The sequence below is a fragment of the Hevea brasiliensis genome, unplaced genomic scaffold, assembly GCF_030052815.1.
Source record: "Hevea brasiliensis isolate MT/VB/25A 57/8 unplaced genomic scaffold, ASM3005281v1 Scaf413, whole genome shotgun sequence".
NCBI classification, from domain to species: Eukaryota; Viridiplantae; Streptophyta; class Magnoliopsida; order Malpighiales; family Euphorbiaceae; genus Hevea; species Hevea brasiliensis.
Window position 1 is genome coordinate 1,749 of NW_026614933.1, and position 72,089 is coordinate 73,837.

Here is a 72,089-nt window from a genome sequence, read left to right on the forward strand (position 1 = left end):
GATCATATTTCAAAGTAAAATAATAATTCAATAACAATAATATTAAATTCTGTCTCTATTAGTATTAGAGTTAAATTTCTAAAATTGACCGTTAAAATTCCAATTCTGGCGTCTTTAAATGCTCAAATATTTACCAAGAAATTGGCCCAGTAAAATCTATTATATGTACAATGGATTCATCATATTCATTGATTCACGATTAGAATGAAATTCGTGAAATGTTATTCGATATTTATCGCTGTAGTAAAATATGCCGACAGGTTAAAATTAAATGCACCTTAAATTTTACGTTACCTTATCGTTTTGATCAATGCATTTTCGCCGTAACAGGGGCTGCTCTATGCGTGATTCCGCTTAGTGGTCATCATTTCGTGAGCAAAGGCGCCTAATACGCCAGTACGGAGCTAAACTGGCCGATGCAAATGTTACATCCACTGGTGTAACAATTAACACATCGAACACTTACGATCACAAAAGTTGGCGTCACGTGATTCTTGGTGTCATCTGCGCAGCGGCGACTATATCACCACCGTTTCAGTTCTAGTCTTCGCTTGTTTGATCTTGCTTTCAACAGCTCTTACTTGAATTTTTGATGGGGCACGGTTCCAGGTCAAATATTTAAAGTGTTATCCCAGAAGGCCCTGGAGGCAGGTTCTTGGATTTCCCTTTCCCCACTTTTTTTCCATTTAGGCACAGAACCAGAGCTAGTAAATAAAGAAAAGAGATTGAGCAAACTTAAGGACACTGTACATGTAATCCATTCCTCTCTGGTGTTTTGAGACATTTCTGCCCTTTGCAGCTGCTCTTTTACAAGATAAATCTTGACATCTTCCACACTCAATAATATCTCATTCCTTCTGTGTGGGCTCTCACACGTGAACCGAATCTAACACGAACGCTTGCAAATCGTTATGCGTAATAATATATATATATATATATATATATATATATATATATATATATATAATGATGTTAAAAAATATTATTAAGAATTTGAATTATATTGTCGTGATAATGGCAAATATGAAAAACAATTAAAATTTACAGAATTTTATTATATTATTATGATAATTTTAATTATTAATTAAAATTTATTTTAAATCTACCATATATTTATGAAATGCTCAAAATTGAAAAATTAAAAATTTAAGTCAATAATATTTAATTTAATAATATTTAAATTATTTTCTAAATTATTCTAATTTTATATTTAATATTAGTAATTAAATTGATACCTTATTACGTCACTTAATCTCAAATTAATAAAAGTGAAGTAAATTTTAATTAAATTCAAAAACTATTTAAAAGTTGAGTGTGACATCTGATAAATTATATACACAGATATATTATCCATTCTATTTTCAAAAATGGATAATTATTAATATGAAAGCTGATGGAAAGCAAATTTCGCTTGATTTTAACTTTGAGTCATTATTCTTTATTTTTATTTTTATTTTTGTGAGTCTGCGATTATAATTTATAAAATAAAATATAACAAAATAAAATTTTTATCTTTTTTTACTACCAACAAAATAACTAAATCATTCACAAATCACATAAAATTCTAATTCATATAAATTAATATATGAATTTTAAAAGTTAAGGCAATAAATACAGATGTACTCCAAATGAGAGATCATTATTAAAACAAAATCGTAGAAAATAAAAAGAAATAAGAAGGGAAAGAAAAGAGAGAGGGTTCACCATTCAAAAAGTAAGAAAATGGCTCCATTGATTACCTAAATGTTAGAAAAAAGAAGAGTGGAGTGAAGAAAAAAATAAGTGGAGGAGAACGAAGATGAAGAAAGGAAAAGATTTTTACCCCAGAAAGAAAGAGAAATCATGAGTCTCTCTAAAAAATCTTAGTCAAATCTTTTTCCTTTTAATTAGATATATGTTATAAAAGTATTTGAGGAAGGAAAATTAATTTTCATTGACAAAAAATACTTTGACTTTAAAAATCTATTGACTTTTATAAAAATATTTTCAAAGTCATATTTATTTGATAATAACAAATGTTTTTCTAGTTATAATATCGTGTGTTATGTAATTAATAATTTATTTTATCATAAATTTGATAAAATATATATTAGATAAAATTAAAAAAAAAAACCTAATCTTGATAACTATATAAATTGTATAAAATTAAAATTAAGTAATTTTATTATAATAAATTTTTTATTAACAAATTAGGAAAAATATGCAACGCTATTTGCTTCTCATAGGATTCTTCTAACCTTAAATAATCCTAAATTTTTAAAATTATTTAAAAAAATATTTTAGATATATTTAATTTTACCATTAAATCTCAATAATTATTATTTTCAATCATTTTTTATGCTATTGTTATGATTTTAAATTATTGATTAAAAAATTATTTTAGATATCATTTTATGACACGTATACTTAACATAAAAAAAATAAAAATTTAACTTAATAAATTTTAATTAAATTTAATTTACTTTATAATTATCACATTTTAAATTCAAATTACAGTTGAATTATTGGATGTCACCTCACAATTAAATGCGTAGATATTTTTATGACGCAAGTACGAAAGATAAGGTTTTTGAGAAGCAACGTGGATCACACATTGGACCAATAGTTATATTTTTTTATTTAAATTATAATAATTTAATTTTAAAGTTATAAAATTAATTATGTGAAATTATATAGATACATAAAATATTTATAATTGATGATAGAGAAAGTTAAACTCTCAAATTTTTGATATTTGTGGTTTAAGAATTGTGAGGATGAGTTGAGTTTTCTATATTATTGATTTTATTTATTTATTAATCTGATAAGTTAATGCTTCTTATTAGATGGTGCAATTTATAGTTGAATTACAATAGTTTATTTTCTTGAAATTATTGGTCTTTATGGTCGAGTCGGAGATAATTATGCTATTCTGGACTTCAAAGAATTTATGCTAACTCAACCCTTAATGTCAATCTGTCCCAGAAATTGAGTCATGACAAATATTGTCTTTTAGAGACAAATATATTGAGATAAATAAGATATATATTAGTAGTAATCATTATTTGAGGTAAAATTTTATTGATCTCTAAATATTATATTATTTATTTCTAATGACTTCTTTTTTTAGATAAAAATTTATTAGTCTCTAAATATTATATTATTTATTTCTAATAATTAATTTTTCAAAGTAAAAACCTATTACTAGTCTCTAAATGCATTATTTTTTCGTTTTTAATAATTAATTTTTTGAGGTAAAATTTATTAATCTCTAAATGTTATATATATATAAGTGATTTTTAAAAAATTAAACGTGTAAATACATACACAATTATATTTATATTGTATTATGTTTGCATATATTAAAATAAAAAATTTTTTTCTTTTAATTTATATAATTAAAGCTTTTAATTAATATATTGTTATTAATCATTGAACTAACAAGTGTTATTAATTTCTTAAAAAAAACTTAAAAAAATGATAAAAACATTTTTTTATTAAACTACAAATATTTTGATGATTTGAATTTATTAATTATATATATATTAATATATTTATTTTTTAATTATTATTTTTAATTAAATTTGTACTTAAAAATATACAAGTAACATAATAAAATAATAAAATTTGATTATATAATATAATATGTTATTAGTTGTTTATTATGGTAAAGTTTTATATGATGAATGGAAAATTTAAATTTTAAATTATAAATTAAGAAAATAATAATTAAAAAAAAAAGGAGAAGAGAAGAAAGCGATATCACGTTATTTTTTCAAAGACTTGAGCAGTGATAGTTTTTTTTTTTATAAAGGTAATCTTTGACATTTTAAGTAAAATGTGAACTCTGTATATATGGGGTTGTTAATTATTATTTATTTTTAAAAATTATATTTATTTATTTTAAATAATATTTATTATTTTTAGTAATTTAAATAAATTTTATTTAAATTATAATAGTAAATAAATATTATATTATTAAAGACAAATAAATTTATTTATATTAATAATTAATAATATAAAGAAATTAATATACAATGAAAAGATAATTTATTTTTAGAAAATATTATTAGAGATAAATTTTTTTGATTCTAAAAGTAACTTAAGAAATTTTTGTATAAATAATTAAGGACAATTTAATTTGTCTTTAAAAATAGATTTAGGAGTAAATAATATAATTTATTAAAATAAAAAATGAGACAATTTTTTCTCTATAAGTTATTAGTATAGACAAATATATTTGTATCTGAAGATTAAATTAATATCAAATATACATTTATCTCTATATTTATCTCTAATTACATTTAAAGACAATAATAAATAAAACAAATAATTATTTATCTTTAAAAATATATAAAAAAATAAATAATTTTTTGAGTCAAAATTTTTAGTCTCAATATAATAATTTGAATGTAATGTCCCATGACATGTTATCACCAATTTATAAATTAATATATAATTAAATTTAACTTGTCATCACTCTAAATTAGTGTCTCAAAGTCATTCCTTAACATCTAAATTTTCTTCACAAAATTTTAAAAAAATGTTATTCATTTTTGGCTATACGATTTAATATATACAATCATCAACTTAAACAATTTTTAATGTCAATTTCTCTATCATCTCCATGGCCAAGGTTTTTTCGTAATTACCAAGCTATAATCATTGAATTGAGTGGATATCTTCTTGGTTTCTTTTTGAATTTTAAAAAGGATAATTCTGTATTTAGAGCTTCCTAATTTCTTTAAATACGATTATTTCCCATTTTTTTTACCTTCTTAATAACAGAGGCGGATTAAATAATAATTTTGTTTTTCTTTTAATTTTTTTAAATAATAATCTTTTATTTTTAAATGAAAATAATTAAAAATTAAATTAATTTATTTAAATTTGCAAATAATTAATTATAATTTAATATATTATAATTTTTTATTTTTAGCTTCTATCATATAGTTGTTCTTTTCACTTAATTTTATTTCAAAAATTCAAGAAAATTTGATTAAAAATTTTAAAGAAGAGACTTTTCATATATATATATATATATATATATATGTGTGTGTGTGTGAAACTAGAATTCCTGACATTTATTCTAACTTTTACAATAAATTTGTGGAAACCAATTTTTTTTTATTAAAGTTATTATTATTATATATTTTTTCTTTCCTTATTTTACTTTTACAGTTTCCTAAAACTGACATATTTTTATTAACTTCATTATTATTATTATTATTAACTTTGGTTTCAAATAAAATTTTTATATTTAATGGGTCTATGAAATTAGTTTAGTTGATTAAATTTTGTTATATTTTGAGTATGTAGGAGATTCAAATATTTATTACATTTGAATTTGTTTCTCTTTTATTGAACCACTATTGTTTTGGAGATTCTAGGAGAGTAGTAATTATAGTACATGTACTGTTTTAGTCCCTTTTAAAATTTCTTAGTATTGAATTTGTTATTAAATTAAATTTTAAATTAATATTTTAATAATTATTTTATATGTGATTTTCTAGAGTTTTATTTTATTATTGAATCTTAATCCAATTTTGATTAAATAATTTATTTTGTCAATTATCTGCATTAAAGCTATTAAGATTTGAGAGCAGGCCCTTTAATGTCTTTTATATTGATTGATATCGACTATAAAATTTCTGAGATGAGTTAAGCTAAATTGATTTGAGATTGATACGATCTTATTGAATCTCTGAAATTATTGAAATAAAGCTTTTTGAAATTACCTTTATCGATTATTATTAGTTATTTGAAATTTTTGTTGATTTTGATTGATTTATGAAAATTAACTTTTGTTTTGAATTGGTACCTATGCCCAGCATTTGTGTCTGCTATTTGTGCCCAGTATCGTTATGGCACTAGACTTTGTGTCCCTAATGTTGATGAGTTGAGAAGAAATTAACAAAATTAACTAAAATTAACAAATTAACTAAAATAAGCATTAAGAGCATAAAATTACTAAACTAAAAAGGGCAAAATGGATACAAAATTACCTAAAATACTTATATAAAATGAGTTTATCAAAGTACACTTGACCATACTTCTTGAATTAAGCTAATGTGGCATTTTTACACATGTGCAATGACTTTACACAAGATCCATTTTAGCCTAATCTAAGGTTTTTATTAGAGGATAGATAAAACATCTTATCTCATTCTTTCCTCAAGATGAAAGAAAGGAAAAACTAAAAAAAAAAAAAAAAACGCAAAGAAGAAAAAGAATCGAAGAAGAAGTTGAGAAAGACGAGTCATCTTCCAGCTTCCTCCATGGTCTAGCTCGAATTTTGGCTCATCTTCACCAAATTTTTCATTGTTACCAATCAAGTTTTTTGGTTCTTAGCTTGTTTTCATGTTTTATTCCTTCTTCTATACCTTGATTTTCTTGTAATTAACATGGATTGTGAGTAGTTTTCTTAGATTGTGTAGTCGGGGAGATTTTGTGGATTGAAACTAGGTTATTCCCAATTGAATGAAACTTATGAGGTTTAATCCATTTCTTAGGTACTTATTGACATGCTTAGTGCAGGGCCTCATTAAGTATTATTCTTAATCTTTGATTGAATAACTAAAAGGAGAAAATCAATGGATAGATAATCAAGAAATTGAACTTAATTAACTTAGATTTAGAAATAGATTAAGGATTAAGAGTGTTTTATAGATTAATTGAAGTTCTTAATGAGTTTTAGTTGATCTAAATACCACAGTAGGATTTAAATCAACTATAATACTATTTATTTAACTAAAAATAGATTTAAAAGGATATAATAATAAGTCTTCTTTAAACCCTTAAATTTCATAAATTAAGCTATTTAGAAAAAATTCCAAATCAACTTGAATAGGAACCCCTAACTCCAAAATAGTCTTTTAATCCATTATGGCTTGAATTCTAATTTTAAATTCTTTAGTTAATCTTGTTTTGCTAGTTATCTTTAACAATACCTTGTTTACTTAATTTTAGTCATTTATTAAATTAGCTAGTTGTTTAAATTGAGTTTTGCATTTTCATACCTTAAACTTCAAATTCCCAAATTTCTTTTATTTGTTTGATTAAATTACAATTTTAACATATATTTTAACTTGTCTTTGGAGTTGACAAGGGTTGGGATGGCTCATGCCCATTATTGATTTGACAAGGGTTAGATCTTGTTATTAGGGAACCAAAGAGTTCTACAATTTGTAGATCTACGATCTTTGGGAAGGGCTAGTCGACCACATATGCGAGATCATTTGAATTTTCAACAAATAGGTGATCGGAAGGCGGTAAGTCGAGCCATAGATCGAATAGCATAGACAAGGCAGTTGCTTTAGAGTACACTTAGCATGATCTTATTTGGGAATCACGTTGATAGTACTATTCCATGAAGTATAGTGCAAATAAGTTCGAAATTGCTATAACACCTACTCAAGTACCTTCTTTTTGAACACACAATTGAAATGTTGTTTGATTAATATCTTGATATTGGGACTAACTTAAGCATCGGAATGGTTGCCAAAAAACTATTGGCCTCACCTTTTCTTGATTTTAGGTTATCCGAATATCCAATATTCATCATTTGGATACCTAGAAATTACGACAATATCGAAATAAAGGATCGACTAGTATAGGATCCACTCTACTAAATAAAATATTCTCAAAGTACCCCATGATATAATGTACAATATTTTTGTCATCTCTTTTATAATTAGTCTTGGTAAAATAAATAATTAATTTAATAAAATTTAAATTAACATTAGTTAAATTAATTATAATAAATAACAAATCAGTAATAAATAGAAAGGAAAGATAAACTAACAAATAATTTTATAAATAAATAAGAAATAAAATTTATTGAAAACAAAAAGATTTTGTTAGTAAATTTAACAAACAAAAATTTTATTAAAATAAAACAATTTTATTAATAAATAATCATGAATTAATTTGACTATCAAGAATGTAAGAAAGGGGAAAAGAGAAGAAAGAGTGGGCCAAAATAATAATTTTTTTTTGACAACTTGGAAGCCTAATATAATAGGTTAAAGGAACTTTTTCTAAAATAAAATTAAAGTTGAATAATTTTATTGAAACAATTTGAAATTATGGACAAAAATGAAACAAACATCAAAGTTAAAATACAATGGGTAAATTCCTTGTATTTTACCTTTATATATGATTTACTTTAAATATATTAGTAAAACAACTTATACAACTTGTATATAGGATTGTGGCTTCAATCTAATTTTTGAAAAAAAAAAGCAATATTTTAAATACAGTTTAAAAGTAATTTAAAAAAATTGTTTGAAATTTTTGTAATTAAAATATGTTAAAATTTAAATTAAAACTAATTTTAAATGATCTCTAACTAACTTATTTAAGGATTTTTCTTGCCTAAACTTGGTCTACCATGAAACTAAGACACAAAATATATTGTGAGACCCACTTATTAAATATATGATCTCACATATTTATGTTTTGAGTTTATAGTGAATCGAGTTTAAACGAGAATTTTCATATATTTAAGGTGCTGCTTTTCACAATAATAGTTGAAATTGCAATACTAGCCTTTATATATAATAAAATGGTGAAAACTAATTCAAAAATTAATTAAAAACTTCAAAAAAATAAATGATTATTTAAGTTCATGATATTTATTCTTGTTCATACAATACATTACACAACAACACAATCTATGTAGAGGATCCTAAATTATTAGGAGATGCTCCTCCTATGTAAACTAAACTTGAAATATATATATATTCTTCAGGTAGTCACTTTCCTTGGACGTCTCTTGGGTATGACATTCAAAGGCACAAGCTTTCTCACTGATATCCCAATCCTTTCTCTCATATCTAAGGTTTCAGGGGTTGAATCCTTCTCAAGTTCCCAGTCAAAACAGTGAATTAAAGATGCCAGACCAAGGAGAACTATTCGTTGAGCCAATAACATACCTACACAAATCCGCCTTCCTGATCCAAATGGAAGTAGCTCAAAATTTTGCCCTTTGTAGTCAATACTTGAACCAAGAAATCTCTCAGGCCTAAAGGACAATGGATCTTCCCAAGAATCTGGATCTCTTCCTATTGCCCATACATTCACAAGAACTTGAGTATCTTTGGGTATGTGGTACCCCATGAAATTTGTATCTTGTATTGTGTTTCTTGGAACGAGTAAAGGAACTGGAGGATGCAACCGAAGTGTTTCCTTCAAAACAGCTTGCAAATATGGCAGCTTCTCTATGTCACTTTCTTCAGCATTTCTATTTACTCCAACAACTTCATTGAGTTCTTCTTTAACCTTTCTCATGGCTTCAGGTTTGCGAAGTAACTCTGCCATGACCCATTCTATTACTGTGCTTGTAGTCTCTGACCCAGCAACAAACATTTCCTTCAAGAGTAAACGCAAACAAAATTAATTAATTTTAATCCAAAATGTAGTTAATTATGATGTTAATGTTCTTACCATTATGATTATGATGATTTTTTCATATGGGATCTTCTCCTGCCAATCTTTTCCGTCGCCTTCAAATTCCAACAATGTGTCTAGAAAGTCCTTAGCCTTCTCCTCATTCCGTTTGTGCTTCTCAATCCTCTCTTTCACAAACCCTTCAATAATCTCAATGCTCGTCCCATGTCTTTCAACATGTTCTTCTTTAGTCCTTGTGGATCTAACCATTTGAAGAATGGAAAAAGTCTGCTACGTTTGGCTTCCCTGCCCACACTAAAATCTTTCCCAGGGTTTGAAAAATTCATACCCTTCTTTACTTTGCAGATCCAGAAGGTCTTGTGACAGCATGAGGTTCCCAACTACGTTAAATGCCATTATGAAGAGATGGCGAGGTAAATTCACTGCGATTGATTCTCCTTGCATTTGCAGCTACTGCATTATCTTCAATACTCTAGCGAACATTCCCATAGGATGAATTATTATATCCACTTTTTCTTTTGCTAAAATAAAAAAAGAATTTGAACTATGTGCATTGAATTGGTTTTCACCATTTTATTATATAAGAGGTATATATTTAAAAGCATATCATATAAGCTAGATAAAATATGAGTGTTTTAAAGAAAGTAATAGCTGCCAATTCTAAAAAATTCAAGACAGATTGTTGCAAAACAGCAACTGTAGCTAAGAATGAGAGATTTGAAGGTGATCAAAAAAAAAAAAAAGCGCAAAATAAGATGATTGACTAATCGATAGCATTAAAGTCCATCTCTAAAAATACTATAATTATATCAAAACCCAGAAAAAAAAAAGGAAAAAAAGAAGCATTAACAGTTAAATTTGTAAATTGACCGTTACGAAGCTAATTCACATAGAAAAAGTGTTATTCAACGCTCAATATTACAAGAAATTATTTAGTAAATTTATTATATGTACAACGAATTCGTCATATTCATTGACTATAACGAAATCAAAATTATGAGAAATTATTTGATAAATCTGTTATATGTATGATAAATATAATAACAATCAATTGTCAAAATTAAATGCCCCTTAAAATTTTCTGTTACCTTATCATTTGATCAATGCACTTTCGCCGCATGGAGGCTGTCTCATTGATTCGCTTAGTGGTCATCATTTCTATCGAGCAAAGACGCCTAAGCATGCGCCAGTATGGGCTAAACTGGCCAACTGCAAGTGACCCATCTCTGAAGTTATGACTCGTTAATACATCAAGACACTTACGATCACAGAAGCTGGCATCGTGATTCTTGAACAGCTCCGCCGCAGCCTTGGCCGACTGTATCACTACCGTTTCCATGGATCCTAGTCTTAACCGGAGCACAGGTCCATACTTCAACTTCAGCTCCTGTAGAGTTTGATGGGGCACGGTTCCAAGATCGAAAATATTGCCCAAGAGGGCCATCCTGGAGGCCCTGGAGGCAGGTTCTTTGTTCCATTTCCCCACTTTTTTCCATTTTGGCATAGAACCAGAAACAGTGATAAGAAAAGAGTTGTGCAGACTAGGAAACCGTAGATGTACTCCATTCCTCTCTAGTGTTTTGAGACAGCTACTGCTAGCAGCTGCTCTTTTATAAGATAAATCTTGAAATCTTCCTCCAATAATATCAATTCTACGTGTGGGCTCTCACATTTGACTACGTGCAATTTGAGCGCTTGCAATAGTTGAATATTAATGCGTATTAGTCAACATGAAAATATTTGAAAAACAAGTTAGATATATTTGATTTAGCAGTTAAATGATAATAATTGTTATTAAAAATAATTAGAAAATTTTCAAATTTTAATATATTATTATAACAATTTTAATTATTAATTAAAAATTATTTTAGATATCATATTTATGAAATGCTCAAAATTAAAAAAATAAAAAATTAAGTCAATAGTATTTAATTTAATAATATTTAAAATTATTCTATTTCAAATTCAAGTTTTAATTAAATTTGTTTTTATTTTGGTGTTATAAGCTTTGTGCTTATAAATCAGTTTGACTGAATATTTTACTATATTATATTAATTTAACTCATTAATATTATTTTTAGTCATTTTAATAATAAATGTGCTTATAAACTATTTTTTAACAAATACATTAATTGCTTATCAGTCTTTTATAAACACTTTAACCGAATGCATAACTACTTAAAATTTTAAATGCTTATTAGCTCAAATTAATTTATAAACACTAGGCATTCATAAATTAATTTTCATAAGTTAAGCTAAACACATTCGTAGTAACGGACAACAAGATAAGAAGAGGAATTAACTTTTAATGGGATGTATATATGTATTGGATTTTAGAAAGAGAAAAAGACATTCATTAAAAGAAAAACAGTACAAAATCTTCTTATAAAATTGAATTTTCTATTAAATAAATTTTAAAAACTAAATATATGAATAATTATTTTATTTTGATGGCATAAATTGAGTTGATAAAGCAATTCAACTGACGAAACGATGGAAAGCTTACTCCGCTTAATTTCAATTTTTAGTCATTATTTGTTTTCATGAGTTTGTTATGATAATTAGCAAAATAAGATATGCTCTTAAAAATAAGATTTTGTCTATTTGTCTACATTATTAATAAAACAACAAATCAACAAACGAAACAAAATTCTAATATATAAATTTTAAAAATTAAGGTAATAAATAAAGATGTATTCCAAATGAGAGATCATTATTAACACAAATCATAGAAAACAAAAGAAATAAGAAGGAGAAAAAAAAAGAGAAGGGGTTACTGTTGAAAGTTAGAAAATCGCTCCAATGACTAGCCAATGGTTAGAAAAAAAGATAGTTGGAGCTAAGAAAAAGAGGTGTAGGAGCTAAGAAAAAGAGGTGGAAAAGTAGAAAGATTATTGGAGAAAGTCACTCCAATGACAATGACCATCTAGAGGCTAGAAAAAAGAAGGCGGCGGTGAAGAAAAAGAGGTATAGGAGGCAAAGTTCAAGAAAAGAAGAAAGATTTTTAGATAGAAGGAGAAATTATGATCTCTCTAAAAACACTAGTCAAATTTTTTTTTTTAATTAGATGTATTTATAAAAATATTTGAGAAAGGGGAATTAATAATTTCATTGGAAAAATATTTTGACTTAATATCTACTAACCTTTATGAAAATATTTCCAAAGCCATATTTATTCTAAAATATCAAATTTTTTTTTATTAGTTATAATCTCATGTGTTATGTATTTAATAACAGTTTATTATAGGCTGAAAAAATATATATTAGATAAAGTTAAAAAAAAATAAATAAATATATTGTTTAAGTCGTAGAATACAAAGTGATGCACCAATCAAAGTTTTCAAACCGGTCGATTCTGAAATCGATAAAGACTGAAGGTTAAAAATTTAAAATTTAATCGAGGTTGAATCAATATACTATTAAATAAATATTAAAAATTAATAATAAAACTTTTATTATAATTAATATTATTATATATTTTTTATGTTAAAATATATTTAGTTAAATTTTAATATGTAAATGCTTTTTAAAAAAAATCAAATCTTTAATTAATCTTAAATGATATTTAGTTATTTATAATAAAGAAATACTCAAAATTAAAATTTTATAATAATAAATTTAGTTATATCAATGAAAAATAAATGCTAATATAATAAATTATATAACACAATAAATAAAAAAATTTATATACGATGATATAAAAAGATAGTGAATAATTCAAGTTAACAATTACCATTAATTATTCAAATTGTAAGTGGGTGAAGAAGAATTTTTAATTGTCTTTGCAATAGTTGAAGGTTAATAATTATTAATTATTTTAAAAATATAATATAATCTAAATTAATAAAAGAAATCATTTTCTATAGTTTTGAAGTGTTATAATTTGTAAAAATATTACACAAAAGATGCGTCGCTTATGTCGTTTGCCAGCAGAAAGAAGGATCTTGGTCACAGGTTTAATTCCCACCAACCACAGCCCACTTCCGGGGATGGTATCCGCACATCATGGGGCATGTCTAAAATTTACAAATGGGACTTTGGAATATGATGATCATGAGTATGGTAAGACGAGGATTTACGGGGCATGCATGACATGCAAATGTAAGGGCTGGACCAACGCAAAGGAATTAGGCCTATTTGGGGTGAAAAAAACTAGGCCCAAATTGAGCAAGCCAATGGGGCATGTGATGGGTTGCGTATGTGGGCCTAGAGTGTCAAAGTCCAAATCCAGGCTGACTAAGGAAGAGCAGGCTGCCAAGAAAGCGAACAAGGTTGAAAAGTCAAATCCAGGAGCCATGAGGAGAATTCCAGTAAGGATTGACTCCTTTGGCATTGGATTAATTCCTTTTGCAGACAATAAATGTCCTTTTTGTGGAATTTTTGGCGAATCCTCCATTAGTCTGTTGATCCATTATAGCTTCTCTTCTAAGGTTTGGAATTTCTTTTTGAGATTGTGAGGCATTTCATTTTGCTTCCCAAAGTGCAAAGTGACTTTTGGATGTGTGCTTTTCTTGAAATTCCACCTCAAAATAATATGAAATGAAAAGGCATTATATAAGTAGTTGAGTTATAATATTAACTTAACTAGTCATTTTGATATGTAAAGTAATATAATCACTTATATAAGACTAAACTAAAATAAATTAAAAACATAATTTGACCAACACTCTTTATAAATTTAACATGATATCAAATTTAAACTGGATTGATTTGATCATCCAAAAATTTATATAATTGAACTCCTATTATTTTTAAGTAACAACTTGAAAGGGAAGTGTTGGAATATCATATCTAAAAGGGCAATATATAAGTAATTGGATTGCAACATTACTTAATTAATCATTATGTAAAGTAATTTAATCACTTATATAACCTAAATTAAAATAAATTAAAAACATAATTTAATCAATATTCTCTTCAAATTCAACAACTTTCTATGTCATTGTATGGTCTATCTGGTTATTGCGTAATGTTGTCATTTTCAATGGCGTACATCGCTGCTTCTTTACTATTTGCAGCATCATTTTTCATTGGATCTCCACTTGGATAAAATGCATAATCGATGACTTTCCTTATTCTGGCTCTCAGCTTATGCACGAGGTTAATAGCATTAAACTTTGGACCAATCCTAAGAAAAATCGTCCAGCTCTCCTTTGGTCCCCTCCACCTTCTTGGTTGAAATGGAACACAGATGGTTCCTCAATTGGGAATCTTAGAATTAGTGGAATTGGTGGTGTACTTGGTGATTAACTGGGGGTCATCAAATGCATTTTCTTTTGTCCTATAGGAGTAACGGATGCCAATCAAGCTAAGATTAGATCAATTCATAAGGGCTTATTAATCACCAAGTAGCTCTTTTCTTCTAATTCCATCCCTCACAATCTTACTTTTGAATCTGATTCTCAGAATGCTCTCTCCTGGATACAAGGTACTTTACCTGAGCCTTGGAGACTTGCAACTACATTAATGAGATTTCCAACAGTTGCTTCTCTGCCTCGAGTCCCCTTCACTCGTACTTTTCGGGAAGCTAATTCTCTAGCTGATCATCTTGCAAAAGCTGGTGTCTATCGCATCGAAGAATTCATTGCTTTCCTCTGATTTTTATCTATAATGCATTTTGTGTTTTTAATTAATTAATTTTAATAAAATATAAATCATAAAGGACATTATGGGCAATACAAATGCCCCCTTTATATATATATATATATATATATATATATATATATATATATAAATGCTCCCTTTATATATATATATATATATATTTTAATTAATTACTTTTTATAAAATTTTATATTTAATTGAAGTTAAGTATAAGTAGAGTAAGAATTTTAAATTTATACAAATATTAAAATTAATTTACATAATTAAAATATAATTATAATTAATTTAAAGAATGAAGGGCATCTTTGGTAAAATTAATGTTTTCCCTTTTTACATTTTTATACAGTATAGGTTATTATTATTATTATTATTATTATTATTATTATTATTATTATTATTATATTAGTAATTTTAATGAATTTTTAACTTTTAAATCAATAATAGAATTAATCCTAATTTGAAAACTTTAAAAGAAATTATAAATAAAAAATATGAACCAATTAAATTGGTCTATAATTAATAAAAAAAATTATAAAAAAATACCAACCAAACGATATTATTTAAAATAAAAATTTATATAACCATTTTATTTAGTCGGTATTTTTAATTATTAAAAGAATAAATTACAAACTAAGTAAATGGTAGTTGATTTTTTTAATTTTCAAATTATATTATTTAACATGAAAAAAATATAAAATAATTACCTAATATCTGTTTAGTCAGTAATTACCGATTAATTAACAATAACCAATGATTACCGACTAAAATAATTAATAAGTAATTACTGACTAAATAATGCTTAATAAATGGCCGCTAATTCCTTTATCCCTACGATCTACCCATGTTAAGACCAACCATATCTCCACCAATTACATACTAAAATTTTTGTCACCTAATTAATGTACTATGTACTTGTAGTTGGTAATTAGATGGTAAGTGGAATTACTAACTAAAATCCTCCTAAAATAGTTAATAATTTTAATAGCTAAAGTTTTAATTTTTTTTTTTTTAGTGTGATTTGAGAATACCCCTAACCTTAAATAATCTTAAATATTAATAAATCGTTCAAAAAGAAAACCAAAAGTTTTAGTAACTATCAGTAAGTGAAAGTTGTCCTAAAAGTATAAAAAAAAAAAAAAAATTGATGTATTTGATTTGGCAGTTAAATTTCAATAATTGTTGTTAAAATGATATACTTAATAATTTTTCAATTTTTATCATTATTGTTATAATTTTAAATTATTGATTAAAAAAATATTTTAGATATCATATTTATGACATACAAAATAAAAAATAAAATTAAAACTAATAAATTTTAAATTACTTTAAAATTATCAGTTTTTAAATTCAAATTTCAATTCAACCCAAAAATTGAAAGGTTGAGTGTGACCCCACAAGCCAGTGGATAGATATTTTTATTGGCATTTCATCATATGAGATAGAAATCAATTGCTTTGGCATAATAATTAATTTGTTTGAATACTTGGCAAAAATAAAAAGTATTCAAACAAATTAATTATTATGCCAAAGCAATTGATGTTTGGTATGATCTCCTGTTGGGGATAATACCATTTCGTGAGAATTGTTTAATTTATATTATTATTTGGAAAAGGACCTTTTAGCAAGTGTTGTGGCCTCAATAGTTACGTGTCTCTTGTCAAATTAAAGAGGTTGGTTAATTCCCTTTTTTTTTTTCAAGACTTCTTTCTGTATAGATGGAGAAGATACTTGCAATATTAATGTTTTATTTTTTTTTTAAATTAAGTCAAATTTCTAATTAGATTAGCATTAAAGACATTAATATTATATAAGAGTATTTATGGAGATATCATTTTATTTTATTCATTAATGAGAGGTTTTACCTATTGTAGTCCTATAAATGGTTTGATATTTTGGCTTAAGATGAAGAAAGAATATAGTCTAAGAAGAGTAAACTATTATCTATTACAATCTCATGAAGTAAGAGAGACTTCGATCTAAAATAAAGAATGGCATAATCCAAAAAAAAAGTACTATAGTTCATTGCAATCCCATGGAAGGAAAAAGATTTTTGCTTAATGTAAATAAAGGATATAGAATTCAAGAGAAAAAAATTCTTATACATTGATAAGTGCAATATTATTCATGCAGTTGAAGAGACACCCGTTATGATATATAAAGTAATTAAAATAATAAATATATTATATTATGTACAAAGGGGAATTAGAGAATTATGCAATTATGAAATAGGATTATGGACAAATAGTTTTGAATTTATAATTTATGATTTTATTAAAACTAATAGAAAAAGGCATAACTAGCGATGTAACATATATTAAAGGGGTAAATTTTATTGTTGTGATATGTTTACTTTATTTTTTTTATAATTTATGCACTTTTGCAATACATAGAAACTATAATTGGACTTATTGCTGCGTTGTAATACTAACTTCAATAATATTTTATTTCTTCAATAATTATTGGACTTATTAATGGTCAATAAAAGAAATAACCAAAAAAATTACATATCATATTAATGAAGAATTTTGAGAACATTTTATTTTATTTTGTATGTAAATTTTTATATTTTATTTTTTTATTTATGATAGACGAAATTTTAAAAAGAAATATGAAGGATCAACTACTATAAGATCAACTGTGTGAAATAAAATATTCTCAAAATTCATGTAATATTCTTTTTCATTACTCTTATAATTTGTCTGGTATAATAAGATAATTAATTTAATAAATTTTAAATTAATAATAATAAATAATAAATCGTAACAAGAAAGAAAAGATGAACTAACAAATAGTTTTATAATTAAATTTTAAGAAATAAGATTTATTAAAAAATAATGTAACAACCCAAAATTTTAATAATAATAAATAAATAAATAAATTAAAAATTAAATTAAACATTTAAAAATTGAAAATTTTTCCAGGGATGAATCTATTCAGGTTCATTCCTAGAATTTCAAAAAAAAAAAACCAAATAGCAAAAAAAAAAACCAAGCAGACCCCACCCCCCCACCCCCTCTCTCCCTCATGCATCTCTCTTTCCCTCATCTCTTCTCTCCCTTTTCTCTACACGATCGACCAAAGCGGCTTGAGGCGGCAGCGTGAGCCACCGATCGGCCGTAGCATGCGGTGGCAAGAGAGAGAAGAGAGAAGCCATGTGATGGGCAATGGCTTCCGTCGCTATTCGGTTTCATCCGGCGTCCAATCGAGGCGATTCGGTGGCGTTGGAAAGCTTGTTCAGAGCTTTCTTTCCTACCAATTTTGCAACAAATAGAGGTCGGATGAGTGAGATATGGAGGAGAGAAATTTGAGTTTTCAAGCTTTTGGTGGATCTAGGACAATCCGAATGTTGAATTGACGATCCAAGACCACCTATGGACTGAGGGAGAGGAGAAGAACATGATAGTTTGATCAGATCCGGCAAATGTCGCCGGCAACCGGCGGCTTGCCATCTTGCTCGGTGGTTCCGACGGTGGCTCCAGTGAGCTTTGGAGATGATTCAACTTCCAGAGGCTTCCTCATAAATTTTTGAGACACAGATAAGCTTCGGGTAATATTATTTTTATTATTTCACTGCCTGTGGAGCATAAATGTAGTGCTTCTTAAGCAGGAAAAATTAGAAAAATTCTAAGAAAAATATATGATAAAAGTAAAATTATTTTGAGACATTCTATGATGTTTGTTGTATTTTTGAGTGATTGTAGAATATTTTTGAAAAAAAATATAGATGGATTTTAGTTAGATTTTTAGCATATGGGTATATAAGATTATTTGAAATTATGATATTTAAATTTTATATAATTGGTTGAAGCTTGAGGATGGAGGTTTAAATATGTGAATATTGAATTGGGTTGAATTAAGAATATGTTAGCTGTTGGAAACTTATGGAATTGAGTAATATTCTTGAATAAAATATTCGTGGATGATCAAAAAATTATAATTCCTTTTGCAATAGCCTCATAATATTATTAAGGACCATGGGGCAAAATTTTAGAATTTTTAGAGCTCATTTGGATAATTTTTGCAAAAGGGCTAGTTATAGGGACTAAATTATAATTTTTTAAATTATGGTTGTTGACTATTTGGGTGGGCCCAGGAGGGGCCTTGTGATGTGAATGAGTTGTGATTGTGTGATTGGCAGATATAGAAGTGTATTTTGAAGCCTTTTGCGAGTTGGGTAAGTCCGGTATAGGAAACTACTGCGATTTGGCATGAATTAAGCTGTCTGTTGCCTCTTTAGAGTTTTATTTTAACTTAGTACTAATAAATTTATAATTTAATTATTAGGTGAGCGATATCATTTATTCTCCTCCATCCAGTGACCACAATAGTCCTCGATTATCATGAGTAAAATTTTAATTTTAATTGTAATTTCGATAATATTATATGTTCAAGCATGTCCATGCATCACTTATATGTATATATCTATGTAGTTAAACTCTAGGCATATTTTATGTTGCATTCACAAATGTTAAAGTGCCATGGATGTTGTTTGTGGTAATTTGGAGCGATTAATCGTGCGTTGGCGTGCGTGTGATATGGTGTTGGATATGGACAGGGAGGATAGACACGACTTGAGATCTTCACTGGGATCTGATCCTTCAGGGTAGACACGGCTTGAGTTCTTCGCTGGGACCCCGTATTTGGTTTATTAAGCGAAAGTTTGACTTGAGATTTTGTTGTGAAGGTTGGATTAAGAGGGCTATATAGGATCGGCTCCCATATATATATTATCGACACTCTCGGGTGTGTGAGTGCACCAAATTGCCTTTTTGATGTGATTTGTATGAAATTTATGACGATGTTGCATTTCACTCCATAGGTTGCATTAGCTTTAGATAGCTATAGAGATTATAGTTAGAATTGATGTTTTACTCTCTGAGTCAAATGCTCACTCCTGTTCACAATATTTTTCAAGGCTACAGGAGAAGACCTTTTTCAGAATAACCTGTTCCTTTCCTCGCAGGTTATGAAAATAAAAATTTCTTAACTGTATTATTATTATTATATAAATTCGTAATTTAGAACTCCGCATGTACTAGTAGTAGCATTAATCCTGTCGGGGACTGTATTAATTTAAGTTTTTGTATTAACAAATGAAAAATTTTTATAAGTTTTAAATAGTTTGTAAATGGTATAACAGGGTTGAGCTAGGCTCCCCTAATTTTAGTTTCTGATAATTACTGGGTTAAGTTGGCCCGAAATAAAATTATAACAGTTTAATTTAAATTATTTTATATGCAATTTGGGACTAAATTGTGGACCTGGTCATGGGTTTGAGAACAGTAAGACTTACTATGGGCCTCGGGGGCTTTATGCCGGCCCAGGTCCTAGTGCCAGTCCGGCCCATAAGTTGGGTCGTAACAAATAAAATGATTTTATTACCAAATTTAATAAATAAAAATTATGTTAAAATAAAATAATTTTATTAAAAATATAATAAATAATAGTTTCATTAATAAATTTAATAAATAGATAGTGAGAGAGATGGGGAAAGAGATAAAATGGAGAGTGAGAGCAGAATACTATAATTTTTTGATAATTTGGAAGCCCACTATAACAAGATAAGGGAATTTTTTTAAAATAAAATTAAAATTAAATAATTATTAAAATAATTTGAAATTAAAGAATAAAAATGAAATAAAAAACAAAAGTTGAAAAATGATGAATAAAAATTATCCCTTATATTTTAGACAACTTATAGAACTTGTACATGGGATTGTGTTTTCAATCTAATTTTTTAAAAACCATTATTTTAAATAGCATTAAAACCATAATTTAAAAAAATTGTTTGAAATATATATATATATATATATATATATATAAAGTCTTTAAATTTAAATTAAAATTCAATTTTTGTGATCTCCAACTAACATATTTAAGCGTTACTTTTTTCAATAATAGTTCGAATGTTAATGTCAAATAAGCCATTTATATATAATAAAATGATAAAAATTAACCCAAAAATCAATTAAAAAATTCAAAAAAAAAATTATTGAAGTTCATGATATTTATTCTTGTTCATATAATACATCACACAACCGTACAATCTAGATAGGGGATTCTAAATTATTAAGAGATACATTTCTCACACATATTAATTAAACTTTTAAACTTGAAAGTGCCTATGTTTTTGTTTTTCAAGTAGCCATGGTCCTTAGACGTCTCTTGGGTATGACATTCAAAGGCACAAGTTTTCTCACTGACATCCCAATGTTTTCTCTCATATCTAAGGTTTCTGGAATTGACCCTTTGACAAGCTCCCAGTCAAAACATTGAATTAAAGATGCAAGACCAAGGAGAACTATTCGTTGAGCCAATAACATACCTACACAAATCCGTCTCCCTGATCCAAATGGAATTAGCTCAAAATTTTGCCCTTTGTAGTCAATGCTTGAACCAAGAAATCTCTCAGGCTTGAAGGATAATGGATCTTTCCAAGAATCTGGGTCTCTTCCTATTGCCCATACATTCACAAGAACTTGAGTATCTTTGGGTATGTGGTACCCCATGAAATCTGTATCATGTATTGTATTTCTTGGAACGAGTAAAGGAACTGGAGGATGGAACCGAAGTGTTTCCTTTAAAACAGCTTGCAAATATGGCAGCTTCTCTATGTCAATCTCTTCAACATTTCTATTTACTCCAACTACTTCATTGAGTTCTTCTTTAACCTTTCTCATGGCTTCAGGTTTGCGAAGTAACTCTGCCATGGCCCATTCTACTATTGTGCTTGTACTGTCTGACCCAGCAATAAACATTTCCTTCAACATCAAACAAAAACAAAATTAATAATTTTTAAGCCAAAATGTACTTAACTAAGTGCTTCCTTCTTAAGAAATTATCTTCACTTCATGATTTATGTAACATAATTATTGTGCAAAAAGGCAACCACAGTAGAGAAAAAGACTATGTAGCTGAGTCATAACTAAAATATTATAATTTAGAATTTATTAAACTTCTGTTTGACATTGTTGTTAAAATTGTAGTTAATAAAAATATTTCTTAAATATATTTATGAAAAAATATTAAAAACTAATTTAAAATTAAATTTCATATGTTTATTCTAAGAACTCTAAAATGATAAAATTGTTTTTTCAAACTTTTTTTTTCGATATATATATATATATATATATATATATATATATATATATATATTTTTTTTTTTTTTTTTTTTTTTTGATAATCATTATTTTAATACATAAACACAAAGCCAAATTTGGATTAATTTATTTTAATTCGCTTACCATTATGATTATGATGATTTTTTCATGTGGGATCTTCTCTTGCCAATCTTTTCCGTCACCTTCAAATTCCAACAATGTGTCTAGGAAGTCCTTAGCCTTCTTCTCATTCGGTTTGTGCTTCTCAATCCTCTCTTTCACAAACCCTTCAATAATCTCTATCGCTCGTCCCAGGTCTTTCAACATGTTCTTCTTTAGTCCTTGTGGATCTAACCATTTCAAGAAAGGCAGAAAGTCTGCTACATTTGGCTTCCCTGCCCACACTGTAGTCTTTCCTATGGCTTGAAAGAATTCATACCCTTCTTTACTTTGTGAATGCAAAAGGTCTCGTGACAGCATGAGGTTCCCAACTATGTTAAATAACATTGTGGAGAGATAGTGACGTAAATTCACTGCGACTGATTCTCCCCTTGCACCTCCAGCAGTCGCATCATCTTCAATACTCCTAGTGAACATTCACATAGGATGAATTATTATGATCCACTTTTTTTTTTCACTAAAAAAAGAAGAATTTTAACTATGTGCTTTGAATTGATTTTTTTCATTTTATTATATATTAAGTCTTAAGCGAGTTATATATTTAAAAGTAGATCATATAAGTGTTTTAAAAAAAAGTAATAGCTATCAATTCTAAAAATAAATAAGAGATTTTAAAGGTGATCATATTTAAAGTAAAATAAAATAATTAAACAACTCAATATTATTAAAATTCTGTCTTTAAACAAGTATTAGGAGTTAAATTTCTAAATTGACCGTTACAAGGTTAATTCACATAGAAAAAGCGTATTCAATACTTAATGTTACAAGAAATTATTTAGTAAATCTATTATATGTACAATGAATTCATCATATTCATTGATTACGATGAGATGAAAATTATAAAAAATTATTTGATAAATCTGTTATATGTATTATAAATATAATAACAATCAAGGTTAAAATTAAATGCACCTTAAAATTTTCCGTTACCTTATCATTTGATCAATGCATTTTCGCCGTATGGAGGCTGTCTCATTGATTCGCTTATTAGTCATCATTTCCATAGAGCAAAGACGCCTAAGCATGCGCCAGTACGGGCTAAACTGGCCGACTGCAAGTGACCCATCCCTGTAGTTATGACTCGTTAACACATCAAGACACTTACGATCACAGAAGTTGGCGTCGTGATTCTTGAACAGCTCTGCTGCAGCCTTGGCCGACTGTATCACCACCGTTTCCATGGATCCTAGTCTTAACCGGAGCACAGGTCCATACTTCAACTTAAGCTCTTGCAGAGTTTGATGGGGCACGGTTCCAAGATCGAAAATATTGCCCAAAAGTGGCCATCCTGGAGGCCCTGGAGGCAGGTTCTTGGTTCCCTTTCCCCACTTTTTTCCATTTAGGCACAGAACCAGAGCTAGTGATAAGAAAAGAGTTGAGCAAACAAGGACACTGTACATGTAATCCATTCCTCTCCTGTGTTTTGAGACGGCTACTGCCAGCAGCTGCTCTTTTACAAGATAAATCTTGACATCTTCCTTCAATAATATCTCATTCTACGTGTGGGATCTCACACGTGAACGAATGCAACACGAACGCTTGCAATCGTTGAATATTTGCATTAAATAATTTTTAAAAAATTGTAAATCAGCTAAAAGGAAAATTTACTAAACTTAGCACCAATGCGCGTAATATTATATATATATATATATATATATATATATATATATATATATTTATTTTAATATTTAAATATTTTATTTTAATATTATTTATTATTTTAACATCATATATATATATATATATATATATATATAATGATGTTAAAAAAATATTATTAAAATTTGAATTATATTATATAAAAAACAATTAAAATTTGAAAATTTTATTATATTATTATGATAATTTTAATTATTAATTAAAATTTATTTTAGATATCATATTTATGAAATGCTCAAAATTGAAAAATTAAAAATTTAAGTCAATAATATTTAATTTAATAATATTTAAATTATTTTAAAATTATTCTATTTTATATTTAAAATTTAATTAAATTCAACGGTTATTACTTCTTAATCTCAAATTAATAAAAGTGAGTAAATTTCAATTAAATTCAAAAACTATTTAAAAGTTGAGTGTGACATCTGATCAATTATGTACATAGATATATTATCATATTCCCAAAAATGGATAATTATTAATGAAACGATGGAAAGCAAATTTCACTTGATTTTAACTTTTAGTCATTATTTAATTTTTTTTTTGTGAGTCTGTGAGTATAATTAATAAAATAAAATATGCTTTTGAAAATAAAATTTTGTCTTTTTTTTTTACTACCAACAAAATAACTAATCAACAAATCACATAAAATTCTAATTCATATAAATTAATATATGAATTTTAAAAAGTTAAGGCAATAAATACAGATGTACTCCAAATAAGAGATCATTATTAACACAAAATCGTAGAAGATAAAAGAAATAAGCAGGAGAAGAAACGAGAAGGGGTCACCATTAAAAGCAAGAAAATGGCTCCAATGATTACCTAAATGTTAGAAAAAAGAAGGTGGAGTGAAGAAAAAATAAGTGGAGGAGAACGAAGATGAAGAAAAGGAAAAAGATTTTTAGAGAGAGAGAAATCATGTCTCTCTAAAAAATCTTAGTCAAATCTTTTTTTTCTTTTAATTAGATATATTTATAAAAGTATTTGAGGAAGGGAAATTAATTTTTCATTGACAAAATATTTTGACTTTAAAAATCTATCGACTTTTTTTAAAATATTTCCAAAGTCATATTTATTTGACAATAACAAATGTTTTTCTAGTTATAATATCGTGTGTTATGTAATTAATAATTTATTTTATCATAAATTTGATAAAATATATATTAGATAAAATTAAAAAAAAACCTAGTCTTGATAACTATATAAATTGTATAAAATTAAAATTAAATAATTTTATTATAATAAATTTTTATTAACAAATTAGGAAAAATATAACGCTATTTGCTTCTCAATATATCTTCTAACCTTAAATAATCCTAAATTTTTAAAATTATTTAAAAACATTTTAGATATAGTTTATTTTACCATTAAATTTCAATAATTGTTATTTTCAACCATTTTTATGCTATTGTTATGATTTTAAATTATTGATTAAAAATTATTTTAGATATCATTTTTATGACACGTATACTTAACATAAAAATAAAATTTAACTTAATAAAAAATAAAATTTTAATTAAATTTAATTTTTTTATAATTATCAGATTTTAAATTCAAATTACAATTGGGTATGTCACCACAATTAAATGCGTAGATATTTTTTATGACATAAGTACGAAAGATAGGCTTAGGCTTTGAGAAGCAACGTGGGTCTGGGTCACACATTGGACCAATAGTTATATTTTTATTTAAATTATAATAATTTAATTTTAAAGTTATAAATTAATTATGTGAAATTATATAGATACATAAAATATTTATAATTGATGATAGAGAAAGTTAAACTCTCAAATTTTGATATTTGTGGTTTAAGAATTGTGAGGATGAGTTGAGTTTTCTATATTATTGATTTTATTTATTTATTAATCTGATAAGTTAATGCTTCTTATTAGATGGTCTAATTTATAGTTGAATTCTGTCCGTTTATTTTCTTGAAATTATTACTTTATGGTGGTCGGAGATAATTATCTTATTTCTCAGAAGAATTTATGCTAACTCAACCCTTAATGTCAATCGTACAAATTGAGTCATGACAAATATTGTCTTTTAGAGACAAATATATTGAGATAAATAAGATATATATTAGTAGTAATCATTATTTGAGGTAAAATTTTATTGATCTCTAAATATTATATTATTTATTTCTAATGACTTCTTTTTTTAGATAAAAATTTATTAGTCTCTAAATATTATATTATTTATTTCTAATAATTAATTTTTCAAAGTAAAAACCTATTACTAGTCTCTAAATGCATTATTTTTTCGTTTTTAATAATTAATTTTTTGAGGTAAAATTTATTAATCTCTAAATGTTATATATATATAAGTGATTTTTAAAAAATTAAACGTGTAAATACATACACAATTATATTTATATTGTATTATGTTTGCATATATTAAAATAAAAAAATATTTTTTTCTTTTAATTTATATAATTAAAGCTTTTAATTAATATATTGTTATTAATCATTGAACTAACAAGTGTTATTAATTTCTTAAAAAAAAACTTAAAAATTTGATAAAAACATTTTTTTATTAAACTACAAATATTTTGATGATTTGAATTTATTAATTATATATATTAATATATTTATTTTTTAATTATTATTTTTAATTAAATTTGTACTTTAAAATATACAAGTAACATAATAAAATAATAAAATTTGATTATATAATATAATATGTTATTAGTTGTTTATTATGGTAAAGTTTTATATGATGAATGGAAAATTTAAATTTTAAATTATAAATTAAGAAAATAATAATTAAAAAAAAAAGGAGAAGAGAAGAAAGCGATATCCCACGTTATTTTTTCAAAGACTTGAGCGGTGATAGTTTTTTTTTTTTTTATAAAAGGTAATCTTTGACATTTTAAGTAAAATGTGAACTCTGTATATATGGGGTTGTTAATTATTATTTATTTTTAAAAAATTATATTTATTTATTTTAAATAATATTTATTATTTTTAGTAATTTAAATAAATTTTATTTAAATTATAATAGTAAATAAATATTATATTATTAAAGACAAATAAATTTATTTATATTAATAATTAATAATATAAAGAAATTAATATACAATGAAAAGATAATTTATTTTTAGAAAATATTATTAGAGACAAATTTTTTTGATTCTAAAAGTAACTTAAGAAATTTTTGTATAAATAATTAAGGACAATTTAATTTGTCTTTAAAAATAGATTTAGGAGTAAATAATATAATTTATTAAAATAAAAAATGAGACAATTTTTTCTCTATAAGTTATTAGTATAGACAAATATATTTGTATCTGAAGATTAAATTAATATCAAATATACATTTATCTCTATATTTATCTCTAATTACATTTAAAGACAATAATAAATAAAACAAATAATTATTTATCTTTAAATATATAGAAAAATAAATAATTTTTTGAGTCAAAATTTTTAGTCTCAACATAATAATTTTAATGTAATGTCCCATGACATGTTATCACCAATTTATAGATTAATATATAATTAAATTTAACTTATCATCGCTCTAAATTAGTGTCTCAAAGTCATTCCTTAACATCTAAATTTTCTTCACAAAATTTTAAAAAAATGTTATTCATCTTTGGCTATATGATTTAATATATACAATCATCAACTTAAACAATTTTTAATGTCAATTTCTCTATCTTCTCCATGGCCAAGCTTTTTTCGTAATTACTAAGCTATAATCATTGAATTGAGTGGATATCTTCTTGGTTTCTTTTTGAATTTTAAAAAGGATAATTCTATATTTAGAGCTTCCTAATTTCTTTAAATACGATTATTTCCCATTTTTTTTACCTTCTTAATAACAGAGGCGGATGAAATAATAATTTTGTTTTTCTTTTAATTTTTTTTAAATAATAATCTTTTATTTTTAAATGAAAATAATTAAAAATTAAATTAATTTATTTAAATTTGCAAATAATTAATTATAATTTAATATATTATAATTTTTTATTTTTAGCTTCTATCATATAGTTGTTCTTTTCACTTAATTTTATTTCAAAAATTCAAGAAAATTTGATTAAAAATTTTAAAGAAGAGATTTTTCCGATATATATATATATATATGAAACTAGAATTCCTGACGTTTATTCTAACTTTTGCAATAAATTTGTGGAAACCTAATTTTTTTTTTATTAAAATTATTATTATTATATTTTTTTTTTCTTTCCTTACTTTACTTTTACAGTTTCCTAAAACTGACGTATTTTTGTTAACTTCATTATTATTATTATTCACTTTGGTGTCAAATAAAATTTTTATATTTAATAGGTCTAGCAAATTAGTTTAGTTGATTAAATTTTCTTATATTTTGAGTATGTAAGAGATTCAAATATTCATTCTGTCAGCTGAATTTGTTTTTATTTTATTGAACCTAGCTATTGTTTTGGAGATTCCAGGAGAGTAGTAATTATAGTATATGGCACTATTTTAGTCCCTTTTAAAATTTCTTAGCATTGAATTTGTTATTAAATTAAATTTTAAATTAATATTTTAACAATTATTTTATATGTGATTTTCTAGAGTTTTATTTTATTATTGAATCTTAATCTAATTTTGATTAAATAATTTATTTTGTCAATTATCTCTGCATTAAAGCTATTAAGATTCCAGGAACAGGCCCTTTAATGTCTTTTATATTGATTGATATCTTACTATAAAATTTACGGATGTGTTACGCTAAATTGATTTGAGATTGATCTGATCTTATTGAATCTCTAAAATTATTGAAATAAACTGTTGAAATTACACTGTCAGTTATTATTCGCTATTTGAAATTTTTTTGTTGATTTTGATTGATTTATGAAAATTAATTTTTGTTTTGAATTGTACCTGTGCCCAGCATCTATATCTGCTATTTGTGCCCCGTATCGTTATGGCACTAGACTTTGTGTCCCTAGTGTTGATGAGTTGAGAAGAGAAATTAACAAAATTAACTAAAATTAACAAATTAACTAAAATAAGCATTAAGAGCATAAAATTACTAAACTAAAAAAGGGCAAAATGAATGCAAAACCACCCTAAAATACTTATATAAAATGAGTTTATCAAAGTACCTGCACATCCATGCTTACTGAATTAAGCTAATGTGGCATTTTTACACATGTGCAATGACTTCACACAAGATCCATTTTTAGCCTAATCTAAGGTTTTTATTAGAGGATATATAAAACATCTTATCTCATTCTTTCCTCAAATGAAAGAAAGGAAAAACTCAAAAAAAAAAAACCGCAAAGAAGAAAAAGAATCGAAGAAGAAGTTGAGAAAGACGAGTCATCTTCAAGCTTCCTCCATGGTCTAGCTCGAATTTTGGCTCATCTTCACCAAATTCTTCATTGTTACCAATCAAGTTTTTCAGTTCTTAGCTTGTTTTCATGTTTTTATTCCTTCTTCGATACCTTGATTTTCTTATAATTAACATGGATTGTGAGTAGTTTTCTTAGATTGTGTAGTTGGGGAGATTTTGTGGATTGAAACTAGGTTATTCCCAATTGAATGAAATTTATGAGGTTTAATCCATTTCTTATGTACTTATTGACATGCTTAGTGCAGGGCCTCATTAAGTATTATTCTTAATCTTTGATTGAATAACTAAAAGGAGAAAATCAATGGATAGATAATCAAGAAATTGAACTTAATTAACTTAGATTTAGAAATAGATTAAGGATTAAGAGTGTTTTATAGATTAATTAAAGTTCTTAATGAGTTTTAGTTGATCTAAATACCGCGAAAGTAGGATTTCGTCAACTATAATACTATTTATTTCACTCGAAAGAGATTTCAAAGGATATAAGAATAAGTCTTCTTTAAACCCATAAATTTCATAAATTAAGCTATTTAGAAAAAATTCCAAATCAACTTGAATAGGAACCCCTAACTCCAGAATAGTCTTTTAATCCATTATGGCTTGAATTCTAATTTTAAATGCTTTAGTTAATCTTGTTTTGCTAGTTATCTTTAACAATACCTTGTTTACTTAATTTTAGTCATTTATTAAATTAGCTAGTTGTTTAAATTGAGTTTTGCATTTTCATAACTTAAACTTCAAATTCCCAAATTTCTTTTATTTGTTTGATTAAATTACAATTTTAACATATATTTTAACTTGTACTGGAGTTGACAAGGGTTCGGGATGGCTCGTGCCCATTATTGATTTGACAAGGGTTAGATCTTGTTATTAGGTAACCAAAGAGTTCTACAAGCTGTAGATCTCTGATCTTTGGGAGATTGGTCAGACCACATATGCAGGATCATTTGAATTTTCAACAAATAGGTGATCGGAAGACCGATAAGTCGAGCCATAGATCAGAATAGCATAGACAAGACAGTTGCTTTAGAATACACTTAGCATGATCTTCGCTGGGAATCACGTTGATAGTACTATTCCATGAAGTATAGCTGCAAATAAGTTCGAAATTGCTATAACACCTACTCAAGTACCTTCTTTTTGAACACACAATTGAAATGTTGTTTGATTAATATCTTGATATTGGGACTAACTTAAGCATCGGAATGGTTGCCAAAAAACTATTGGCCTCACCTTTTCTTGATTTTAGGTTACCCGAATATCCAATATTCATCATTTGGATACCTAGAGAATCACGACAATATCAGAAATAAAGGATCGACTGGTATAGGATCCACTCTACTAAATAAAATATTCTCAAAAGTACCCCATGATATAATGTACAATATTTTTGTCATCTCTTTTATAATTGATCTTGGTAAAATAAATAATTAATTTAATGAAATTTAAATTAACATTAGTTAAATTAATTATAATAAATAACAAATCAGTAATAAATAGAAAGGAAAGATAAACTAACAAATAATTTTATAAATAAATATGAAATAAAATTTATTGAAAACAAAAAGATTTTGTTAGTAAACTTAACAAACAAAAATTTTATTAAAATAAAACAATTTTATTAATAAATAATCATGAATTAATTTGACTATCAAGAATGTAAGAAAGGGGAAAAGAGAAGAAAGAGTGGGCCAAAATAATAATTTTTTTTTGACAACTTGGAAGCCTAATATAATAGGTTAAAGGAACTTTTTCTGAAATAAAATTAAAATTGAATAATTTTATTGAAACAATTTGAAATTATGGATAAAAATGAAACACTCATCAAAGTTAAAATACAATGGGTAAATTCCCCTTGTATTTTACCTTGCTTATATGATTTACTTTAAATATGTTAGTAAAACAACTTATACAACTTGTATATAGGATTGTGGCTTCAATCTAATTTTTGAAAAAAAAGAGTAATATTTTAAATACCGTTTAAAAGTAATTTTAAAAAAATTGTTTGAAATTTTTGTAATTAAAATATGTTAAAATTTAAATTAAAACTAATTTTAAATGATCTCTAACTAACTTATTTAAGGATTTTTCTTTCTTAAACTTAGTCTACCAGAAACTGAGACACAAGATATATTGTGAGATCCACCTATTAAATATATGGTCTCACATATTTATGTTTTGAGTTCATAGTGAATCGAGTTTAAACGAGAATTTTCATATATTTAAGGTGCTGCTTTTCTCAATAATAGCTGAAATGGCAATACTAGCCTTTATATATAATAAAATGGTGAAAACTAATTCAAAAATTAATTAAAAACTTCAAAGAAATAAATGATTATTTAAGTTCATGATATTTATTCTTGTTCATACAATACATCACACAACAACACAATATATGTAGAGGATCCTAAATTATTAGGAGATGCTCCTCCTACGCAAACTAAACTTGAAATATATATATATTCTTCAGGTAGTCACTTTCCTCGGACGTCTCTTGGGTATAACATTCAAAGGCACAAGCTTTCTCACTGATATCCCAATCCTTTCTCTCATATCTAAGGTTTCAGGGGTTGAATCCTTCTCAAGTTCCCAGTCAAAACAGTGAATTAAAGATGCCAGACCAAGGAGAACTACTCGTTGAGCCAATAACATACCTACACAAATCCGCCTTCCTGATCCAAATGGAAGTAGCTCAAAATTTTGCCCTTTGTAGTCAATACTTGAACCAAGAAATCTCTCAGGCCTAAAGGACAATGGATCTTCCCAAGAATCTGGATCTCTTCCTATTGCCCATACATTCACAAGAACTTGAGTATCTTTGGGTATGTGGTACCCCATGAAATTTGTATCTTGTATTGTGTTTCTTGGAACGAGTAAAGGAGCTGGAGGATGCAACCGAAGTGTTTCCTTCAAAACAGCTTGCAAATATGGCAGCTTCTCTATGTCACTTTCTTCAGCATTTCTATTTACTCCAACAACTTCATTGAGTTCTTCTTTAACCTTTCTCATGGCTTCAGGTTTGCGAAGTAACTCTGCCATGACCCATTCTATTACTGTGCTTGTAGTCTCTGACCCAGCAACAAACATTTCCTTCAAGATTAAACGCAAACAAAATTAATTAATTTTAATCCAAAATGTGGTTAATTATGATGTTAATGTGCTTACCATTATGATTATGATTATTTTTTCATATGGGATCTTCTCCTGCCAATCTTTTCCGTCGCCTTCAAATTCCAACAATGTATCTAGAAAGTCCTTAGCCTTCTCCTCATTCCGTTTGTGCTTCTCAATCCTCTCTTTCACAAACCCTTCAATAATCTCCAATGCTCGTCCCATGTCTTTCAACATGTTCTTCTTTAGTCCTTGTGGATCTAACCATTTGAAGAATGGAAAAAAGTCTGCTACGTTTGGCTTCCCTGCCCACACTAAAATCTTTCCCACGGTTTGAAAAAATTCATACCCTTCTTTACTTTGCGAATCCAGAAGGTCTTGTGACAGCATGAGGTTCCCAACTACGTTAAATGCCATTATGGAGAGATAGCGAGGTAAATTCACTGCGATTGATTCTCCCCTTGCATTTGCAGCTACTGCATTATCTTCAATACTCCTAGCGAACATTCCCACAGGATGAATTATTATATCCACTTTTTTTCTTTTTACTAAAACAAAAAAAGAATTTGAACTATGTGCATTGAATTGGTTTTCACCATTTTATTATATAAGAGGTATATATTTAAAAGCATATCATATAAGCTAGATAAAATATGAGTGTTTTAAAGAAAGTAATAGCTGCCAATTCTAAAAAATTCAAGACAGATTGTTGCAAAACATCAACTGTAGCTAAGAATGAGAGATTTGAAGGTGATAAAAAAAAAAAAAAAGCGCAAAATAAGATGATTGACTAATCGATAGCATTAAAGTTCATCTCTAAAAATACTATAATTATATCAAAACCCAGAAAAAAAAATGGAAAAAAACAAGCATTAACAGTTAAATTTGTAAATTGACCGTTACGAAGCTAATTCACATAGAAAAAGTGTTATTCAACGCTCAATATTACAAGAAATTATTTAGTAAATTTATTATATGTACAACGAATTCGTCATATTCATTGACTATAACGAAATCAAAATTATGAGAAATTATTTGATAAATCTGCTATATGTATGATAAATATAATAACAATCAATTGTCAAAATTAAATGCCCCTTAAAATTTTCTGTTACCTTATCATTTGATCAATGCACTTTCGCCGCATGGAGGCTGTCTCATTGATTCGCTTATTGGTCATCATTTCTATCGAGCAAAGACGCCTAAGCATGCGCCAGTATGGGCTAAACTGGCCAACTGCAAGTGACCCATCTCTGAAGTTATGACTCGTTAATACATCAAGACACTTACGATCACAGAAGCTGGCATCGTGATTCTTGAACAGCTCCGCCGCAGCCTTGGCCGACTGTATCACTACCGTTTCCATGGATCCTAGTCTTAACCGGAGCACAGGTCCATACTTCAACTTCAGCTCCTGTAGAGTTTGATGGGCCACGGTTCCAAGATCGAAAATATTGCCCAAGAGGGGCCATCCTGGAGGCCCTGGAGGCAGGTTCTTTGTTCCATTTCCCCACTTTTTTCCATTTTGGCATAGAACCAGAAACAGTGATAAGAAAAGAGTTGCGCAGACTAGGAAACCGTAGATGTACTCCATTCCTCTCTAGTGTTTTGAGACAGCTACTGCTAGCAGCTGCTCTTTTATAAGATAAATCTTGAAATCTTCCTCCAATAATATCAATTCTACGTGTGGGCTCTCACATTTGACTACGTGCAATTTGAGCGCTTGCAATAGTTGAATATTAATGCGTATTAGTCAACATGAAAATATTTGAAAAACAAGTTAGATATTTTTGATTTAGCAGTTAAATGATAATAATTGTTATTAAAATAATTAGAAAATTTTCAAATTTTAATATATTATTATAACAATTTTAATTATTAATTAAAAATTATTTTAGATATCATATTTATGAAATGCTCAAAATTAAAAAAATAAAAAATTAAGTCAATATTATTTAATTTATTAATATTTAAAATTATTCTATTTTAAATTCAAGTTTTAATTAAATTTGTTTTTATTTTGGTGTTATAAGCTTTGTGCTTATAAGTCAGTTTGACTGAATATTTTATCATATTATATTAATTTAACTCATTAATATTATTTTTAGTCATTTTCATAATTAATGTGCTTATAAATTATTTTTTAACAAATACATTAATTACTTATCAGTCTTTTATAAACACTTTAACCGAATGCATAACTATTTAAAATTTTAAATGCTTATTAGCTCAAATTAATTTATAAACACTAGGCATTCATAAATTAATTTTCATAAGTTAAGCTAAACACATTCGTAGTAACGGACAACAAGATAAGAAGAGGAATTAACTTTTAATGGGATGTATATATGTATTGGATTTTAGAAAGAGAGAAAAAGACATTCATTAAAAAGAAAAACAGTACAAAATCTTCTTATAAAATTGAATTTTCTATTAAATAAATTTTAAAAACTAAATATATGAATAATTATTTTATTTTGATGGCATAAATTGAGTTGATAAAGCAATTCAACTGACGAAACGATGGAAAGCTTACTCCGCTTAATTTCAATTTTTAGTCATTATTTGTTTCCATGAGTTTGCTATGATAATTAGCAAAATAAGATATGCTCTTAAAAATAAGATTTTGTCTATTTTTCTACATTATCAATAAAACAACAAATCAACAAACGAAACAAAATTCTAATATATAAATTTTAAAAATTAAGGTAATAAATAAAGATGTATTCCAAATGAGAGATCATTATTAACACAAATCATAGAAAACAAAAGAAATAAGGAAAAAAAAAAAAAAAAGAGAAGGGGTTACCATCGAAAGTTAGAAAATCGCTCCAATGACTAGCCAATGGTTAGAAAAAAAGATAGTTGGAGCTAAGAAAAAGAGGTGGAGGAGTAGAAAGATTATTAGAGAAAGTCACTCCAATGACAATGACCATCTAGAGGCTAGAAAAAAGAAGGTGGGGGTGAAGAAAAAGAGGTGTAGGAGGCAAAGTTCAAGAAAAGAAGGAAGATTTTTAGATAGAACGAGAAATTATGATCTCTCTAAAAACGCTAGTTAAATTTTTTTTTTAAATTAGATGTATTTATAAAAATATTTGAGAAAGGGGAATTTATAATTTCATTGGAAAAATATTTTGACTTAATATCTATTAACTTTTATGAAAATATTTCCAAAGTCATATTTATTCTAAAATATCAAATATTTCTTTATTAGTTATAATCTCATGTGTTATGCATTTAATAACACTTTATCATAGATTGAAAAAATATATATTAGATAAAGTTAAAAAAATAAATAATATATTGTTTAAGTTGTAGAATATAGAGTGATGCACCAATCAAGGTTTTCAAACCCGGTCCAGTTACAGAATTGATAAAGACAGAGGGTTAAAAGTTTAAAGTTTAATCGAGTTTGAATCAGTATCCTATTAAATAAATATTAAAAATTAATAATAAAATTTTTATTATAATTAATATTATTATATATTTTTTATGTTAAAATATATTTAGTTAAATTTTAATATGTAAATGCTTTTAAAAAAAATCAAATCTTTAATTAATCTTTTAAATGATATTTAGTTATTTATAATAAAGAAATACTCAAAATTAAAATTTTATAATAATAAATTTAGTTATATCAATGAAAAATAAATGCTAATATAATAAATTATATAACACAATAAATAAAAAAATTTATATACGATGATATAAAAAGATAGTGAATAATTCAAGTTAACAATTACCATTAATTATTCAAATTGTAAGTGGGTGAAGAAGAATTTTTAATTGCCTTTGCAATAGTTGAAGGTTAATAATTATTAATTATTTTAAAAATATAATATAATCTAAATTAATGAAAGAAATCATTTTATATAGTTTTGAAGTGTTATATTTTGTAAAAATATTACACAAAAGATGCGTCGCTTATGTCGTTTGCCAGCAGAAAGAAGGATCTTGGCCACAGGTTTAATTCCCACCAACCACAGCCCACTCATCATGGGGCATGTCTAAAATTTACAAATGGGACTTTGGAATATGATGATCATGAGGATTGTAAGACGAGGAATTACGGGGCATGCATGACATGCAAATGTAAGGGCTGGACTAACGCAAAGGAATTAGGCCTATTTGGGGTGAAAAAAACAAAGCCCAAATTGAGCAAGCCAATGGGGCATGTGATGGGTTGCGTATGTGGGCCTAGAGTGACAAAGTCCAAATCCAGGCTGACTAAGGAAGAGCAGGCTGCCAAGAAAGCGAACAAGGTTGAAAAGTCAAATCCAGGAGCCATGGGGAGAATTCCAGTAAGGATTGACTCCTTTGGTATTGGATTAATTCCTTTCGCAGACAATAAATGTCCTTTTTGTGGAATTTTTGGCGAATCCTCCATTCGTCTGTTGATCCATTATAGCTTCTCTTCTAAGGTTTGGAATTTCTTTTTGAGATGGTGAGGCATTTCATTTTGCTTCCCAAAGAATCTCTCATGCTTATTTGTTCAATGGCGGTCCTTGACTTATGGCAAAGTGCAAAGTGACTTTTGGATGTGTGCTTTTGTTAGAATTCCACATCAAAATAATATGAAGTGAAATGGCATTATATAAGTAGTTGAGTTATAATATTAACTTAACTAGTCATTTTGATATGTAAAGTAATATAATCACTTATATAAGACTAAACCAAAATGAATTAAAAATATAATTTGATCAACACTCTCTCTAAATTTAACATGGTATCAAAGTTCAGACTGAATTACAGATTTCAGTCATCCATAAGACTGTATAATTGAACTCCTATTATTTTCAAGTGACAATTTGAGAGGGGAGTGTTGGAATCTCATACCGAAAGAATATGAAGTAAAAGAGCAATATATAAGTGGTTGGATTACAACATTTACTTAATTAATCATTATGTAAAGTAATTTAATCACTTATATAATCCAAATTAAAATAAATTAAAAACATAATTTGATCAACTCTGTCTTCAAATTCAACAACTTTCTATGCTATTGTATTTATCCTGCTATCACGTAATGTTGTCATTTTCAATGGCGTACATCGCTGCTTCATTATTATTTGCAGCATCATTTTTCATTGGATCTCCACTTGGATAAAATGCATAATGGATGACTTTCCTTATTCTGGCTCTCAGCTTATGCACGAGGTTAATAGCATTAAACTTTGGACCAATACTAAGAAAAATCATCCAGCTCTCCTTTGGTCCCCTCCAGCTTCTTGGTAGAAATGGAACACAGATGGTTCCTCAATTGGGAATCTTAGAATTAGCGGAATTGGTGGTGTACTTGGTGATTAACTGGGGGTCATCAAATGCATTTTCTTTTGTCCTATAGGAGTAACGGATGCCAATCAAGCTAAGATTAGATCAATTCATAAGGCCTTATTAATCACCAAGTAGCTCTTTTCTTCTAATTCCATCCCTCACAATCTTACTTTTGAATCTGATTCTCAGAATGCTCTCTCCTGGATACAATGTACTTTACCTGAGCCTTGGAGACTTGCAACTACATTAATGAGATTTCCAACTTGATTGCTTCTCTGCCCCGAGTCCCCTTCACTCGTACTTTTCGGGAAGCTAATTCTCTAGCTGATCATCTTGCAAAAGCTGGTGTCTATCGCATCGAAGAATTCATTGCTTTCCTCTGATTTTTATCTATAATGCATTTTGTGTTTTTAATTAATTAATTTTAATAAAATATAAATCATAAAGGACATTATGGGAAATACAAATGCCCCCTTTATATATATATATATATATATATATACATATATATTAATTTCATATTTTAATTAATTACTTCTTATAAAATTTTATATTTAATTGAAGTTAAGTATGAGTGGAGTAAGAATTTTAAATTTATATAAATATTAAAATTAATTTACATAATTAAAATATAATTATAATTAATTTAAAGAATGAAGGACATCTTTGGTAAAATTAATGTTTTCCCTTTTCACATTTATATACAGTATAGATTATTATTATTATTATTATTATTATTATTATTATTATTATTATTAGTAATTTTAATGAATTTTTAACTTTTAAATCAATAATAGAATTAATCCTAATTTGAAAACTTTAGAAGAAATTATAAATAAAAAATATGAACCAATTAAATTGGTCTATAATTTATAAAAAAATTATAAAAAAATACCAACCAAACGATATTATTTAAAATAAAAATTTATATAACCATTTTATTTAGTCGGTATTTTCAATTATTAAAAGAATAAATTACAAACTAAGTAAATGGTAGTTAATTTTTTTTAATTTTCAAATTATATTATTTAACATGAAAAAAATATAAAATAATTATCTACGATTTGTTTAGTCAGTAATTACCTAGTCAATTATTACCAACTAAAATAATTAATAAGTAATTACTGACTAAATAATGCTTAATAAATGATCGCTAATTCCTTTATCCCCAGGATCTACCCATGTTAAGATCAACCATATCTCCACCAATTACCTACTAAAATTTTTGTCACCTAATTAATGTACTATCTACTTGTAGTTGGTAATTAGATGGTAAGTGGAATTACTAACTAAAATCCTCCTAAAATAGTTAATAATTTTAATAGCTAAAGTTTTATTTTTTTTTTTTAGTGTGATTTGAGAATACTCCTAACCTTAAATAATCTTAAATATTAATAAATCGTTCAAAAAGAAAACCAAAAGTTTTAGTAACTATCAGTAAGTGAAAGTTGGCCTAAAAGTATAAAAAAAAAAAAATTGATGTATTTGATTTGGCAGTTAAATTTCAATAATTGTTGTTAAAATGATATACTTAATAATTTTTCAATTTTTATCATTATTGTTATAATTTTAAATTATTGATTAAAAAAATATTTTAGATATCATATTTATGACATACAAAATAAAAAATAAAATTAAAACTAATAAATTTTAAATTACTTTAAAATTATCAGGTTTTAAATTCAAATTTCAATTCAACCCAAAAATTGAAAGGTTGAGTGTGACCCCACAAGCCAGTGGATAGATATTTTTATTGGCATTTCATCATATGAGATAGAAATCAATTGCTTTAGCATAATAATTAATTTGTTTGAATACTTTTTATTCAAACAAATTAATTATTATGCCAAAGCAATTGATGTTCGGTATGATCTCCCGTTGGGGATAATACCATTTCGTGAGAATTGTTTAATTTATATTATTATTGGGAAAATGACCTTTTAACCGAGTGTTGTGGCCCTCAATATTTATGTGTTCCTTGTTTAATTAAAGAGGTTGGTTACTTGCAATATTGCTGTTTTATTTTTTTTTTTTAAATTAAGTCAAATTTCTAATTAGATTAGCATTAAAGAGATTAATATTATATAAGAGTATTTATAGAGATATTATTTTATTTTATTCATTAATGAGAGGTTTTACTTATTGTAGTCCTATAAATGGTTAGATGTTTCGGCTTAAGATGAAAAAATGGTATAGTTTAAGAAGAGGAAATTATTGTCTATTACAATCTCATGAAGGAAGAGAGATTTCGGTCTAAAATAAAAAATGGCATAATTCAAGAAAAAAGTACTATAGTTCATTGCAATACCATGAAAGGAAAAAGATTTTCGCTTAATGTGAATAAAGGGTATAGAATTCAAGAGAAAAAAATTGTATACATTGATAAGTGTAATATTATTTATGCATTTGAAGACATCCATTATGATATATAAAGTAATTAAAATGGTAAATATATTAAATTATGTATAAAGAGGAATTAGAGAATTATGCAATTATGGAATAGGATTATGGGCAAATAGTTTTGAATTTATAATTTATGATTTTATTAAAACTAATAGAAAAAGGCATAACTAGCGATGCAACATATATTAAAAGGGTAAATTTTATTGTTGTGATATTTTTACTTTATTTTTTTTTATAATTTATGCACTTTTGCAATACACAGAAACTATAATTGGATTTATTGCTGGGTTGTAATACTAACTTCAATAATATTTTATTTCTTCAATAATTATTGGACTTATTAATGGTCAATAAAAGAAATAACCAAAAAAATTACATATCATATTAATGAAGAATTTTGAGAACATTTTATTTTATTTTGTATGTAAATTTTTATATTTTATTTTTTTATTTATGATAGACGAAATTTTAAAAAGAAATATGAAGGATCGACTACTATAAGATCAACTGTGTCAAATAAAATATTCTCAAAATTCATGTAATATTCTTTTTCATTACTCTTATAATTTATCGTGGTATAATAAAATAATTAATTTAATAAAATTTAAATTAATAATAATAAATAATAAATCAATACTAACAAGATAGAAAAGATAAACTAACAAATAGTTTTATAATTAAATTTTAAGAAATAAGATTTATTAAAAAATAATGTAACAACCCAAAATTTTAAAAATAATAATAATAATAATAATAATAATAATAAATAAATAAATAAATTAGTTAATTAATTAATTAAAAATTAAATTAAACATTTAAAAATTTAAAATTTTTCCAGGAATGAATCTGGACAACAAGTCTGTCCAGGTTCATTCCCAGAATTAAAAAAAAAAAAAAACCAAATAGCAAAAAAAAACCAGCAGACCCCACACCCCCCCCCCCTCTCTCCCTCACGCATCTCTCTTTCCCTCATCTCTTCTCTCCCTTTTCTCTACACTTTCCGACCGGTGAGGGGTCAACCACCACTGACCGGCGACCAAGCGGCTTCAGGCGACTCCGGCGAGCCACTAGCCGACCGGTAGCACCTCCAGACGCGCAGCAAGAGAGGGAGAAGAGAGAGAAAATGCGCACAGTGGGCAATGGCTTCCCGTCGCTATTTCGGCTTCATCCGACATCCGATCGAGGCGATTCATGTGGCGTTGGAAAGCTTGTTCCGAGAGCTTTCTTTTGATACCAATTTTGCAGCAAATGGAGGTTGAATGAGTGATATATGGAGGAGAGAAGTTTGGGGTTTTTCAAACTTTTGGGTCAGATCTAGGACGATTCGACCGTTGGATTGACTATCCGAGACCACCTATGAACTGAGGGAGAGAAGAAGAATATGATGGTATGATCAGATCCGGCAAATGTCGCTGGCGACCGACGGCCTGCCACCGCGCTCAGTGGTTCCGGCGGTGGCTCCGGTGAGCTTTGGAGATGATTCAACTTCCAGAGGCTTCCTCATAAATTTTTGAAATTTTTGAGACACAGATAAGCTTCATGTAAGATTATTTTCATTATTTCTCTGTCTGTGGAGCATAAATGCAGTGTTTCTTAAATAGGAAAAATTAGAAAAAAATTTCTAAGAAAAATATATGATGAAAGTAAAATTATTTAGAGATATTCTATAATATTTGTTGAATTTTTTAGTGATTGTAGAATATTTTTTAAAAAAAAAAATAGATGGATTTTAGTTAGATTTTTAGTATATGGGTATATAAGATTATTTGAAATTATGATATTTAAATTTTATATGATTGGTTGAAGCTTGAGGATGGAGGTTTAAATATGTGAATATTGAATTAGGTTGAATTAAGAATATGTTAGCTGTTGGAAACTTATGGAATTGAGTAATATTCTTGAATAAAATATTCGTGGATGATCGAAAAATTATAATTCCTTTTGCAATAGCCTTATAATATTATTAAGGACCGCGGGGCAAAATTTTAGAATTTTTAGAGCTCGTTTGGATAGTTTTTGCAAAAGGGCTAGTTGTAGGGATTAAATTGTAATTTTTTGAATTATGGTTGTTGACTGTTTGGGTGGGCCCAGGAGGGGCCTTGTGATGTGAATGAGTTGTGATTGTGTGATTGGTAGATATAGAAGTGTATTTTGAAGCCTTTTGTAGGTTGGATAAGTCCCAGGTATAGGGGAAATTCTACCGGATTTTCGGTATGAATTAAGCTGTCTGTTGCCTCTTTAGAGTTTTATTTTGATTTAGTACTAATAAATTTATAATTTAATTATTAGGTGATCGATGTCAGCTATTCTCCTCCATCCAAAGACCACAATAGTCATCGATGTACTGTGAGTAAAATATTAATTTTAATTGTAATTTCGATATTATTATATGTTCAAGCATGCCCATGCATAACTTATATGTATATATCTATGTAGTTAAACTCTAGGCACGTTTTATGTTGCATTCACATCTGTTAAAGTGCCATGGATGTTGTTTGTGGTAATTTGGAGCAGTGTGCGTGCGTTGGCGTGCGTGAGATATGGTATTGGATGTGGAAAGGACGGGTAGACATGGCTTGAGATCTTCAGGACCCGTCCTTGGGGTAGACACGGCTTGAGTTCTTCACGGATCCCGTATTTGGTTTATTAAGCGAAAGTCCCGCTTGAGATCTTGTTGGCAGAGGTTGGATTAAGAGGGTCAGATAGGGATCAGCTCCCATATATGTATTGTCTGACACTCTCAGGTGTGTGAGTGCTCCAAATTGCCTTTTTGATGTGATTTGTATGAAATTTATGACGATGTTGCATTTCACTCCACAGGGTGCATTAGTTTTAGATAGCTATAGAGATTATGGTTAGAATTGGTATTTTACTCTATGAGTCGAACGCTCACTTTTGTTCACAATATTTTTCCAGGCTATAGGAGAAGACCTTTTTCAGAATAAACTGTTCCTTTCCTCGCAGGTTATGAAAATAAAAATTTCTTAACTGTATCATTATTATCTAAATTCGTAATTTAGAACTCCGCATGTACTAGTAGTAGCATTAATCCTGTCGGGGACTGCATGAATTTAAGTTTTTGTATTAACAAATGAAAAATTTTTATGAGTTTTAAATAGTTTGTAAATGATGTAACAGGGTTGAGCTGGGCTCCTCTAATTTTAGTTTCTGATAATTACTGGGTTAAGTTGGCCTGAAATAAAATTATAACAGTTTCATTTAAATTATTTTATATGCAATTTGGGACTAAATTGTGGGCCTGGTCATGGGTTTGAGAACAGTAAGGCTTACTACAGGCCTCGGGGGCTTTATACCAGCCCAGGTCGTAGTGCCGGTCCGGCCCATAAGTTGGGTCGTGACAAATAAAATGATTTTATTACCAAATTTAATAAATAAAAATTTTATTAAAATAAAATAATTTTATTAAAAATATAATAAATAATAGTTTCATTAATAAATTTAATAAATAGATAGTGGGAGAGATGGGGAAAGAGATAGAATGGAGAGTGAGAGCAGAATACTATAATTTTTTGATAATTTGGAAGCCCACTATAACAAGATAAGGGAATTTTTTTTAAAATAAAATTAAAATTAAATAATTATTAAAATAATTTGAAATTAAAGAATAAAAATGAAATAAATAACAAAAGTTGAAAAATGATGAATAAAAATTATCCCTTATATTTTAGACAACTTATAGAACTTGTACATGGGATTGTGTTTTCAATCTAATTTTTTAAAAAACATTATTTTAAATACCATTAAAATAATAATTTAAAAAAGATGTTTGAAATATATATATATATATATATATATATATATATATATATATATATATATATATATATATATATATATATATAAAGTCTTTAAATTTAAATTAAAATTCATTTTTTGTGATCTCCATCTAACATATCTAAGCGTTGCTTTTTTCAATAATAGTTCAAATGTTAATGTCAAATAAGTCATTTATATATAATAAAATGATGAAAATTAACCCAAAAATCAATTAAAAACTTCAAAAAAAAAAAGATTATTGAAGTTCATGATATTTATTCTTGTTCATCGAATACATCACATAACCGTACAATCTAGATAGGGGATTCTAAATTATTAAGAGAAACATTTCTCACACATATTAATTAAACTTTTAAACTTGAAAGTGCCTATGTTTTTGTTTTTCAAGTAGCCATGGTCCTTAGACGTCTCTTGGGTATGACATTCAAAGGCACAAACTTTCTCACTGTCATCCCAATGTTTTCTCTCATATCTAAGGTTTCTGGAATTGAACCTTTGACAAGCTCCCAGTCAAAACATTGAATTAAAGATGCAAGACCAAGGAGAACTATTCGTTGAGCCAATACCATACCTACACAAATCCGTCTCCCTGATCCAAATGGAATTAGCTCAAAATTTTGCCCTTTGTAGTCAATGCTTGAACCAAGAAATCTCTCAGGCTTGAAGGATAATGGATCTTTCCAAGAATCTGGGTCTCTTCCTATTGCCCATACATTCACAAGAACTTGAGTATCTTTGGGTATGTGGTACCCCATGAAATCTGTATCATGCATTGTATTTCTCGGAATGAGTAAAGGAATTGGAGGATGGAGCCGAAGTGTTTCCTTTAAAACAGCTTGCAAATATGGCAGCTTCTCTATGTCAATCTCTTCAACATTTCTATTTACTCCAACTACTTCATTGAGTTCTTCTTTAACCTTTCTCATGGCTTCAGGTTTGCGAAGTAACTCTGCCATGGCCCATTCTACTATTGTGCTTGTACTGTCTGACCCAGTAAACATTTCCTTCAACATCAAACGAAAACAAAATTAATAAATTTTAATCCAAAATGTACTTAACTAAGTGCTTCCTTCTTAAGAAATCATCTTCACTTCATGATTTATATAACATAATTATTGTGCAAAAAGGCAACCACAATAGAGAAAAAGACTATGTAGCTGAGTCATAACTAAAATATTATAATTTAGAATTTATTAAACTTCTGTTTGACATTGTTGTTAAAATTGTAGTTAATAAAAATATTTCTTAAAATATATTTATGAAAAAATATTAAAAACTAATTTAAAATTAAATTTCATATGTTTATTCTAAGAACTCTAAAATGATAAAATTGTTTTTCCAAACTTTTTTTTTCGATATATATATATATATATATATATATATATATATATATATATATTTTTTTTTTTTTTTTTTTTTTTGAGAAGCATGATTTTAATCCATAACCTCAATGCCAAATTGGGATTAAGTTATGTTAATGCGCTTACCATTATGATTATGATGATTTTTTCATGTGGGATCTTCTCTTGCCAATCTTTTCCGTCACCTTCAAATTCCAACAATGTGTCTAGGAAGTCCTTAGCCTTCTTCTCATTCGGTTTGTGCTTCTCAATCCTCTCTTTCACAAACCCTTCAATAATCTCTATCGCTCGTCCCAGGTCTTTCAACATGTTCTTCTTTAGTCCTTGTGGATCTAACCATTTCAAGAAAGGCAGAAAGTCTGCTACATTTGGCTTCCCTGCCAACACTGAAGTCTTTCCTATGGCTTGAAAGAATTCATACCCTTCTTTACTTTGTGAATGCAAAAGGTCTCGTGACAGCATGAGGTTCCCAACCATGTTAAATAACATTGTGGAGAGATAGTGACGTAAATTCACTGCGACTGATTCTCCCCTTGCACCTCCAGCTGTCGCATCATCTTCAATACTCCTAGTGAACATTCACATAGGATGAATTATTATGATCCACTTTTTTTTTTTTACTAAAAAAAAGAAGAATTTTAACTATGTGCTTTGAATTGATTTTTGTCATTTTATTATATATTAAGTCTTAAGCGAGTTATATATTTAAAAGTAGATTATATAAGTGTTTTAAAAAAAGCAATAGCTCTCAATTCTAAAAATAAATAAGAGATTTTGAAGGTGATCATATTTAAAGTAAAATAAAATAATTCAATAACTCAATATTATTAAAATTCTGTCTCTAAATAAGTATTAGGAGTTAAATTTCTAAATTGACCGTTAAAAGATTAATTCACATAGAAAAAGCGATATTCAATACTCAAATGTTACAAGAAATTATTTAGTAAATCTATTATATGTACAATGAATTCATCATATTCATTGATTACGATTAGATGAAAATTATGAGAAATTATTTGATAAATCTGTTATATTTATGATAAATATAATAACAATAAAGGTTAAAATTAAATGCACCTTAAAATTTTACGTTACCTTATCATTTGATCAATGCATTTTCGCCGTATGGAGGCTGTCTCATTGATTCGCTTATTGGTCATCATTTCCATAGAGCAAAGACGCCTAAGCATGCGCCAGTACGGGCTAAACTGGCCGACTGCAAGTGACCCATCCCTGTAGTTATGACTCGTTAACACATCAAGACACTTACGATCACAGAAGTTGGCGTCGTGATTCTTGAACAGCTCTGCCGCAGCCTTGGCCGACTGTATCACCACCGTTTCCATGGATCCTAGTCTTAACCGGAGCACAGGTCCATACTTCAACTTAAGCTCTTGCAGATTTTGATGGGGCACGGTTCCAAGATCGAAAATATTGCCCAAAAGTGGCCATCTGGAGGCCCTGGAGGCAGGTTCTTGGTTCCCTTTCCCCACTTTTTTCCATTTAGGCACAGAACCAGAGCTAGTGATAAGAAAAGAGTTGAGCAAACAAGGACACTGTACATGTAATCCATTCCTCTCTGGTGTTTTGAGACGGCTACTGCCAGCAGCTGCTCTTTTACAAGATAAATCTTGACATCTTCCTCCAATAATATCTCATTCTACGTGTGGGCTCTCACACGTGAACGAATGCAACACGAACGCTTGCAATCGTTATGCGTAATAATATATATATATATATATATATATATATATAATGATGTTAAAAAAATATTATTAAAATTTGAATTATATTGTCGTGATAATAGATATGAAAAACAATTAAAATTTGAAAATTTTATTATATTATTATGATAATTTTAATTATTAATTAAAATTTATTTTAGGTACCATATTTATGAAATGCTCAAAATTGAAAAATTAAAAATTTAAGTCAATAATATTTAATTTAATAATATTTAAATTATTTTAAAATTATTCTATTTTATATTTAATATTTAATTAAATTCAACCCTTATTACGTCTTAATCTCAAATTAATAAAAGTGAGTAAATTTTAATTAAATTCAAAAACTATTTAAAAGTTGAGTGTGACATCTGATAAATTATATACACAGATATATTATCCATTCTATTTTCAAAAATGGATAATTATTAATGAAACGATGGAAAGCAAATTTCGCTTGATTTTAACTTTGAGTCATTATTTTATTTTATTTTTGTTTTTGTGAGTCTGCGATTATAATTTATAAAATAAAATATGCTTTTGAAAATAAAATTTTGTCTTTTTTTTTTTACTACCAACAAAATAACTAATCAACAAATCACATAAAATTCTAATTCATATAAATTAATATATGAATTTTAAAAAGTTAAGGCAATAAATACAGATGTACTCCAAATAAGAGATCATTATTAAAACAAAATCGTAGAAAATAAAAGAAATAAGAAGGGGAAGAAAAGAGGAGGGTTCACCATTAAAAGTAAGAAAATGGCTCCATTGATTACCTAAATGTTAGAAAAAAGAAGGTGGAGTGAAGAAAAAATAAGTGGAGGAGAACGAAGATGAAGAAAAGGAAAAAGATTTTTTAGAAAGAAAGAGAAATCATGGTCTCTCTAAAAAATCTTAGTCAAATCTTTTTTTCCTTTTAATTAGATATATTTATAAAAGTATTTGAGGAAGGAAAATTAATTTTTCATTGACAAAATACTTTGACTTTAAAAATCTATTGACTTTTATAAAAATATTTTCAAAGTCATATTTATTTGATAATAACAAATGTTTTTCTAGTTATAATATCGTGTGTTATGTAATTAATAATTTATTTTATCATAAATTTGATAAAATATATATTAGATAAAATTAAAAAAAAACCTAGTCTTGATAACTATATAAATTGTATAAAATTAAAATTAAATAATTTTATTATAATAAATTTTTTATTAACAAATTAGGAAAAATATGCAACGCTATTTGCTTCTCATAGGATTCTTCTAACCTTAAATAATCCTAAATTTTTAAAATTATTTAAAAAAACATTTTAGATATAGTTTATTTTACCATTAAATTTCAATAATTGTTATTTTCAACCATTTTTTATGCTATTGTTATGATTTTAAATTATTGATTAAAAAATTATTTTAGATATCATTTTTATGACACGTATACTTAACATAAAAAAATAAAAATTTAACTTAATAAATTTTAATTAAATTTAATTTTTTTTATAATTATCAGATTTTAAATTCAAATTACAATTGGGTGTCACCTCACAATTAAATGCGTAGATATTTTTATGACGCAAGTACGAAAGATAGGCTTTTTGAGAAGCAACGTGGGTCACACACATTGGACCAATAGTTATATTTTTTTATTTAAATTATAATAATTTAATTTTAAAGTTATAAAATTAATTATGTGAAATTATATAGATACATAAAATATTTATAATTGATGATAGAGAAAGTTAAACTCTCAAATTTTGATATTTGTGGTTTAAGAATTGTGAGGATGAGTTGAGTTTTCTATATTATTGATTTTATTTATTTATTAATCTGATAAGTTAATGCTTCTTATTAGATGGTCTAATTTATAGTTGAATTCTGTCCGTTTATTTTCTTGAAATTATTGGTCTTTATGGTCAGGTCAGAGATAATTATGCTAGCTACAGACTTCAAAGAATTTATGCTAACTCAACCCTTAATGTCAATCTGTCCCAGAAATTGAGTCATGACAAATATTGTCTTTTAGAGACAAATATATTGAGATAAATAAGATATATATTAGTAGTAATCATTATTTGAGGTAAAATTTTATTGATCTCTAAATATTATATTATTTATTTCTAATGACTTCTTTTTTTAGATAAAAATTTATTAGTCTCTAAATATTATATTATTTATTTCTAATAATTAATTTTTCAAAGTAAAAACCTATTACTAGTCTCTAAATGCATTATTTTTTCGTTTTTAATAATTAATTTTTTGAGGTAAAATTTATTAATCTCTAAATGTTATATATATATAAGTGATTTTTAAAAAATTAAACGTGTAAATACATACACAATTATATTTATATTGTATTATGTTTGCATATATTAAAATAAAAAAATATTTTTTTCTTTTAATTTATATAATTAAAGCTTTTAATTAATATATTGTTATTAATCATTGAACTAACAAGTGTTATTAATTTCTTAAAAAAAAACTTAAAAATTTGATAAAAACATTTTTTTATTAAACTACAAATATTTTGATGATTTGAATTTATTAATTATATATATATTAATATATTTATTTTTTAATTATTATTTTTAATTAAATTTGTACTTAAAAATATACAAGTAACATAATAAAATAATAAAATTTGATTATATAATATAATATGTTATTAGTTGTTTATTATGGTAAAGTTTTATATGATGAATGGAAAATTTAAATTTTAAATTATAAATTAAGAAAATAATAATTAAAAAAAAAAGGAGAAGAGAAGAAAGCGATATCCCACGTTATTTTTTCAAAGACTTGAGCGGTGATAGTTTTTTTTTTTTTTATAAAAGGTAATCTTTGACATTTTAAGTAAAATGTGAACTCTGTATATATGGGGTTGTTAATTATTATTTATTTTTAAAAAATTATATTTATTTATTTTAAATAATATTTATTATTTTTAGTAATTTAAATAAATTTTATTTAAATTATAGTAATAAATAAATATTATATTATTAAAGACAAATAAATTTATTTATATTAATAATTAATGATATAAAGAAATTAATATATAATGAAAAGATAATTTATTTTTAGAAAATATTATTAGAGACAAATTTTTTTGATTCTAAAAGTAACTTCAGAAATTTTAGTATAAACAATTAAGGACAATTTAATTTGTCTTTAAAAATAGATTTAGGAGCAAATAATATAATTTATTAAAATGAAAAATGAGACCATTTTTTTCCCTATAAGTTATTAGTATAGATAAATATATTTGTCTGTGAAGATTGAATTAATATCAAATATACATTTATCTCTATATTTATCTCTAATTACATTTAAAGACAATAATAAATAAAACAAATAATTATTTATCTCTAAAAATATATAGAAAAATAAATAATTTTTTGAGTCAAAATTTTTAGTCTCAATATAATAATTTTAATGTAATGTCCCATGACATGTTATCACCAATTTATAGATTAATATATAATTAAATTTAACTTATCATCACTCTAAATTAGTGTCTCAAAGTCATTCCTTAACATCTAAATTTTCTTCACAAAATTTTAAAAAAATGTTATTCATTTTTGGCTATACGATTTAATATATACAATCATCAACTTAAACAATTTTTAATGTCAATTTCTCTATCATCTCCATGGCCAAGGTTTTTTCGTAATTACCAAGCTATAATCATTGAATTGAGTGGATATCTTCTTGGTTTCTTTTTGAATTTTAAAAAGGATAATTCTGTATTTAGAGCTTCCTAATTTCTTTAAATACGATTATTTCCCATTTTTTTTACCTTCTTAATAACAGAGGCGGATTAAATAATAATTTTGTTTTTCTTTTAATTTTTTTAAATAATAATCTTTTATTTTTAAATGAAAATAATTAAAAATTAAATTAATTTATTTAAATTTGTAAATAATTAATTATAATTTAATATATTATAATTTTTTATTTTTAGCTTCTATCATATAGTTGTTCTTTTCACTTAATTTTATTTCAAAAATTCAAGAAAATTTGATTAAAAATTTTAAAGAAGAGACTTTTCATATATATATATATATATATATATGTGTGTGTGTGTGTGAAACTAGAATTCCTGACGTTTATTCTAACTTTTACAATAAATTTGTGGAAACCCAATTTTTTTTTTTTATTAAAGTTATTATTATTATATATTTTTTTTCTTTCCTTATTTTACTTTTACAGTTTCCTAAAACTGACGTATTTTTGTTAACTTCATTATTATTATTATTATTAACTTTGGTTTCAAATAAAATTTTTATATTTAATGGGTCTATGAAATTAGTTTAGTTGATTAAATTTTGTTATATTTTGAGTATGTAGGAGATTCAAATATTTATTCTGTCAGCTGAATTTGTTTCTCTTTTATTGAACCCAGCTATTGTTTTGGAGATTCTAGGAGAGTAGTAATTATAGTACATGGCACTGTTTTAGTCCCTTTTAAAATTTCTTAGTATTGAATTTGTTATTAAATTAAATTTTAAATTAATATTTTAATAATTATTTTATATGTGATTTTCTAGAGTTTTATTTTATTATTGAATCTTAATCCAATTTTGATTAAATAATTTATTTTGTCAATTATCTCTGCATTAAAGCTATTAAGATTTCAGGAACAGGCCCTTTAATGTCTTTTATATTGATTGATATCTGACTATAAAATTTACAGATGAGTTAAGCTAAATTGATTTGAGATTGATCTGATCTTATTGAATCTCTGAAATTATTGAAATAAACTGTTGAAATTGCACTGTCAGTTATTATTCGTTATTTGAAATTTTTTTGTTGATTTTGATTGATTTATGAAAATTAACTTTTGTTTTGAATTGGTACCTATGCCCAGCATTTGTGTCTGCTATTTGTGCCCAGTATCGTTATGGCACTAGACTTTGTGTCCCTAATGTTGATGAGTTGAGAAGAGAAATTAACAAAATTAACTAAAATTAACAAATTAACTAAAATAAGCATTAAGAGCATAAAATTACTAAACTAAAAAGGGCAAAATGGATACAAAATTACCCTAAAATACTTATATAAAATGAGTTTATCAAAGTACCTGCACAGCCATGCTTACTGAATTAAGCTAATGTGGCATTTTTACACATGTGCAATGACTTTACACAAGATCCATTTTTAGCCTAATCTAAGGTTTTTATTAGAGGATAGATAAAACATCTTATCTCATTCTTTCCTCAAGATGAAAGAAAGGAAAAACTAAAAAAAAAAAAAAAAACGCAAAGAAGAAAAAGAATCGAAGAAGAAGTTGAGAAAGACGAGTCATCTTCAAGCTTCCTCCATGGTCTAGCTCGAATTTTGGCTCATCTTCACCAAATTTTTCATTGTTACCAATCAAGTTTTTCAGTTCTTAGCTTGTTTTCATGTTTTTATTCCTTCTTCTATACCTTGATTTTCTTGTAATTAACATGGATTGTGAGTAGTTTTCTTAGATTGTGTAGTCGGGGAGATTTTGTGGATTGAAACTAGGTTATTCCCAATTGAATGAAACTTATGAGGTTTAATCCATTTCTTAGGTACTTATTGACATGCTTAGTGCAGGGCCTCATTAAGTATTATTCTTAATCTTTGATTGAATAACTAAAAGGAGAAAATCAATGGATAGATAATCAAGAAATTGAACTTAATTAACTTAGATTTAGAAATAGATTAAGGATTAAGAGTGTTTTATAGATTAATTGAAGTTCTTAATGAGTTTTAGTTGATCTAAATACCACGAAAGTAGGATTTCGTCAACTATAATACTATTTATTTCACTCAAAAGAGATTTCAAAGGATATAAGAATAAGTCTTCTTTAAACCCATAAATTTCATAAATTAAGCTATTTAGAAAAAATTCCAAATCAACTTGAATAGGAACCCCTAACTCCAAAATAGTCTTTTAATCCATTATGGCTTGAATTCTAATTTTAAATTCTTTAGTTAATCTTGTTTTGCTAGTTATCTTTAACAATACCTTGTTTACTTAATTTTAGTCATTTATTAAATTAGCTAGTTGTTTAAATTGAGTTTTGCATTTTCATACCTTAAACTTCAAATTCCCAAATTTCTTTTATTTGTTTGATTAAATTACAATTTTAACATATATTTTAACTTGTACTGGAGTTGACAAGGGTTCGGGATGGCTCATGCCCATTATTGATTTGACAAGGGTTAGATCTTGTTATTAGGGAACCAAAGAGTTCTACAAGCTGTAGATCTCTGATCTTTGGGAGACTGGTCTGACCACATATGCAGGATCATTTGAATTTTCAACAAATAGGTGATCGGAAGACCGGTAAGTCGAGCCATAGATCGGAATAGCATAGACAAGACAGTTGCTTTAGAGTACACTTAGCATGATCTTCGCTGGGAATCACGTTGATAGTACTATTCCATGAAGTATAGCTGCAAATAAGTTCGAAATTGCTATAACACCTACTCAAGTACATTCTTTTTGAACACACAATTGAAATGTTGTTTGATTAATATCTTGATATTGGGACTAACTTAAGCATCGGAATGGTTGCCAAAAAACTATTGGCCTCACCTTTTCTTGATTTTAGGTTATCCGAATATCCAATATTCATCATTTGGATACCTAGAGAATTACGACAATATCAGAAATAAAGGATCGACTAGTATAGGATCCACTCTACTAAATAAAATATTCTCAAAAGTACCCCATGATATAATGTACAATATTTTTGTCATCTCTTTTATAATTGGTCTTGGTAAAATAAATAATTAATTTAATAAAATTTAAATTAACATTAGTTAAATTAATTATAATAAATAACAAATCAGTAATAAATAGAAAGGAAAGATAAACTAACAAATAATTTTATAAATAAATAAGAAATAAAATTTATTGAAAACAAAAAGATTTTGTTAGTAAATTTAACAAACAAAAATTTTATTAAAATAAAACAATTTTATTAATAAATAATCATGAATTAATTTGACTATCAAGAATGTAAGAAAGGGGAAAAGAGAAGAAAGAGTGGGCCAAAATAATAATTTTTTTTTTGACAACTTGGAAGCCTAATATAATAGGTTAAAGGAACTTTTTCTGAAATAAAATTAAAGTTGAATAATTTTATTGAAACAATTTGAAATTATGGATAAAAATGAAACAAACATCAAAGTTAAAATACAATGGGTAAATTCCCCTTGTATTTTACCTTGCTTATATGATTTACTTTAAATATATTAGTAAAACAACTTATACAACTTGTATATAGGATTGTGGCTTCAATCTAATTTTTGAAAAAAAAAAAGCAATATTTTAAATACCGTTTAAAAGTAATTTAAAAAAATTGTTTGAAATTTTTGTAATTAAAATATGTTAAAATTTAAATTAAAACTAATTTTAAATGATCTCTAACTAACTTATTTAAGGATTTTTCTTGCCTAAACTTGGTCTACCATGAAACTAAGACACAAAATATATTGTGAGACCCACTTATTAAATATATGATCTCACATATTTATGTTTTGAGTTTATAGTGAATCGAGTTTAAACGAGAATTTTCATATATTTAAGGTACTGCTTTTCACAATAATAGCTGAAATTGCAATACTAGCCTTTATATATAATAAAATGATAAAAGCTAATTCAAAAATTAATTAAAAACTTCAAAGAAATAAATGATTATTTAAGTTCATGATATTTATTCTTGTTCATACAATACATTACACAACAACACAATCTATGTAGAGGATCCTAAATTATTAGGAAATGCTCCTCCTATGTAAACTAAACTTGAAATATATATATATATATATTGTTCAGGTAGTCACTTTCCTTGGACGTCTCTTGGGTATGACATTCAAAGGCACAAGCTTTCTCACTGATATCCCAATCCTTTCTCTCATATCTAAGGTTTCAGGGGTTGAATCCTTCTCAAGTTCCCAGTCAAAACAGTGAATTAAAGATGCCAGACCAAGGAGAACTATTCGTTGAGCCAATAACATACCTACACAAATCCGCCTTCCTGATCCAAATGGAAGTAGCTCAAAATTTTGCCCTTTGTAGTCAATACTTGAACCAAGAAATCTCTCAGGCCTAAAGGACAATGGATCTTCCCAAGAATCTGGATCTCTTCCTATTGCCCATACATTCACAAGAACTTGAGTATCTTTGGGTATGTGGTACCCCATGAAATTTGTATCTTGTATTGTGTTTCTCGGAACGAGTAAAGGAACTGGAGGATGCAACCGAAGTGTTTCCTTCAAAACAGCTTGCAAATATGGCAGCTTCTCTATGTCACTTTCTTCAGCATTTCTATTTACTCCAACAACTTCATTGAGTTCTTCTTTAACCTTTCTCATGGCTTCAGGTTTGCGAAGTAACTCTGCCATGACCCATTCTATTACTGTGCTTGTAGTCTCTGACCCGGCAACAAACATTTCCTTCAAGATTAAACGCAAACAAAATTAATTAATTTTAATCCAAAATGTAGTTAATTATGATGTTAATGTGCTTACCATTATGATTATGATGATTTTTTCATATGGAATCTTCTCCTGCCAATCTTTTCCGTCGCCTTCAAATTCCAACAATGTGTCTAGAAAGTCCTTAGCCTTCTCCTCATTCCGTTTGTGCTTCTCAATCCTCTCTTTCACAAACCCTTCAATAATCTCCAATGCTCGTCCCATGTCTTTCAACATGTTCTTCTTTAGTCCTTGTGGATCTAACCATTTGAAGAATGGAAAAAAGTCTGCTACGTTTGGCTTCCCTGCCCACACTAAAATCTTTCCCAGGGTTTGAAAAAATTCATACCCTTCTTTACTTTGCGAATCCAGAAGGTCTTGTGACAGCATGAGGTTCCCAACTACGTTAAATGCCATTATGAAGAGATAGCGAGGTAAATTCACTGCGATTGATTCTCCCCTTGCATTTGCAGCTACTGCATTATCTTCAATACTCCTAGCGAACATTCCCATAGGATGAATTATTATATCCACTTTTTTTCTTTTTGCTAAAATAAAAAAAAGAATTTGAACTATGTGCATTGAATTGGTTTTCACCATTTTATTATATAAGAGGTATATATTTAAAAGCATATCATATAAGCTAGATAAAATATGAGTGTTTTAAAGAAAGTAATAGCTGCCAATTCTAAAAAATTCAAGACAGATTGTTGCAAAACAGCAACTGTAGCTAAGAATAAGAGATTTGAAGGTGATCATACAAAAAAAAAAAAAAAAAAGCGCAAAATAAGATGATTGACTAATCGATAGCATTAAAGTCCATCTCTAAAAATACTATAATTATATCAAAACCCAGAAAAAACAAATGGAAAAAAAAACAAGCATTAACAGTTAAATTTGTAAATTGACCGTTACGAAGCTAATTCACATAGAAAAAGTGTTATTCAACGCTCAATATTACAAGAAATTATTTAGTAAATTTATTATATGTACAACGGATTCGTCATATTCATTGACTATAACGAAATCAAAATTATGAGAAATTATTTGATAAATCTGTTATATGTATGATAAATATAATAACAATCAATTGTCAAAATTAAATGCCCCTTCAAATTTTCTGTTACCTTATCATTTGATCAATGCACTTTCGCCGCATGGAGGCTGTCTCATTGATTCGCTTATTGGTCATCATTTCTATCGAGCAAAGACGCCTAAGCATGCGCCAGTATGGGCTAAACTGGCCAACTGCAAGTGACCCATCTCTGAAGTTATGACTCGTTAATACATCAAGACACTTACGATCACAGAAGCTGGCATCGTGATTCTTGAACAGCTCCGCCGCAGCCTTGGCCGACTGTATCACTACCGTTTCCATGGATCCTAGTCTTAACCGGAGCACAGGTCCATACTTCAACTTCAGCTCCTGTAGAGTTTGATGGGCCACGGTTCCAAGATCGAAAATATTGCCCAAGAGGGGCCATCCTGGAGGCCCTGGAGGCAGGTTCTTTGTTCCATTTCCCCACTTTTTTCCATTTTGGCATAGAACCAGAAACAGTGATAAGAAAAGAGTTGCGCAGACTAGGAAACCGTAGATGTACTCCATTCCTCTCTAGTGTTTTGAGACAGCTACTGCTAGCAGCTGCTCTTTTATAAGATAAATCTTGAAATCTTCCTCCAATAATATCAATTCTACGTGTGGGCTCTCACATTTGACTACGTGCAATTTGAGCGCTTGCAATAGTTGAATATTAATGCGTATTAGTCAACATGAAAATATTTGAAAAACAAGTTAGATATTTTTGATTTAGCAGTTAAATGATAATAATTGTTATTAAAAATAATTAGAAAATTTTCAAATTTTAATATATTATTATAACAATTTTAATTATTAATTAAAAATTATTTTAGATATCATATTTATGAAATGCTCAAAATTAAAAAAATAAAAAATTAAGTCAATATTATTTAATTTATTAATATTTAAAATTATTCTATTTTAAATTCAAGTTTTAATTAAATTTGTTTTTATTTTGGTGTTATAAGCTTTGTGCTTATAAGTCAGTTTGACTGAATATTTTATCATATTATATTAATTTAACTCATTAATATTATTTTTAGTCATTTTCATAATTAATGTGCTTATAAATTATTTTTTAACAAATACATTAATTACTTATCAGTCTTTTATAAACACTTTAACCGAATGCATAACTATTTAAAATTTTAAATGCTTATTAGCTCAAATTAATTTATAAACACTAGGCATTTATAAGCTAATTTTCATAAGTTAAGCTACACACACTCCTAGTAACGGACAACAAGATAAGAAGAGAAATTAACTTTTAATGGGATGTATATATGTATTGGGTTTTAGAAAGAGAGAAAAAGACATTCATTAAAAAGAAAAACAGTACAAAATCTTCTTATAAAATTGAATTTTCTATTAAATAAATTTTAAAAACTAAATATATGAATAATTATTTTATTTTGATGGCATAAATTGAGTTGATAAAGCAATTCAACTGATTTAAACGATGGAAAGCTTACTCCGCTTAATTTCAATTTTTAGTCATTATTTGTTTCCATGAGTTTGCTATGATAATTAGCAAAATAAGATATGCTCTTAAAAATAAGATTTTGTCTATTTTTCTACATTATCAATAAAACAACAAATCAACAAACGAAACAAAATTCTAATATATAAATTTTAAAAATTAAGGTAATAAATAAAGATGTATTCCAAATGAGAGATCATTATTAACACAAATCATAGAAAACAAAAGAAATAAGGAAAAAAAAAAGAGAAGGGGTTACCATCGAAAGTTAGAAAATCGCTCCAATGACTAGCCAATGGTTAGAAAAAGATAGTTGGAGCTAAGAAAAGAGGTGGAGGAGTAGAAAGATTATTAGAGAAAGTCACTCCAATGACAATGACCATCTAGAGGCTAGAAAAAAGAAGGTGGGGGTGAAGAAAAAGAGGTGTAGGAGGCAAAGTTCAAGAAAAGAAGGAAGATTTTTGGATAGAACGAGAAATTATGATCTCTCTAAAAACGCTAGTTAAATTTTTTTAAATTAGATGTATTTATAAAAATATTTGAGAAAGGGAATTTATAATTTCATTGGAAAAATATTTTGACTTAATATCTATTAACTTTTATGAAAATATTTCCAAAGTCATATTTATTCTAAAATATCAAATATTTCTTTATTAGTTATAATCTCATGTGTTATGCATTTAATAACACTTTATCATAGATTGAAAAATATATATTAGATAAAGTTAAAAATAAATAATATATTGTTTAAGTTGTAGAATATAGAGTGATGCACCAATCAAGGTTTTCAAACCGGTCCATTCTGAATTGATAAAGAGAGGGTTAAAAATTTAAAATTTAATCGAGGTTGAATCAATATACTATTAAATAAATATTAAAAATTAATAATAAAACTTTTATTATAATTAATATTATTATATATTTTTTATGTTAAAATATATTTAGTTAAATTTTAATATGTAAATGCTTTTAAAAAAAATCAAATCTTTAATTAATCTTTTAAATGATATTTAGTTATTTATAATAAAGAAATACTCAAAATTAAAATTTTATAATAATAAATTTAGTTATATCAATGAAAAATAAATGCTAATATAATAAATTATATAACACAATAAATAAAAAAATTTATATACGATGATATAAAAAGATAGTGAATAATTCAAGTTAACAATTACCATTAATTATTCAAATTGTAAGTGGGTGAAGAAGAATTTTTAATTGTCTTTGCAATAGTTGAAGGTTAGTAATTATTAATTATTTTAAAAATATAATATTATCTAAATTAATAAAAGAAATCATTTTATATAGTTTTGAAGTGTTATATTTTGTAAAAATATTACACAAAAGATGTGTCGCTTATGTCGTTTGCCGGCAGAAAGAAGGATCTTGGTCACAGGTTTAATTCCCACCAACCACAGCCCACTCATCATGGGGCATGTCTAAAATTTACAAATGGGACTTTGGAATATGATGATCATGAGTATGGTAAGACGAGGATTTACGGGGCATGCATGACATGCAAATGTAAGGGCTGGACCAACGCAAAGGAATTAGGCCTATTTGGGGTGAAAAAAACTAAGCCCAAATTGAGCAAGCCGATGGGGCATGTGATGGGTTGCGTATGTGGGCCTAGTGTGACAAAGTCCAAATCCAGGCTGACTAAGGAAGAGCAGGCTGCCAAGAAAGCGAACAAGGTTGAAAAGTCAAATCCAGGAGCCATGAGGAGAATTCCAGTAAGGATTGACTCCTTTGGCATTGGATTAATTCCTTTTGCGGACAATAAATGTCCTTTTTGTGGAATTTTTGGCGAATCCTCCACTCGTCTGTTGATCCATTATAGCTTCTCTTCTAAGGTTTGGAATTTCTTTTTGAGATGGTGAGGCATTTCATTTTGCTTCCCAAAGAATCTCTCATGCTTATTTGTTCAATGGCGGTCCTTGACTTATGGCAAAGTGCAAGGTGACTTTTGGATGTGTGCTTTTGTTGGAATTCCACGTCAAAATAATATGAAGTGAAAGGGTATTATACAAGTAATTGAGTTATAATATTAACTTAATTAGTCATTTTGATATGTAAAGTAATATAATCACTTATATAAGATTAAACTAAAATGAATTAAAAACATGATTTGACCAATACTCTCTCTAAATTTAACATGGTATCAAAGTTCGATCGACTACTGATTTCACCATCCATAAGATCGTATAATTGAACTCCTATTATTTTCAAGTGACAACTTGAGAGGAGAGTGTTGGAATCTCATATCGAAAGAATATGAAGTAAAAGGGCAATATATAAGTGATTGGATTGCAACATTTACTTAATTAAACATTATGTAAAGTAATTTAATCACTTATATAACCCAAATTAAAATAAATTAAAAACATAATTTGATCAACTCTCTCTTCAAATTCAACAACTTTCTATGCTATCAGATTATTTATCCTGCTATCACAGAATGTCATTTTCAATGGCGCATATCATCGCTTCATTACTATTTGCAGCATCATTTTTCATTGGATCTCCACTTGGATAAAATGCATAATCGATGACTTTCCTTATTCTGGCTCTCAGCTTATGCACGAGGTTAATAGCATTAAACTTTGGACCAATCCTAAGAAAAATCATCCAGCTCTCCTTTGGTCCCCTCCACCTTCTTGGTAGAAATGGAACACAGATGGTTCCTCAATTGGGAATCTTAGAATTAGCGGAATTGGTGGTGTACTTGGTGATTAACTGGGGGTCATCAAATGCATTTTCTTTTGTCCTATAGGAGTAACGGATGCCAATCAAGCTAAGATTAGATCAATTCATAAGGCCTTATTAATCACCAAGTAGCTCTTTTCTTCTAATTCCATCCCTCACAATCTTACTTTTGAATCTGATTCTCAGAATGCTCTCTCCTGGATACAAGGTACTTTACCTGAGCCTTGGAGACTTGCAGCTACATTAATGAGATTTCCAACTTGATTGCTTCTCTGCCTCGAGTCCCCTTCACTCGTACTTTTCGGGAAGCTAATTCTCTAGCTGATCATCTTGCAAAAGCTGGTGTCTATCGCATCGAAGAATTCATTGCTTTCCTCTGATTTTTATCTATAATGCATTTTGTGTTTTTAATTAATTAATTTTAATAAAATATAAATCATAAAGGACATTATGGGCAATACAAACGCCCATAAAGGACAATACAAATGCCTATTATTTTCCATAATGTCCTTTATATATATATTAATTTCATATTTTAATTAATTAAAATTAAAGTTAAGTTTGAGTAGAGTAAGAATTTTAAATTTATATAAATATTAAAATTAATTTAAATAATAAAAATATAATTATAGTTAATTTAAAGAATGAAGGGCATCTTTGGCAAAATTAATATTTTTTCTTTTCACGATTATATATAAATAGATTATTATTATTATTATTATTATTAGTAATTTTAATGAATTTTTAACTTTTAAATCAATAATAGAATTAATCCTAATTTGAAAACTTTAAAAGAAATTATAAATAAAAAATATGAACCAATTAAATTGGTCTATAATTAATAAAAAAAATTATAAAAAAATACCGACCAAACGATATTATTTAAAATAAAAATTTATATAACCATTTTATTTAGTCGGTATTTTTAGTTATTAAAAGAATAAATTACAAACTAAGTAAATGGTAGTTGATTTTTTTAATTTTCAAATTATATTATTTAACATGAAAAAAATATAAAATAATTACCTAATATCTGTTTAGTCAGTAATTACCGATTAATTAACAATAACCAATGATTACCGACTAAAATAATTAGTAAGTAATTACTGACTAAATAATGCTTAATAAATGGCCGCTAATTCCTTTATCCCTACGATCTACCCATGTTAAGACCAACCATATCTCCACCAATTACATACTAAAATTTTTGTCACCTAATTAATGTACTATCTACTTGTAGTTGGTAATTAGATGGTAAGTGGAATTACTAACTAAAATCCTCCTAAAATAGTTAATAATTTTAATAACTAAAGTTTTTTTTTTTTTTTTTAGTGTGATTTGAGAAAACTCCTAACCTTAAATAATCTTAAATATTAATAAATCGTTCAAAAAGAAAACCAAAAGTTTTAGTAACTATCAGTAAGTGAAAGTTGGCCTAAAAGTATAAAAAAAAAAAATTGATGTATTTGATTTGGCAGTTAAATTTCAATAATTGTTGTTAAAATGATATACTTAATAATTTTTCAATTTTTATCATTATTGTTATAATTTTAAATTATTGATTAAAAAATATTTTAGATATCATATTTATGACATAAAAAATAAAAAATAAAATTAAAACTAATAAATTTTAAATTGCTTTAAAATTATCAGGTTTTAAATTCAAATTTCAATTCAACCCAAAAATTGAAAGGTTGAGTGTGACCCCACAAGCTAGTGGATAGATATTTTTATTGGCATTTCATCATATGAGATAGAAATCAATTGCTTTGGCATAATAATTAATTTGTTTGAATACTTGGCAAAAATAAAAAGTATTCAAACAAATTAATTATTATGCCAAAGCAATTGATGTTTGGTATGATCTCCTGTTGGGGATAATACCATTTCGTGAGAATTGTTTAATTTATATTATTATTTGGAAAAGGACCTTTTAACCGAGTGTTGTGGCCCTCAATAGTTCTGTGTCTCTTGTCAAATTAAAGAGGTTGGTTAATTCCCTTTTTTTTTTTTTTCAAGACTTCTTTCTGTATAGATGGAGAAGATACTTGCAATATTAATGTTTTATTTTTTTTTTAAATTAAGTCAAATTTCTAATTAGATTAGCATTAAAGACATTAATATTATATAAGAGTATTTATGGAGATATCATTTTATTTTATTCATTAATGAGAGGTTTTACCTATTGTAGTCCTATAAATGGTTAGATATTTTGGCTTAAGATGAAGAAAGAATATAGTCTAAGAAGAGTAAACTATTATCTATTACAATCTCATGAAGTAAGAGAGACTTCGGTCTAAAATAAAGAATGGCATAATCCAAGAAAAAAGTACTATAGTTCATTGCAATCCCATGGAAGGAAAAAGATTTTCGCTTAATATAAATAAAGGATATAGAATTCAAGAGAAAAAAATTCTTATACATTGATAAGTGCAATATTATTCATGCAGTTGAAGAGACACCCGTTATGATATATAAAGTAATTAAAATAATAAATATATTATATTATGTACAAAGGGGAATTAGAGAATTATGCAATTATGAAATAGGATTATGGACAAATAGTTTTGAATTTATAATTTATGATTTTATTAAAACTAATAGAAAAAGGCATAACTAGCGATGTAACATATATTAAAAGGGTAAATTTTATTGTTGTGATATGTTTACTTTATTTTTTTTATAATTTATGCACTTTTGCAATACATAGAAACTATAATTGGACTTATTGCTGCGTTGTAATACTAACTTCAATAATATTTTATTTCTTCAATAATTATTGGACTTATTAATGGTCAATAAAAGAAATAACCAAAAAAATTACATATCATATTAATGAAGAATTTTGAGAACATTTTATTTTATTTTGTATGTAAATTTTTATATTTTATTTTTTTATTTATGATAGACGAAATTTTAAAAAGAAATATGAAGGATCAACTACTATAAGATCAACTGTGTGAAATAAAATATTCTCAAAATTCATGTAATATTCTTTTTCATTACTCTTATAATTTGTCTGGTATAATAAGATAATTAATTTAATAAATTTTAAATTAATAATAATAAATAATAAATCGTAACAAGAAAGAAAAGATGAACTAACAAATAGTTTTATAATTAAATTTTAAGAAATAAGATTTATTAAAAAATAATGTAACAACCCAAAATTTTAATAATAATAAATAAATAAATAAATTAAAAATTAAATTAAACATTTAAAAATTGAAAATTTTTCCAGGGATGAATCTATTCAGGTTCATTCCTAGAATTTCAAAAAAAAAAACCAAATAGCAAAAAAAACCAGCACCCACCCCCTCTCTCCCTCATGCATCTCTCTTTCCCTCATCTCTTCTCTCCCTTTTCTCTACACTGATCGGCGACCAAGCGGCTTCAGGCGACGCCGGCGAGCCACCAGTCGGCCGGTAGCACCGCCATACGCGGTGGCAAGAGAGAGACAGAAGAGAGAGAAAACGCGCACAGTGGGCAATGGCTTCCCGTCGCTATTCCGGCTTCATCCGACGTCCAATCGAGGCGATTCAGGTGGCGTTGGAAAGCTTGTTCCGAGAGCTTTCTTTCCTACCAATTTTGCAACAAATAGAGGTCGGATGAGTGAGATATGGAGGAGAGAAATTTCGAGTTTTTTAAGCTTTTTGGTCAGATCTAGGACAATCCGAATGTTGAATTGACGATCCAAGACCACCTATGGACTGAGGGAGAGGAGAAGAACATGATAGTTTGATCAGATCCGGCAAATGTCGCCGGCGACCGGCGGCTTGCCATCTTGCTCGGTGGTTCCGACGGTGGCTCCAGTGAGCTTTGGAGATGATTCAACTTCCAGAGGCTTCCTCATAAATTTTTGAGACACAGATAAGCTTCGGGTAAGATTATTTTTATTATTTCCCTGCCTGTGGAGCATAAATGTAGTGCTTCTTAAACAGGAAAAATTAGAGAAAAATTCTAAGAAAAATATATGATAAAAGTAAAATTATTTTGAGACATTCTATGATGTTTGTTGTATTTTTGAGTGATTGTAGAATATTTTTGAAAAAAAATATAGATGGATTTTAGTTAGATTTTTAGCATATGGGTATATAAGATTATTTGAAATTATGATATTTAAATTTTATATAATTGGTTGAAGCTTGAGGATGGAGGTTTAAATATGTGAATATTGAATTGGGTTGAATTAAGAATATGTTAGCTGTTGGAAACTTATGGAATTGAGTAATATTCTTGAATAAAATATTCGTGGATGATCAAAAAATTATAATTCCTTTTGCAATAGCCTCATAATATTATTAAGGACCATGGGGCAAAATTTTAGAATTTTTAGAGCTCATTTGGATAGTTTTTGCAAAAGTGCTAGTTATAGGGACTAAATTATAATTTTTTGAATTATGGTTGTTGACTATTTGGGTGGGCCCAGGAGGGGCCTTGTGATGTGAATGAGTTGTGATTGTGTGATTGGCAGATATAGAAGTGTATTTTGAAGCCTTTTGCAGGTTGGGTAAGTCCCAGGTATAGGGGAAACTCTGCCAGATTTCGGCATGAATTAAGCTGTCTGTTGCCTCTTTAGAGTTTTATTTTAACTTAGTACTAATAAATTTATAATTTAATTATTAGGTGATCGATATCAGCTATTCTCCTCCATCCAGCAGCCACAATAGCCCTCAGTATACTGTGAGTAAAATATTAATTTTAATTGTAATTTCGATATTATTATATGTTCAAGCATGCCCATGCATAACTTATATGTATATATCTATGTAGTTAAACTCTAGGCACGTTTTATGTTGCATTCACATCTGTTAAAGTGCCATGGATGTTGTTTGTGGTAATTTGGAGCAGTGTACGTGCGTTGGCGTGCGTGTGATATGGTGTTGGATATGGACAGGGAGGATAGACACGACTTGAGATCTTCACTGGGATCTGATCCTTCAGGGTAGACACGGCTTGAGTTCTTCGCTGGGACCCCGTATTTGGTTTATTAAGCGAAAGTTTGACTTGAGATTTTCGCTGGCAGAGGTTGGATTAAGAGGGCTATATAGGGGATCAGCTCCCATATATATATTGTCTGACACTCTCGGGTGTGTGAGTGCACCAAATTGCCTTTTTGATGTGATTTGTATGAAATTTATGACGATGTTGCATTTCACTCCATAGGTTGCATTAGCTTTAGATAGCTATAGAGATTATAGTTAGAATTGATGTTTTACTCTCTGAGTCAAATGCTCACTCCTGTTCACAATATTTTTCAAGGCTACAGGAGAAGACCTTTTTCAGAATAACCTGTTCCTTTCCTCGCAGGTTATGAAAATAAAATTTTCTTAACTGTATTATTATTATTATATAAATTCGTAATTTAGAACTCCGCATGTACTAGTAGTAGCATTAATCCTGTCGGGGACTGTATTAATTTAAGTTTTTGTATTAACAAATGAAAAATTTTTATGAGTTTTAAATAGTTTATAAATGATATAACAGGGTTGAGCTGGGCTCCCCTAATTTTAGTTTCTGATAATTACTGGGTTAAGTTGGCCCGAAATAAAATTATAACAGTTTAATTTAAATTATTTTATATGCAATTTGGGACTAAATTGTGGACCTGGTCATGGGTTTGAGAACAGTAAGGCTTACTATGGGCCTCGGGGGCTTTATGCCGGCCCAGGTCCTAGTGCTGGTCCGGCCCATAAGTTGGGTCGTAACAAATAAAATAATTTTATTACCAAATTTAATAAATAAAAATTATGTTAAAATAAAATAATTTTATTAAAAATATAATAAATAATAGTTTCATTAATAAATTTAATAAATAGATAGTGAGAGAGATGGGGAAAGAGATAAAATGGAGAGTGAGAGCAGAATACTATAATTTTTTGATAATTTGGAAGCCCACTATAACAAGATAAGGGAATTTTTTTAAAATAAAATTAAAATTAAATAATTATTAAAATAATTTGAAATTAAAGAATAAAAATGAAATAAATAACAAAAGTTGAAAAATGATGAATAAAAATTATCCCTTATATTTTAGACAACTTATAGAACTTGTACATGGGATTGTGTTTTCAATCTAATTTTTTAAAAAACATTATTTTAAATAACATTAAAACCATAATTTAAAAAAATTGTTTGAAATATATATATATATATATATATATATATATATATATATAAAGTCTTTAAATTTAAATTAAAATTCAATTTTTGTGATCTCCAACTAACATATTTAAGCGTTACTTTTTTCAATAATAGTTCAAATGTTAATGTCAAATAAGCCATTTATATATAATAAAATGATAAAAATTAACCCAAAAATCAATTAAAAAATTCAAAAAAAAAATTATTGAAGTTCATGATATTTATTCTTGTTCATATTACACAACCGTACAATCTAGATAGGGGATTCTAAATTATTAAGAGATACATTTCTCACACATATTAATTAAACTTTTAAACTTGAAAGTGCCTATGTTTTTGTTTTTCAAGTAGCCATGGTCCTTAGACGTCTCTTGGGTATGACATTCAAAGGCACAAGCTTTCTCACTGACATCCCAATGTTTTCTCTCATATCTAAGGTTTCTGGAATTGACCCTTCGACAAGCTCCCAGTCAAAACATTGAATTAAAGATGCAAGACCAAGGAGAACCATTCGTTGAGCCAATAACATACCTACACAAATCCGTCTCCCTGATCCAAATGGAATTAGCTCAAAATTTTGCCCTTTGTAGTCAATGCTTGAACCAAGAAATCTCTCAGGCTTGAAGGATAATGGATCTTTCCAAGAATCTGGGTCTCTTCCTATTGCCCATACATTCACAAGAACTTGAGTATCTTTGGGTATGTGGTACCCCATGAAATATGTATCATGTATTGTATTTCTCGGAACGAGTAAAGGAACTGGAGGATGGAACCGAAGTGTTTCCTTTAAAACAGCTTGCAAATATGGCAGCTTCTCTATGTCAATCTCTTCAACATTTCTATTTACCCCAACTACTTCATTGAGTTCTTCTTTAACCTTTCTCATGGCTTCAGGTTTGCGAAGTAACTCTGTCATGGCCCATTCTACTGTTGTGCTTGTACTGTCTGACCCAGCAATAAACATTTCCTTCAACATCAAACAAAAACAAAATTAATAATTTTTAAGCCAAAATGTACTTAACTAAGTGCAACTAAGTGCTTCCTTCTTAAGAAATTATCTTCACTTCATGATTTATGTAACATAATTATTGTGCAAAAAGGCAACCACAGTAGAGAAAAAGACTATGTAGCTGAGTCATAACTAAAATATTATAATTTAGAATTTATTAACTTCCGTTTGACATTGTTGTTAAAATTGTAGTTAATAAAAATATTTCTTAAATATATTTATGAAAAAATATTAAAAACTAATTTAAAATTAAATTTCATATGTTTATTCTAAGAACTCTAAAATGATAAAATTGTTTTTTCAAACTTTTTTTTTCGATATATATATATATATATATATTTTTTTTTTTTTTTTTTTTTTTTTAGAAGCATGATTTTAATCCATAACCTCAATGCCAAATTGGGATTAAGTTATGTTAATGCGCTTACCATTATGATTATGATGATTTTTTCATGTGGGATCTTCTCTTGCCAATCTTTTCCGTCACCTTCAAATTCCAACAATGTGTCTAGGAAGTCCTTAGCCTTCTTCTCATTCGGTTTGTGCTTCTCAATCCTCTCTTTCACAAACCCTTCAATAATCTCTATCGCTCGTCCCAGGTCTTTCAACATGTTCTTCTTTAGTCCTTGTGGATCTAACCATTTCAAGAAAGGCAGAAAGTCTGCTACATTTGGCTTCCCTGCCCACACTGTAGTCTTTCCTATGGCTTGAAAGAATTCATACCCTTCTTTACTTTGTGAATGCAAAAGGTCTCGTGACAGCATGAGGTTCCCAACTATGTTAAATAACATTGTGGAGAGATAGTGACGTAAATTCACTGCGACTGATTCTCCCCTTGCACCTCCAGCTGTCGCATCATCTTCAATACTCCTAGTGAACATTCACATAGGATGAATTATTATGATCCACTTTTTTCTTTTTTTTACTAAAACAGAAGAATTTTAACTATGTGCTTTGAATTGATTTTTCTCATTTTATTATATTAAGTCGTAAATGAGTTATATATTTAAAAGTAGATCATATAAGTGTTTTAAAGAAAGCAATAGCTCTCAATTCTAAAAATTTCAAGAATAGGAGATTTTGAAGGTGATCACATTCAAAATAAAATAAAATAATTAAATAACTCAATATTATTAAAGTCTTATCTCTAAACAAGTATTAGGAGTTGAATTTCTAAATTGACCGTTACAAGATTAATTCACATAGAAAAAACGATATTTAATACCCAATGTTACAAGAAATTATTTAGTAAATCTATTATATGTATACTGAATATATCATATTCATCGATTACAATTAGATGAAAATTATGAGAAATTATTTGATAAAATCTGTTATATGTATGATAAATATAATAACAATCAAGGTTAAAATTAAATGCACCTTAAAATTTTCCGTTACCTTATCATTTGATCAATGCATTTTCGCCGTATGGAGGTTGTCTCATTGATTCGCTTATTGGACATCATTTCCATAGAGCAAAGACGCCTAAGCATGCGCCAGTACGGGCTAAACTGGCCGACTGCAAGTGACCCATCCCTGTAGTTATGACTCGTTAACACATCAAGACACTTACGATCACAGAAGTTGGCGTCGTGATTCTTGAACAGCTCTGCCGCAGCCTTGGCCGACTGTATCACCACCGTTTCCATGGATCCTAGTCTTAACCGGAGCACAGGTCCATACTTCAACTTAAGCTCTTGCAGAGTTTGATGGGGCACGGTTCCAAGATCGAAAATATTGCCCAAAAGTGGCCATCCTGGAGGCCCTGGAGGCAGGTTCTTGGTTCCCTTTCCCCACTTTTTTCCATTTAGGCACAGAACCAGAGCTAGTGATAAGAAAAGAGTTGAGCAAACAAGGACACTGTACATGTAATCCATTCCTCTCCTGTGTTTTGAGACGGCTACTGCCAGCAGCTGCTCTTTTACAAGATAAATCTTGACATCTTCCTTCAATCTTGACATCTTCCTTCAATAATATCTCATTCTACGTGTGGGCTCTCACACGTGAACGAATGCAACACGAACGCTTGCAATCGTTGAATATTTGCATTAAATAATTTTTAAAAAATTGTAAATCAGCTAAAAGGACAATTTACTAAACTTATAGTACTATTATGCGTAATATTATATATATATATATATATATATATATATATATATATATATATATATTATTTATTATTTTATTTATTTTAATATTATTTATTATTTTAATTTAGTAATATTTAAATTATTTTAAAATTATTCTATTTTATATTTAAAATTTAATTAAATTCAGCAGTTATTACGTCTTAATCTCAAATTAATAAAAGTGAGTAAATTTCAATTAAATTCAAAAACTATTTAAAAGTTGAGTATGACATCCTGATCAATTATGCACATAGATATATTATCCTATTCCCAGAAATGGATAATTATTAATGAAACGATGGAAAGCAAATTTCACTTGATTTTGACTTCTAGTCATTATTTTAATTTTTTTTTTTTTTTTGTTTTTGTGAGCCTGCGATTATAATTAATAAAATAAAATATGCTTTTGAAAATAAAATTTTGTCTTTTTTTTTTACTACCAACAAAATAACTAATCAACAAATCACATAAAATTCTAATTCATATAAATTAATATATGAATTTTAAAAAGTTAAGGCAATAAATACAGATGAACTCCAAATAAGAGATCATTATTAACACAAAATCGTAGAAAATAAAAGAAATAAGAAGGGGAAGAAAAGAGGAGGGTTCACCATTAAAAGTAAGAAAATGGCTCCATTGATTACCTAAATGTTAGAAAAAAGAGGTGGAGTGAAGAAAAAATAAGTGGAGGAGAACAAAGATGACGAAAAGGAAAAAGATTTTTAGAGAGAGAGAAATCATGGTCTCTTAAAAATCTTAGTCAAATCTTTTTTTTCTTTTAATTAGATATATTTATAAAAGTATTTGAGGAAGGGAAATTAATTTTTCATTGACAAAATATTTTGACTTTAAAAATCTATCGACTTTTTTTAAAATATTTCCAAAGTCATATTTATTTGACAATAACAAATATTTTTTTTAGTTATAATCTCGTGTATTATGTAATTAATAATTTATTTTATCATAAATTTAATAAAATATATATTAGATAAAATTAAAAAAAAAAACCTAGTCTTGATAAGTATATAAACTGTAAAAAATTAAAATTGAGTAATTTTATTATAATAATTTTTTTTATTAACAAATTAGGAAAAATTTAACATAGGCATTCAACTATATCTGATCCATAGATGATCTAAGTCCAGTTTGACAAAAATATGCAACGTATATTTTTAGATATATTTAATTTTACCATTAAATTTCAATCATTGTTATTTTCAATCATTTTTTTGCTATTATTATGATTTTAAGTAGAAAATATTTTGATTGACTTTTATTGTCTTTTATTTAAATTTAGAACTCTGCATAGACCAATAGTTATATTTTTTTATTCGAGTTATAATAACTTAGTTCTGAAATTATAAAATTAATTATGTGAGATTATATAGATATATGAAATATTTACAATTGATGATAGAGGGAGCTGAACTCCCAAATTTTGATATTTGTGGTTTGAAAATTGTGAGGGTGAGTTGAGTTTCTTGTATTATTGATTTTATTTATTTACTAATCCGATAAGTAAATGCTCCCCGTTGGATGGTCTAATTTATAGTCGAACTCTATTCGTTTATTTTCTTGAAATTGGACTACCTTATTGGGTTTTATGGTCAGGTCAGAGATAGTTAGACTTACTACAGGCTTCAGGGAATTAATGCTAACTCAAGCCCTAATGTCGATCTGTCTCAGAAATTGGGTCATGATAAATATTGTCTTTTAGAGACAAATATATTGAGATAAATAAGAAATATGTTACTAATAACCATTATTTAAGGTAAAATTTTATTGGTCTCTAAATATTATTATTTATTTCTAATGACTCCTTTTTTGAGATAAAAATTTATTAGTCTCTAAATATTATATTATTTGTTTCTAATAATTAATTTTTCAAAGTAAAAACCTATTATTAGTCTCTAAATGTATTATTTTTTTGTTTCTAATAATTAATTTTTTGAGGCAAAATTTATTAATCTCTAAATGTTATATTATTTGTTTCTAATTTATTAAGATTAACTTTATTTATATAAGAAGCTTTAAGGTTTTTTTTTTCTTTAAATTTTTCTCTAAAAATTTCCCTTTTTCAATATATATATATATAAGTGATTTTTAAAAAATTAAACATGTAAATACATACACAATTATATTTATA

At 27.1% G+C, this 72,089-nt stretch overlaps 4 protein-coding genes and 2 pseudogenes across 4 annotated transcripts; all 6 read right to left on the minus strand.

Moving 5' to 3' along the window:
* Positions 1-8,596: 8,596 nt before the first annotated feature.
* LOC131177345 (iridoid oxidase-like) lies at positions 8,597-10,980 on the minus strand (annotated as a pseudogene).
* A 10,003-nt stretch (positions 10,981-20,983) lies between these two features.
* On the minus strand, positions 20,984-23,767 carry LOC131177344 (iridoid oxidase-like). The gene is made up of 3 exons (XM_058142314.1): positions 23,205-23,767; positions 22,239-22,680; positions 20,984-21,755 (listed from the first exon to the last, which is right to left on the minus strand). The coding sequence occupies exons 1-3, from the start codon at positions 23,681-23,683 to the stop codon at positions 21,132-21,134; spliced, it is 1,545 nt and encodes a 514-aa protein (XP_057998297.1). The 5' UTR covers positions 23,684-23,767; the 3' UTR covers positions 20,984-21,131.
* Positions 23,768-31,570: 7,803 nt separating this feature from the next.
* Positions 31,571-33,969, minus strand: LOC131177348 (iridoid oxidase-like). Its single transcript, XM_058142316.1, has 3 exons — positions 33,491-33,969; positions 32,430-32,871; positions 31,571-32,354 (listed from the first exon to the last, which is right to left on the minus strand). Exons 1-3 carry the CDS (start codon positions 33,967-33,969, stop codon positions 31,731-31,733), a joined length of 1,545 nt encoding a protein of 514 aa, XP_057998299.1. The 3' UTR covers positions 31,571-31,730.
* A 10,116-nt stretch (positions 33,970-44,085) lies between these two features.
* On the minus strand, positions 44,086-46,828 carry LOC131177346 (iridoid oxidase-like; annotated as a pseudogene).
* Positions 46,829-54,595: 7,767 nt separating this feature from the next.
* LOC110651347 (iridoid oxidase-like) lies at positions 54,596-56,994 on the minus strand. Its single transcript, XM_058142317.1, has 3 exons — positions 56,516-56,994; positions 55,443-55,884; positions 54,596-55,367 (listed from the first exon to the last, which is right to left on the minus strand). The coding sequence occupies exons 1-3, from the start codon at positions 56,992-56,994 to the stop codon at positions 54,744-54,746; spliced, it is 1,545 nt and encodes a 514-aa protein (XP_057998300.1). The 3' UTR covers positions 54,596-54,743.
* Positions 56,995-67,127: 10,133 nt separating this feature from the next.
* On the minus strand, positions 67,128-69,759 carry LOC131177347 (iridoid oxidase-like). The gene is made up of 3 exons (XM_058142315.1): positions 69,210-69,759; positions 68,237-68,678; positions 67,128-67,766 (listed from the first exon to the last, which is right to left on the minus strand). Exons 1-3 carry the CDS (start codon positions 69,686-69,688, stop codon positions 67,143-67,145), a joined length of 1,545 nt encoding a protein of 514 aa, XP_057998298.1. The 5' UTR covers positions 69,689-69,759; the 3' UTR covers positions 67,128-67,142.
* Between the last annotated feature and the right edge of the window lie 2,330 nt (positions 69,760-72,089).

Excerpts from the sequence above, each read along its gene's own strand:
- LOC131177344 (XM_058142314.1), bottom strand. The coding sequence starts at position 23,683 with ATGGATTACATGTACAGTGTCCTTGTTTGCTCAACTCTTTTCTTATCA. Across the intron at positions 22,681-23,204 it reads TGCATTGATCAAATGATAAG|GAGTATTGAAGATGATGCGA; the intron begins GTAACGGAAAAT and ends AATGTTCACTAG. Across the intron at positions 21,756-22,238 it reads AAATCATCATAATCATAATG|GAAATGTTTATTGCTGGGTC; the intron begins GTAAGCGAATTA and ends TTGATGTTGAAG.
- LOC131177348 (XM_058142316.1), bottom strand. The coding sequence starts at position 33,969 with ATGGAGTACATCTACGGTTTCCTAGTCTGCGCAACTCTTTTCTTATCA. Across the intron at positions 32,872-33,490 it reads TGCATTGATCAAATGATAAG|GAGTATTGAAGATAATGCAG; the intron begins GTAACAGAAAAT and ends AATGTTCGCTAG. Across the intron at positions 32,355-32,429 it reads AAATAATCATAATCATAATG|GAAATGTTTGTTGCTGGGTC; the intron begins GTAAGCACATTA and ends TTAATCTTGAAG.
- LOC110651347 (XM_058142317.1), bottom strand. The coding sequence starts at position 56,994 with ATGGAGTACATCTACGGTTTCCTAGTCTGCGCAACTCTTTTCTTATCA. Across the intron at positions 55,885-56,515 it reads TGCATTGATCAAATGATAAG|GAGTATTGAAGATAATGCAG; the intron begins GTAACAGAAAAT and ends AATGTTCGCTAG. Across the intron at positions 55,368-55,442 it reads AAATCATCATAATCATAATG|GAAATGTTTGTTGCCGGGTC; the intron begins GTAAGCACATTA and ends TTAATCTTGAAG.
- LOC131177347 (XM_058142315.1), bottom strand. The coding sequence starts at position 69,688 with ATGGATTACATGTACAGTGTCCTTGTTTGCTCAACTCTTTTCTTATCA. Across the intron at positions 68,679-69,209 it reads TGCATTGATCAAATGATAAG|GAGTATTGAAGATGATGCGA; the intron begins GTAACGGAAAAT and ends AATGTTCACTAG. Across the intron at positions 67,767-68,236 it reads AAATCATCATAATCATAATG|GAAATGTTTATTGCTGGGTC; the intron begins GTAAGCGCATTA and ends TTGATGTTGAAG.